Genomic DNA, 72,089 nt, shown 5'->3' with positions numbered 1-72,089 from the left:
GTTTAGAGATGGTACTCCCCAATCCAGTGCTCCCACTGAGACTCTCCAAACTACATGCCCTTCACTCACTCCCTCTTCCCTTTCCCCTGCAGCAGGATAGAAAGGAGATTTGGAGCCACAAAAGGTAAAGATCATAGGTGGAGAAAAGAACAATTTACTGGAAACAGCAATGAGATCTGAAAATGAACAATTACAGCAACAATATTACTAACAAAGCTATGCAAGAAACAGAGGATTTGCACGTGAGTTCTCACCCCTGACAATACCCAAACTCTCTCTCCACCACACTACACTGACCCATTCTCCATCCCTGGAAAATGACCTGAGGTGATACAGAACAACCTCTGGGTCCTAGCCATGGCTCCTCTTGGCCATTGCAAAAATTAACCCTGTCCTCCCAAACCAGGACACTCTCTTAAATACGTAATGAGTTCAGGAGTATCTATTTGTGCTTGCTTCCCTCAAATATTTAGTCAGAGGAATAGAAGCAAAAACAATCATCTTAAGAGTGCAGTACCAACAAATGCATTTTTTTAATTTAAAAAAAATAATTGATCACAAAAAAGAAACCATATCCATACGACCTCACAATAGAGATTCATATGATCAATATGAATTTCTATTGAGCCACAGCTTACCACACTTTTGGCTTTGAGATACCTCTGAATAATTTCCTGCTGAGCAAAAAAAGGATGGTTGAAAATACAGTGGAGTACTCACAGGCAGTACATGGTCGACAGTAATGTTCATCCAGCTTTGTTACGAAGCATTCCACCAGATTTTCACGTGCATATATTACATCGGTGTATTATATAGATCAATTTTCACAGGACATTCACATGAAATTATTTCCAAGATGAAAGGGATGAGGAGATGCTCTTTTAACATTGGAGTACAGCTATCCAGTAATTTGGAGTCACGTCCTATCAGAAGGTATATCCATCCATATGTGTGCATGCATGAAGGAATGAAAGAGCAGAGAGAGAATGCTCCTTGCAAAACTGAAAAGTTCCATGTTGAGGTGAGATGCACTGAAGAGTAAAATCTCCAACCTTAGATGGGCTCTGATCAACTGGGTCTAGTGGGAGGTGTCCCAGCCCACAGCAGGGGGTTGGAACAAGATGATCTTTAAGGTTCCTCCCAACCCAAACTATTCTGTGAATCTATGATGATTCTGTGATTATTTTAGATGAAAGGACTTTGCAAGCTTTTCCCTATGAGTCTTTTATAACCTTACAGAAAATATTCTGCATTGCAGAGGCTTCTCAAGCAATGCCATGTGATATTGTTCAATATATGTAGCATTAAAAATAAACACACATGTATATATGCACATGCACATATATCAATGTCTGTTTATACACATGGACATTTATAAAATATGCTTCAGCTTGCACTATATCTGAACTTACACATAGATTTTGGATAAACATGAAAGAACATCTAATTGTGGCATTATTATTATTATTATTTCACAAACTTTCAAGGAATACATGTTATTAGCAAATTTACCCAATTCTGACATGATACCTCCATCATACTTCCTGTTTGACTAAAACCATACAGGAATACAAGAGGAACAATTTACTAACACTGATAACTACATTACCAAAGTAAAGGACAAAACCATGTTTGTCTGAAATTTTTACTTTCTTTCGCCTTGAACTTGTCAACTGTTAAATAATTTCCAAAGCAATTGAAGGGTTGTTTTAGTTACATTAATATACAGGGTTGATGTTGATACATTAATGTACAATTCAGTTTTGAATATATATGCAGTTTTCATAGAAGCCATATTCTGAAATGCAGGATAATGTTTAAAACAAGTTTTTAGCAGTTCATTTTTAATTCAGCTATATATTCTCAAGTGATCAAGGTCAGAGACTTCATTTAAAACAACACCTGAACATATTTTTAAAAAGGTATTTTAAGATAGTTGTTGCACAAGGTCTTCAGGAGGTGCCATACGGAGGGTTGGTAGTGGTGGGTTTTTCTTTCAGGTTTGAACAAGTAGCCTATGCCACATCTTAAAATGCAGCATTATAGAGCCTTATAGAAGGTAGCAGGGATAATTAGACCGTCTAGCCTGATTCTCAGTTTCATCCAAATATCCTGATGCTACAGGTATGCCTTGCTGCTTCAAAAGGAAAAGTATGGGGCACTCATGGAAAACAAGATGGAGGAATGCATCATCTTCACCTGGCAGCTCTCCAGTGTCTGATCCTGTTTGGCAGACATGTGACCCCAGCAGCTGAACCTCTCTGCCCATAAAGAGACAGAACACCAACACCCATCTAACCTTTGAGGGAAATATTTTTGCTGCCCTTAGCATTATTGGTTATCATTGCCAGAAGCATGTGAGCAGGGCATGGTTATCAGGCATCTCAGAGAAAGCTCAGTGCCAGCAGCGAGCTGCTCCATTCAATTTTGTGCCTACAAAAAATGCCACATGCTTATCAGCAAGGCCAAGAAGCAGTGCTGCCCTTAGCTCCTCTGCAGCGTTCAGGTGCCCATATATGCTAACGAAGTCACCGCCCCTCCTCCAAACATGCCAGCAGAGAAAGCTGAAATCTTAACACTCCCCTCAAAACTGGCTTTTAACATAGGCAAATAATAATTCTTTTAGTGCAACAGATTGTCAACCACAGGAAAACACCTACAGCCTAATTTCCTACTTTGCTTCTACTGGACTCCTGGTAAACCAATCCAGCTGCTGTGGAGCTAGAGGGTGAAGAGGGACCCTGACACAGGGGCTACTGCAGCAGCAGTTGTCTGCACGCTCCCTTTGCTTCAGTTGTAGCACCCCAACACTCCAGCCCTGCTCCTTTTGTCCAACCACACTCCCAGCAGACACAGGATTTCCCAGTTCTGGGAAGTCCGATAAAGAAGAGCCCTGCTTGGATGGTGTGGCAGGAGACCAACGTAGAGGTGCCATGTCAGCAGCTGCTGCCCCCACAAAACCAGTGATCACACGAGTGAATTTGGCCCTGCTGGGGTGCCAGCACTGTGGACCTCTGCAATGCAGTTTTGGGACTGGGTGTCTGCCTGTGGGCTGCCTTCAGCAGCCCCATGCCAAATGGGATCTGCATTAATTTATTAGAACACAACTGTTTTGATTTCAACAAGATCCCTTTCAATAAGTTCCAAGGGAATCTGGCCTTGTTTCAAGCTATGTTCTGCTTATTCTAGATCTTCCTGGAGAAGGAACTTCTAAGTAAGCCATTATAAATTTGTTTTCTTGCCTAGGTACATTAGTACTTCAAACCCAGCTGGAGACAATAATATTTAAAGTATATGTATTTAACAACTGAACTCCACCCAAGCTTTTATTTTAGTGTGCTAGTCAGACCTTACCCATTCCTTGGTCTCTGTGTAGACTTCTCTCATCAGCATTTGCATATACAGAGAAAAAAGGAAAAGCAAACAAAACAAACATAATTGGAGACAAGAATGTCAGGGTGTAAGTAGAGGAAAAGGCTTAATTTTAGATAAGCACTTGGCTCGGTGTGCTAATCTGCTGTTCAGGAACACTCACCCATGCTGAGAGTATTTCACTCACTGTTAGCCCCAGTGTTCCAAATCCCTCTCCTGACATGGCATCTCGCTCTGTGAGCACAGGGGTGGCAGAATGAGGCCTCCATGATTTATCCACCTTCCTTGTGCAGCCACCACAAAAATCTGCACAAGTTGCATTGTTCTCCTTGTGTAGGCATGACTGGGATTCGTCAAAAGTGATGATACATTGGTGCAAATAAAGTGCTCATCTACACCTCTGACCAACCAAATAGGTTGGAGACACATTAATTAGGCTGTTGAGCTGAACAGCATCTTGGGATTGCATGCCACAGACAATTGTCCTGGCTTTCTAACCAGGTCAGAAGTGGATGAAAACGCTGATTTGTTTACTTATTTGTGTCACTTGATTCCCCTGAATATGTTCTATATTACAGCCTCCACATTTTTGGTTGGGTTGTTCGAGTTAGTTTTGTTTTGTATCTTCTCAGATACAGGTAGGTGTCTTGGGGTGACTTTATGATGTGTATCCCCTATCGCTGCCCTATGCCCAGAAATTAATTCTGTGTCTTTCTGTGCCTTTAAACTGAGCCTGAGAGGGGGAAAGGAAAAAACTGAGAGAACTTTTCAAAGCAGTTGTTCAAGGACACAGATATACATTCCTCTGCTTCTGCAGCAGCAAGAGCAGAGGAAACACCCTTCTTGCTTTTCAGCCAGCTTTTGGCTCCTCTTCTCTGGAGGGAGACGGAGAATTGAACTTTGTTTTCCTGGGACTTCAGTTTTTCCCTTCTCTTCTGGACTGTCTCAACAGCATCAGAACACACCAGGAGAATTTTCCACCGAGGCCCTGAAAGTGGGCCCACACCAACCCAGCTCCGAGGAGGAGAGAGACCACACCTACAGAAGGACTCTGAAATCTTCCCAGGTTTCTCTCCCCAGCGAGAGGTTTTATTATATAGCATTATTATCCTTTTCCTGTGTTTTCTATTTGTTAAATAGATTTTTTTTATCTCTTTCACTTTCCTCCGAAGAAAATTTCTTTTTTCCCAAACCTGGTGGAGGAGGATGGTTGTAACCTGCCTTCTATCAGAAGATATTTTCCTCCAAATTTGTCCAAACCGGCACAGTAGGATGGAGAGCTGGGGGTCACTGAGTGAAGGAGACACCTCATTGTTGAAGTCTAGGGATTCTCGTTTGTCCTGGACACAGCAGACTTGGAGACAAGTCCCTTCATCCAGATGCCTCAGCAGCAAAAGCTGTATGTAAAGCTGATGAAAGATTCAAATTATTTTGTATGAGTTAGGAGACTTGATATTTAGCTAAAAAATAGTGTCAGAGTGAAAACTGCTGAATATAATTTGTCAGCCTTGCCACTGTATTTATTCTGCTAATATATTTTTCAGCCATGCCAGGGAACACAACCAACACCCTTCTTCTCAGTAAGGTTTCCTGAAGGATTAATTTGACCCACTGCATTTTGCAGGCAGCCCCTGTCCTGGCAGCCTTCAACTGCAGCCCCACAGGTCTCAGCTTGTGGCAGGTGATAGCAGCATAGAGAGAAAAAAATTGCAAGTGAGAGCCCCAGGCCAGGATAGTGCTGGCAATAATCTAAGCCCAGCTCAGGATGTGTGCAAATCAGCCAGTCAGTGCTGTGCCTTCCAGTCAGAGCTTCACAAGCTCATCTGCATCCATTCCTCCAACCTGTTCGCTTTGTTCCCCTTCCCTAGTGCCACCGAGAGCCCTGTGCTACATCTTCAAACACAGCATCTAAAATACCAGTGAAACACTACAGCCTTACTGCTCCTACCCCAAGGTCAACTTGCAAGCGTGCCCATTCGAAGGGGCAGAGGCAATCACTCTAATGTAGCCACAAGGCAAAATGAGGAACTGGCTCTTGGCTGGGTAAATGGTTGTGATATCATCACCAAGCCCAGCGAAGGAAGAAAGCAAAGCAGTGAACACCATCAAGGTTAGGAAGGCTGGATTCAGGCATTAAACACACAAAGCAATATACTCACCTAGGTGAAACTTAAAACTGCCACAGATAACAAACAGCAGACAGCAAATCAGTCCTTCAGATACCAGGAGAAACTTCTGAAAAGCAGTCATTAATTTGGCTACCGTGATGAATTCCTCCATGGTGAAAGCAACAACCCACTTCACTGCTTCACTGATTCATTGCCTGGGAGGCCATGAAGAACACTGTGATAATTTAACCTGTCTTCCTGTGTAAGACTTCAGCTACCAGCAATCTTTTATAATGACTTCAGCTGGTAGGAAGGGGGTGGTTTTGATGAAACAACATTTTTCATACCTTTGTGTGCAGCTGTTGCCTCACTCCATTTCTTGTGGGGAGCCTCCTCCCAGCTTCCTGCACTGGCAATGGAGAGGAAGCCCAGCAGCAGAATCACTACAACTGGCCCTATTTTGCTTTCCTTTTTTACTCAGAGAAGTAGAGAAACATCCCACCAAAAGATGAGCTCAGCAGAGTAAACCTGCCTGTTACACCAACGCGGAGCAAGTTATGTCTGCCAGATGCTTACATACATTGCATGTGTAACTCTCACACTGGAGATGCAGCCCTTGATTCCAGCATTGCAGTCTGGGACAGACACGAGCGCAGGGTTCAGGGGAGTCTGCATCTCCTAATGGTTATTCAACCCCTAGGTAAGCCCAGTTCAGTCTTTTTCGTTCTTTCTCTTAATCATTCTCCATCTGTCTGAAGCAGTAACTGCTGACACACAATTTCTGCTCCCCAGATGTGTTTTCACTGCTTTGCACTCCTTAAGCTATTCTAGATAACTCGAAGACATACAAAAGGCTTTTATTCACTGAAGCAATGTATCAAGTCTTTGAACAAATCTGCCTTATATGAGACTTACACAACTGAAAATACCAAATGCCCTTATATCAAGCTTTACTCAGAAGCCCTATTTGGTATTACTTGGTTTAGAGACACTGGGAATGTCCACTATGCCTGCCTGTTGATGGCACAGTGGAAAAAATACATTGCTATTTGAGAATATTTCCATCTGGCTTTGGAATTAACAGCTGTACTGGATCCTGAAATTTCTTCATCTGCGACCTACTGAATATCTGTATTTCATGCCAAATTATAAGCCTCCCTCAGGCCTTTTCTCCCTTAACCACTTCAATTTTTCACTAGTGAAATTGTCTCTTGCACTCTCTACCTGTTCTGTTTGGCTAAAAACTCTCCTGGCCTTCAACAAAATTTCCTCTCCTCCATAGATCGTATCTCTCTTACTCTCTCAGTACTCTGAGTAAGCGGCATAACTAAATCACCTATATCTAGTTTTGATGTTGGCTACTCTTATTGCAGCCTTGAAGAAGGGGAGCTTGTGGGCACAATAATTCATTAGTTTTCTGTCTATTGCTTCAAGTAGTAAAACATGTTACCTCACCTAACTTATTTTACACTCCTAGTTCATCCCAGCTAAACCAACCGTATTTACTATGCTATCATAAATGACAGAGCACTGTATGGTTTTTCCTTGCTTTTGTTAATAAAACCCAGTCAGACGCATCATTACCAGGCATTTCCCTTTGATGATGTGCCTCTACAGTTCTACCAGTTGGTATCTGTCCCCATCTCAGTGAAATTGCTTAGTTGTTTAAAGTGATGCCATGAAAGCTATGTTATGACTCTACTAATGAAGAGATTCAGTTTCTGGTCACAAAAAAAACTCCATTTGCCTTAGGCTGTATATTGCCAACCAGTGCCACTTTAAATTCATCACTCAAGACTAAAATATATGTATAAAATGCTAGTAGAGGCTGCATTTCAAAAGAAAAGGAATTGCATGAAAAGAAGCAAAAATAAAATCTAATTTCCTGTACTGTCTTACTGTTCACTGCAAGTTTCACTTTGAGTTTTTCTTCTGCTTGAGTCTTTTATTGGGGGTCATCTCCCACATGGTCTTTATAATGAGACTCAAGTACACACTGCAGCTTTATCAAATATTTGGGACTAACAGGATCTGTCTCTCTCTTCCCTCTACTCTTCTACCTACACATAATCAAAACAGAAATTTAATTATCTTTTGGATAGCTATCACTGTTAAATCTGGTTTGAAAGGTCAGTGGAAAGGGATATACAGATGCAGAGTATGCGTGAGCATGTCTCATTTCCATAGGAAATCAGGCTTAAAAAAATGGAATATTTACAAAGAAAATAAGCTGCACTTCTGCTCAGAATAATACACTGACTTTAAACTTCAGAGATTGGTGAATATAAAATGTTATCTATCTCTATTGGTCTTCTCTCTGGGTGTTGTAATTCCTCAGAGGTGCTCTGAAGTCACTGGATTTACATTCATTAATACCAGTAGCCCATTAGTTCCATATTTGTAAGGATGTATGTAAGTTAAGGAGGTAAGAGAGCATCTACACACATGAGCATAGACATGAGTGTGCATGAGCACTCAGGCATCACAGAGCATTCACAATGAAATGTCACAACAGGTCCTGTCCCAAAGGACAGAGATTTGTACCTAAGCCAAGACCAAAGTTGTATCAAACTTGTAGAAGTAGAGCTGGCCAGGGAAAGAAGGGAAGTGCAAGCCATTCATTTTTCTCCCTCTCTCTCACAAGCTTGCAATAGTGGCTTTCTGATGGACCACTTGAATGTCACCTCCACTCCTCTGAAACTTGGCTGAGGATCTCAGTCTTTCTTAATTACTGTGCAACTCTATTAAAGCTCTCAGTGGAACCAATGAGTGAATGTTCCAGCCAATTTTACTTCTTGTATTTTAAAAAAAGCACACACTAGTCTGTTGAAAATAGTTTTTAAGAATTTTAATCATAGCCAATGTGTCTGAACTGCTCTCATTAAAGAGGCATTCCCACCTACACAAAAGACAAGACTACAGAGATTGACCTACAAAAGTATCGTGTATTAAAAGAGAAGCAGGGAGAAGGGGGTGGTTAGAAAGTGAGCAGTATTTGAGACACCTACTAGGGCAGACATAGCAAGCAAAGAATGCTTCTCCAGACATTCTGATTTATCCAAAACTTTGATTTCACACTTATAAAGTAAATATTTGGCAAGGTTTTGACATGGTGGCCCAGCAGGTCCTGTATCTATAATGGCTGCTTGGCCCTTCACAAGAAAAGAAGGGGAAAGTTACCTTAAACCAGTGATACTTGTTCTTGCTTCTGAAACATCAAGGACTTCAGCTCACAGCCACTGAACACTGCCAGCCTGCTTATTTAGCTAGAATATAATTAATGAGGACTGGGGAGGGAGCCTGGGGAAGGCAAGGGACCATGTAAAACAGAGTGTAAAACAAGGAGCAGAGACAGTGGTAGAGCTCTAGGAGAGCCATGTAATACCCGCATGCCCGAGGCTAGACTCAACCTTCCAGCTTCTGGTGCAACTGTTCTTAAAATAAGAGACAAGCCTTCATTCAGCTCTTGTTTTAATTAACACACTAACTATGTGAATCAATACACACATCTTCAAAGTTGGCACCGAGATAGAAAACTAGGTCTCACTTCAAAGCTGTGCTGAGGACACTTCAGCTGACATAAAGATTGTTCAGTATTTTTCCTTTGCCTTTTTGTTTTAACACCTGTCAAAGGTTATTTACCTTCACCAAAAAAAGAAAACAAACCCCAACCATCCAACCATCCTCACTGCTCCCTATCTCCCCTAGTACTACAGAAACCTTTGCTAATGGGGATAGTGCAGACAGGCCCTGGGGGATGAGCTTTTCATGTCTGCTTTAGATTACAGCTCACTTGCATTGTCTTTGGAGCAATCAGAGATACAGTAGCTGAAGTAATTTAAACGGATACCAACTGCAAGCAGCTCAAAATACACATAGGGAAGCTGTCAAGCAGCACCCCGAGAGAATACTTGTGTGTGTGCAGCCAGTCCTGCCCTCCCGCTGCTGCCCTGTGCTGCACCAGCCTGCTGGTCTCGAAGCACAGGGAGAATGCCTCCCTGCAAGGACTGACACTGCTCCCTCTGCCCTTTCCAGCAACCACCAACCGCATCTGCTCACTCCTGGGACTTAAAAAAAAATTTTCTTCTCAGAGATCCTCTGCTTAGCAAGGTTTAGTCTCCAAAACAGGAAGCCCATGGGGATTCATTTGGAGCACAGCTGAAATTCAGGGGCACCTCTGCTTTCTCCCAACAGAGTTTAAATAGATACAGAACAGATGGTATAAACGTGGCCTGAATGAATAACAGCTTTACTCTTCTTTTTGTTTTTCTTAGTGTCTGTTTTTGTTTTTTCCATAACAATATTAAGCAAAAAGAGAGTGGGGGAGGAGGGGAAGGATGAGAAATACTTTTTAGAGGCTACACAAAACAGCATCTGAGCAGCGCGTTAACTCTCAGGGCAGCATCAGCCACAGAGCCCGGCCACGAGGCAGGTTACTTTGGGACTTTCCTCACATGAAGCTGACTAGAAGGGCAGGTCCTCCAGTTTGCAGAACACCTGATGGCCAGAAGATCTTTACATTTCTGTCAACTTAGACAGCTGAAGGAATCTTGCAGAATTTTACCGTTTCCTTTAAAGCTTAAAAGTCCTACCTACAGCAGAGGAACCCTATGCTCTTACCAGAGATGTCAAGTTGGGCCATTCCAGCAAGGAGCATTATCTGAGGTATGTACTTATGGGGCCATTGTCTCAACAGAGATTTGTGGTGGGTCACATCCCATCACCTGGTTCAACACCCCTCCCAGGACACCTCCTTTCTCTGGGCCACCAAGCAAGAACAGCAGGGTAGGACAGAACCTGGACGATTTAACCAAATTTCCATTTCCTTTGGCAAAAGGTGAGTCACTGACCAAATCAAGGATTTAAAAATCTCTTAAGGAGGTGGATAATTTGCCTGCAAAATTAGTAAATGTCTCCTTACCAAAGGCTGCTTGCTTTAGATCTCTAAAGTTAGGGCTGCCACTGCATCTAGGACATGTGACAGAGCCTCAGAGCCCAAGTGTGCTAACGGCTCTAAATGAGGCATAAGACTCAAGTTGGGTCTCAGAGAACTGACAGTCACAAGTAATTCCACATACAGTGCTCTCTGTACTTGACAGCCAGAAAGTCCAGGCTCTGCACATTTCAGCAGGCATTTTAAACTTACTAGGCAGCACGTGACATTTCGTTAAGATTTTGGTGCTACAGCAGTTTTCAGCTGTTAGGAGGTTCATGAGGTTTTACAAAGCAGAAGCACATACACACATTTTGGAACTCAGCAGATCTAATCCGAGCCATGAATATGGATTTTCTTTTTCCTTATCTCCCTCCCTCACCAAAGGAAGTGGAATCTCAAAATTAATGTAACTGATACACTGAAGAAAACAAAACAAAAAAAAAAGAAAACCACTGAGAAGACAAGCAAACAAACAAAAAAATCCATTCATGTTAATGATCCTATCTTAAAAATCAGATTGTGCAAATAATTTCTAGTCTCCAAGTTGCTTTATCTTGTTCTGCTATTGCTTTTTTCAAAAATATTTGGACTATATTAAAGAAACAATAATCCAAAATACTGATTTAGAGAGGACCTATGATAATAGCAGGTAATGAGGTATTGCAAATAGGACTTTCGAGCCCTGGAGAAATTCCTGTTTCTGTGAAGACTTTGTTACCATTTTCATCACTGAAAATGCAGTAGAAATTTGCAGTCACTCACACATACAAAGGTAAGTTTCTCCTTGCAAATCTGTAGGGAAACAGCACGGCCCAAACAAAGGGCTGAAGAAGAGGAATCAGGAGATCGCACGCTCCTAAGGAAGCAGCACAAAGTGATTTTTAGGCTGCTTGTTACAACGGACAAAAGAAAGAACCCCAACTCAAAGATGTCAAGTATCAACAATAACAGACAGTATCTATGGTATTAAAAATATCCTTGTTTATGCACTACTCCTGACATTTCTCTCGATCCCAGGGGTTGTTTGCTGGAGTTGCTGCATGCTTGTTCCGCCTGGATGGCTGCCAAAAGACATTCAGTGTTGCAATCCTTTGTTTATCACAAAACCACACTCCTTGCTGGTAACATTTTACAACTCTTATCACGCTGTTCAATCCAGCTACAACTGTCCAAATCTTGTCTTCTCTAAACCAGGGGAGGTCAAAAAGAAAGAACACACTATATATCCATTGCTGTTAGCTGGTTTAGCAAATACCATTAAGCAGGGATTCAGTTTTATCAACCTGTAGGTTTAGCAAATCCCTCAACATTTCAGCATAGCAGAAAAGAAGTGATCAGAATTCAGTTTATTTCTCCCAAGTTTTTTAAGGTGGGTTTTGGTGTGGGTTTGAACTGCAAGGTTGTGGGGTTTTCCACTATAAATTAAGAATTCACAGCTATGTCGTAATAAGCAATTAAAAACAGGAGCTACAGAAATACAAGTTTTTAGACTCAAATGACTGAAAACAGCTGCCTTGGGGTATTAAAGAGCCTCTCCTAGTCAATATACTTTCAAATTTCAAAATAAAGCCTTCCCCAAAGCACAGCTTTTTACTTCAAATGTTCCTTAAGAATTGTGCAGACTAGCCAAGCATCAAGAAACAAACACTTGAATGTAAAGTCCACCTCTGTTCAAGAAAGCATTTAATCATCTGTGACTGAATCCCTTTGGCTTCCTCAGATTTAATACTTTAGGGCTTTCTCAGCATATTTTCTGAATCATGTCCCAAGTACTTAAATACATTCCTTACCCAATCTATGAGAAACATCTGCAACCATTATTCAAAAAAATTTAGGCGAGAAATTATTAATTTGCAATTCAATCAGCAAATTGGCCCTACTTGGGAACTGATCTCCCTGTTATGCTTGTAGCCAGCCAGCTCCATGTGTCTACCACGACAGACTGCTTTGACAGCCTTGCAAGATTCACCACCATTTTTAAATTCTTCAGTGAGATCACACACTTTACAATGACACCTGAATTCAAACCATCTTGCAGAAGATTATTTTTCTTGTTTTTTTGTACTTGGTTTTTTTTCAGATCTTGAGGCACATCCAGATTTTTCTCAAGCAGATTCAGACTCAGTCAGGGCATGCAGGCACCTATGGGGCAATGCTTCCCAAACTGATGAGTGCAGTGACAACACATCATCTTTTCATAACTCTCAAGATAGAAATGTAAATAACCTTCAGCCTGAAACCACTCAGGTTTCTCAGTTCAGGGTTTTTTTTTACTTAATCTTGAAAACCAAGCCAGAAAGCTACAGACCCCTAACCTATTTCTTTTGAGTGCAGTAACTGTACCAAACAGTGACTTCTTTTGTCTTCAGCTTCTCAGATCTACTAGGTTCATTAAGACCTGTCTTCAGATGTTTGGCATTATCAGCATTGCCAACTTCATTATTTGTCGTGGGAGACATGCATGCAAAGTTTTTATTTTAAACAATGTGACTCAACTGCACACACTGAGAATTAAAGACTTTGCATTTTTATCCCAGTTCTCCCGCACTGAATTCCTGTTCAACTTTAGTCCAAGTCCTGAGCTTCAGTGATGATTCAGCACCCTAAAAAATTTCTGTACATCCATTAAGTGTTTCAGTGAGGTAGAAAACTGCACTTTTGAAATAGGCTGCTTCCCAGATTAAAGGTGTTGAAGGAAAAGCAAGATCTGGAGTTTCAGTGACATTCTTGAGATACAATTTGACAGAAATGACATAAGCAGGCCACTGCAAAACATGCCCAGTGGATGTTTTTGCACATACAGATCTGAATTTCCAGGCTAGTGTCTAACTGTGTGCTCATTTTCAGGTGTCCTTTCTTTCTCCACCCAGTCTTCACTCTTTCAAGCCAGTTACGCCAAGTCTGTATGTTGCCTTCTAGCTTTTAAGAGTGCTCTATGCAGTTCTGTTTCAGAACTTCAGCTGGTCTTACAAACTCCTTATAAACTAAAAGACCAGGCATCTGGTTGTTCCCTTTTGGGTGGCTATTCCAGCCTAAAGGGACAGAGGAATGTGTGGTTCCTCACCTGAACTCCAGAAGAGGCGTCACCCATGGGAGCAGAGAGTTCCATCCAACAGCAGTAGGAGTCGGTTTGCAGGAGACAGCTCAGAGGGGGTGGCAACTCAATCCCAGAGGAAATCCACACAGCCGTAACAAAGCTTCATGTTACCGAACTATCCCAGCACCATAAAGTACATGGCCTTCCTCACACAGAAGAGCCTGAGGCTCTTTTACCAGCCCTCTTGACCCCTGTTGACTATACATGAGCATGTGCTGTGTGCATGCCCTCCCCGAGTACGGGAATGCCTCCCTGTGCTCGTATGTGTAGGTGCTCCGTGCATGCCCATGAACTCCCGTTTCATCTCCAAGCCTTTGTGCTCCAGTGTGAAATGGACAAGGAGAGTGAAAACAGACTCATGTAGATCTGAAGGGGGACTGTGGGATGCATGGGAAATGTTTTCCTCTGCCTGTGGATCTTAACTAATCCCTTGAATTGATATTCAGGAACATGATTAGCACAAAAAAATCACAGGATTTAGAACTACAATAAAAATATATTGAAGCACAAGGAAATGCTTGAAAAATGCATTTTCTGAACATTCATTAAGCATTAAATTTCACTGAGCTTGGAAAGTTAATTGTTTTTCATTAGAGTTGCTCAGAGCAACTTAAGAAATGTCTTGAAAATTGTTTGACCTGAGGCTGAAGCAAGAAGCTTTGCTTGTTGACACAAGCATGCAAGAGGTAAAGAGACAAAGAGAGAACACAACAAGCCCATCTGACAAGCCTACAAACACCGTACAGCACCAGAAAGGTCACCAGCATCTAAATCTTCTAAATCTACTGCATTTCCAGGCATTCTTGTCCTACTGAAGCTCTTGCTTAAAAACTTTGCCTTCAGGGCCAGCAGATCTTTCAACAGCCTCCCAGATGCTGCTGGGGTTAATTTGCTACAATTTTTTTTTTTTAAATTAATTGCTTCTTCCCTCCATCCCCCCTCCATCCACACACAGAAAAAGTCTGGAAAAAACAAACCTCAAGCCACGCTTTCTGTGCAATTGGGATAAGGAAGCATTTCAACCCCAGCATCTACTAGAGAGGTGTTCGTTCACTCGATATGTATAATCTCCTGCAGTACTCATGCAAGTGTCTCATGCCAACAGGCCCCATTCCCTGGGGCTAGTTTAGCTGCAGATGGCGGGTACAGATCCATTCTCATGAGTGTGAGGAAGCAACATCCTCTGCTCCCTGGCATTGTTGTGAAAAGATCCAGAGAACACAGGCTTGGCTCAATTTATGCAATACACTGGTTCCTGGAGCTTTTGATTCTGGGACACCTACAAAAGAGTTCAAACCATGTATTAATTGTATGGGTTTGGTTCAGTCCTGCTGTGAATGTAACAAAACCAGTGTGCAATATTGACCATGTCTACTCCAGAAAAGCACTTGCACTATCAAAAAACGCTGGCTGCCCATGGCTGCAGCAGTCATGTGACTGGGAAGGGGGGCTCAAGGGAACAGGGAACCAGTGCATCGGTCTGTACAATGCAAGCTTAAGTGAAGGCCAACAATCCCTCGCTTCCATAAGCAAAACACTTACTTAAAATTTTTAATTTGATTAAAACAGATAAAAAGTTTTGTGGCTTAGTAGTCACCAGCTATAATTCTGTATTCCACACCAATTAAAACATGAATGCCCTTTTACTATTTACCACAACCCATACTTTACACATTGCCTTAAAATGCTGAGTGATGAATTTCAGCCACCCTCCCATAAAATATGGAGCAATTCTGCCAAATTCCCTCCCATGCTCTTCATTTGATGGCAAAATAACAGAGGAACCATAATTCACTTGCTATCATTCTTTTCCTGCTAACATTTTATTCAGAATGAGCTTCATTAATAAAGATGAAACTTTGGACTCATGACTGCTCCATGTTTACAAAACATACAGGCTCCTTTACACCTTGGTTAAGCATGAACAATCACTGAACACACAATTTCCTAAAAAAATCCTGCATACCAAAATTGCATATTTTGAATTTTTAAAATTCACTAAACAAAATTTCACAGAGTGAACCCTAAAGTCTGTTTGCCAGCAAAGCACAAGCCAACAATGGAAGTTGGGACCATCCAGGAGAAAAACTGAAGCTGGACCCCAACACACACATCCTTCCTATTAAAGAAGCAAATAAATACACATTCATACAAAGTAACGTGCTCTAAAAATGCAGGTGCTTGAATAACTACCCACACATTTTAACAGAAGTTTTGGTTTCTCTAACAGTACTGTGTCACAGTAAGTTTCTGTCTTTCTTTTTCGTGGAACTGGGCAGTGACTTCTTACTGGACACCAGAGAACAATAGCTAACCCAGAACCTGATGATTTTGGCACAAGCCCAAACGTGTTTCTCCACAGAGGAAAAATTACAAAGACAAGGCTGTTTTTTAAAATAATAATTAAAAAAATATTAGCAGTATCACTTTTTAATGCCAGGTATTGAACCAAGGAATGGGACAGACTGCACTGCATTTTTAAAGTAGTATGACTATTGACATACTTGAGAAACATTTTAACACTGTACATTACAACAAACTATTTAGTTCATTTCTACACAAGTCAGCAAAAAAGCTAGGTGATCTAACATATATGACAGCTGTAAATTTAAAATTCTAGTCACAGTCTAAAGCCAGAACAAAAACTTTTCAAGAACTCCTATTTATAAAAAGGAATGAACATACACACCATGCGCATACACGCAGGCAAAAATCTTGAGGTTTTACTTATTGCTCTTACACAAGGCTGTGAGCAGGCAAATGTCTGGATCAGAAATTAGGTCAAACATGCACTTCAGCAGGCACAAAAGTACAGGAAATTCATATTAACGAAACAATGTACTGTGTTACGTAGCACAGGATGGCATTCTGCTAATATAACACATCATTAATTCCAGATAAACTCCAGGGCTGCCTGTTGTATAATGTGTTATGCAGTGTGGTATTTTAACCTAATTTCTGATTCCTCTTTTATTCTGCACTCTCCTTATGGAGATGAAGAGGGCCTTTCTTTGCAATGCCAGAGAATCCTCGGCCTCAAGAGCTTCCGTCGGGCAGGTATGGCTGGAAGGAGGTAATATTACCTGTGTCACCAGGACCTGCTCCTTCACTGCCTCGCGGCTGGTTTTGTGCATTCACTGATGACTCAGATAAACAAATGCAGAAGCTGGGGCAAAACACACCAGCGCTGCTCTCAGAGCATCTTTCACCTATGCCATAAGCTTCTGGCACACCCAACAATTGCTACAGGATAAGGCAGTAGAGGGTCAAGTCCTGTGTCTGGTCAGTTCCTCAAGAGTCTTATAAAAGGCAGGATCTTTTATAGGATTTTTATAAGCAGCAATAAGTAGCATGGATGTCAGTAGAAATCTGGCTACCTACTGGCAACAAGAGACGAGCACGTTCACAAGACACATTTGGGACTACCTGGTGTTCCCTACTGCAACCGAATGAAACATGCTGCGGAGAGGTGTCCATGTAATTACAACATTTGCAAACCAGGATCAAGGCATACTGCACATGGGCCTCGCACAAAAAAGGCATTGAGTGTGTTATCTAAAGACTTTTTTTTTTTTGCTGTGCTATGCATACATATGACAGTAGATAAAAATCAGCACAATGGTTCCTCTCCATGTGTGACCAAATACACATCATCACAACTAAGCACCCTATATTCTATTCTTCAGTTAATGGGAATCAAGGAAGAAAATGGTGGTTTAGGAAAAGGGAAGGAAAGAAATCCAGCATGAAGTCAGAGGTATGCTCCAGACAGAAGTCGGAGCTGAGAGTATTTATTGTGAACCAGCAACTGGATTTTGTGACACAACCAGAAAACCAAGGACGATTAAGGGGCCAACTTGGGCACTGCATAGTCAAAACTATGTTATAATATGGCATTCGGCAATCTCCAAGTACTAGAAAGAGCAGTTGGCAGACAACAAGAGGACTCTCGCTTCAGGGAGGTTATGCCTTCTTCCCACAAGAAGCAGCAGTGCAAATTAACAGATTTTTCTGTCTTATTAAAGGTCTGTCACGTGCCCCTTGATCCAATCCCTAAATCTCACCTACGTTTCAGCTTTCAGACTTGCCAAATACCCAAATTCACGCTGGGCTCTATTTTACTTATAAGCAGTACTACTAAAGCTAGTGGGACTGCTTAGAGCAAGGCGCTACTGCAGTGAACATTCAGGAATTTGGCTCTTCCCAAGAAGTCACCTGCAAATGACTGGGGTTTCATGACAGTCACAGGTAGAGGGAGACACTTCCTGTATTTGTTTTTCAAATCTGTCCTTATGAACATCAACATTAGTAAGACTGAAACATGGGAAGAGGCTCTGTTATGCTCGCCCAGACATTCTGATACCAGGACAGCCACAGCAGTTTAGGAGGAGTGGCCCACCCAGTAAAAGGTTAGGCTGGCCTGGATTCTTTTCCAAGATATGCCACTGCCTCTTACTAGATGATGGTATACAAGAGTCCTTGGTCTCAGTTTCGATGGTGAAGCTTTCTTAGAACAACATCTCTGTCACACCAGCCATGGGTGCTCAGTTGCAACTCCCAGGAAAGAGGAAGGTAAAATGGGTCTAAATTCTTCAAAAACAATTAAGTAAACCTAACCTGCAGAAAATTAAGAGCAATATGTTATCACATCCTCACAGGAGTTCTAGGACTTCTCATGACCCATTTCTTCACTAATGGCTATGAAGGCCAGGTCATCAGGAAGTCTGCAGCCAGACTAGAGGCAAAACAGCATGTCCAATGTTTACCATGCAAAGCCATCCTTTCCATAAAGCCAGTTAGGTAGAACTGTTTTGACTGCATTTTTAGGTTTTCCTTCTAGCCCACTTTTGCTTCCCTTCTTGGAAGCTCCTTCACATAAAAGATGCTGGAAATACCACTTCCCTGTAGTTGAAAGAAATGGGGAAATATGGGGAAAAACAGAAGCAAAAAACAGATACCAAGGAAAGAAATGATTGCTTGTAAAATGCCTCCTTTTAAAAACTATTGTACAACTCCCTAACTTGGTTTAATTAATGCGCCGTTTAAAACATATAAAACGCTTTACCAGCTAAATGATTTCTCTGTTTCATGAGTCTCCCTCCCTTCCCTCATTAACAAATAATGTGTGTGTGGACTGGTATTGAACACCTCGTACAGTTGTGCGCCAGTTCTCATTTCATTCTCTGTGGAGCAGTTTTGATTTTAATATACTGTGTTTAAAGAAGAGCCCGTACTGTATACTTCACAGTATAACCAGCTACACAGAGGTCTTTAATCTTGTAACACAATAAAAAAAGATCACTGTGAAGTTGCAGTCCCTTTGATAAATGGTTATGGTGACACATGCAGTCCTCCTCAGTGTCACTGCTGCCAGACACGGGACGTGATTTTCCCCGCAGGCTGCCGAGAGGCCTGATGCCACCCCTCCAGGGGCCACAGCCAGGCAGGCACCACTGCCCTGGTGCATGGCATCCTGCAGTCACTGGGGAAAGCTGCACAGAATTGTCTCGCTCAATACCATCACCACCAACCCAACCCAACCCGACCCCCAGGGGAGCACAGCCCCTGCCGCCTCAGCCGCAGGAGATCACCGTGAAGCGCTTGGAAATGCACGACATGTTGTGGAGGACGATGCCCAGGAGGAAGACCAGGACGCAGGCCACCAGGATCACAGTGCACACCCCCGACCAGGTGGAGCTTTTCACAGCGCCTCTACGGTCCGGCTCCTCCGCTCCCGCCTCGGCGGGAAGGCCGCCCTGCAGCGGCTGCTGCTCTGCGGGGATCGTCACCACCGTCAGGGACTTCTGCTGGCTGCCGGGCAGGAGGCGGCAGCCAATGTCTCCCGGCAGCAGCGCCCTCTCCTTGGAGAGGGGCAAGGGCAGCATGTAGCACCCATTGCTGGGGAGTTTGATGAAGACGGGGGTGTGCTCTGAGGTGTGGGGGATGGCGATGACAGCGATCACCTCGGGGTCATCAGGCAGCTGTGACACAGAGTACCCCGGAGGCAGCTTGGTGATCCCACGGCACCAGGGGCAGCGCAGGTCCTTCTGGCTGGTCCTCATCTGCTGCAGGCACACGGAGCAGCAGGTGTGCTTGCAGTCCAGCAGCTTGGGCCGCCGGCGGGGGCTGTAGTAGTTGAAGCAAATCTGGCACTCCAGCAGAGAGTCCTGGGATAAGGTCTCCATGGTGGCCGGTGCAGGGAAGCCCAGCAGGCCTTGCGATGAGCCTGGCCCTGACACCCTGTAGGCAAGGAGCAGCAGCCTTCCCACTGCTTTCCCTCAGGGCAGCACCCGCCTTCACAACACTGCTTCTCCTCAGGGCAGCACTGGGCAGCAGCTACGGAGAGCACAGGAAAACCTCCGGCCTGAAACTTTCAGTACCTGAGACAAACAGAAAAACGTGAAGGAACAGGTTACTCACAGGAACCAGTGGGAACATAACAGTCCAGCCAAGAGGGAATGAAAACTAACATTGGCTTTGTTATCTGGTGGGAGAAACAAATTAGCGATCCTTCACTAGAAAGCATCTTCCCACCAGCTTCAGCTAACAGCCCAGTGGCAAAGCTTCAGGTCAGTCATTAGTACTATCACCAGGTTTCCTTTCTTTTTTTTTTTTCTCCCCAATTTTCCCAGCAATCAAACCCCCATCACCCCATCAGTCCACCACTCACAGTTCCATTTATGCCCATAAACAGGAATGGCTGTATAGTTCACTAGCCGGGTCCCACAGCAACTACCTCCTGTCATATTTCCAGGACTTTTCAGCCCTTCCTGTGCCAAAACAATTGTTCTCATTTAATCCTTTAAATCCCTGAGGACTTTTAGCTATTTGGCTCAACCGCTAAGTCTGTATGAAAGGTGAGGGAAAGAAAAAGCATGTTTAAATGGAAGCTTTTCCACAGGCTCCTGAACTTGTGCCTGTGCACAAATGAACTGCAACACCTACATTTGCACATAATGAAAAAGAACGGTATCGTTTTCAGTCAAATTAACTGTTTGCCCAGTTACACAAGCAGCTTGTTGAACACAGCCCTCTGAAACAACCTTCTCACTAAAGAAAACCTCACCTGTGACAAAAGGCTCTGTTTAGACCGAGGACCACTGAACACCATGAAGAACAGAAATAAAACAGAAAAATAACAAAGAAAGATAATGCACTGAATTAAAAGCAAATTGTTACTAATCTTGCTCTAAATTATTCCTTACAAAGGGATTCCCTTTACAATTCGCATTTTCCCACTTATTACTTACATCTTTGCCAAAAAAAAGGCATCTGTGTTTACTTGAACAGTGCGTAGTTTAGCTTTGTTTGATTTTGGTCACTCCCAACACAATTAATATGAGGGGGGTGACAGTTTTACAACATTTTACCCTTACTTCCTTCCTGTGTTTGAAAAAGTATCAGCCTGCATTTGCATCCAGAGAATAAAGAAAATCCAAAATATTTGCAGGGTGACCTTTGATCTTCTCTTATTGCAACGTTATTGCCAAACCAGAGTTAGCACCCAAGGACCACAGCTTTCAGAGGACTTCCTCCTTTCTATACAATAATTTCTTGCTCTTCTCTCTAGATTATAGCAACTAGGTTGCAACATACTAATCAATGGCTGATGTCAGTAAAACAAATATTGTAGCTTAAGAAGAGAAGTCAGGCATGGACACGGGGTTTGCAATGCAGGACAGTGCTCTGGACCTCACTGTCCTGTATCCTGCTTCAGCAGTATTTAAATAGGGAAAACAAAATTCACGTCATCTCTTCAGATGCTGATGACTGGTATCACCGACATTGGCAGAACTGGCCCTGCTGCTGATTTTGTAACAGCAGTGGATTTTGGCTCACAAGAGGCTTCAACAAATATGCAGTGATAATCCTGACTCAGGAGGGAGTGAGGGTTGCAGTTAAGAAGGCAGAAGCTTCTGAAACACGTACAGTGCCTGCAGAAGGAACTGGCATACACTGTCCACCAGCACTTTTGGGATGCTTTATCTCAGTGTGGCACAGAGGCCACTGCTGAGAGAGACCCCCACCACCGTGAAGCCCATGGGACACCTGCTCCACACCAGCGCCATGCTACACAAAGGCATCAACAGATACTCCGTGTTCAGCTGGGGAGCTGAACACTGCTGCAGCAGAAGGGGCTACACATCTGCTGCCTGTGTGCAGGCCACACCAAGGGAAAGTGAAAGAAAATGAGGAGAGGTTTTATCTTCTTTATTTCCTTATCTATTACTATCTCCATATCCCTATGGTATAGGCACACACAAAGGAAGACTATCAAGAAAGGAGCTGACATGATAATAGACTAGCATGCAGCTGAGAGAGAAAAATGAAAGAGATATCCATGATGCTGGGCAATTTCTGGCTGAAAAAAACATATTAAGAGACAAAGGCCAGAATAGAAATTAGTTTTAGAAACTCAGGAAGGAATCACTGAATCCACCAGATCCAGTTTTCAGCCAAAAGCAACCCAGCAGATTTGCATTTTAAACAGAAGTATCCATACAAAGTCTGCACTTATGCACCATCCAAGTCAAAGTTGAGCTCTTACCTGCTTTATCTGCAAATCTATCAAAAAAATCAAGTATCAGCCAAAACCATTGTTGTGTCATTTGCCCTCGTCACACAGTGACACCCAAGGTGGGCAAGGGACTGATCACAGGACAACAGAGGTGGGGGAACAAAATATAGTAATACTGCAGTATTATTGCAAGACAAATTCCTAACACCTAGAAATTCAGAAATTAAGGCTTATCATAGAATCATAGGAGGGCCTCAAAGATCATCTCATTCCAACCCCCTTGCTGTGGGCAGCGACACCTTCCACTAGACCAGGTTGCCAGAGCTCCATCCAGCCTGGTCTTGAACACTTCCAGGAATGGGGAACCCACAACTACTCTGGGCAACCTGTTCAGTGCCTCACCATCCTCACAGTAAAGAATTTTTTTCCTAATATCTAACCTAAACCTACTCTCAGTTTAAAACCATTTCCCCTAGTCCCAAGACTACTCTGCCCAAGGACAGAGTGGAGGGTACTCCTTCTGCAGATGTACATCAGTACCTCTGCAAGGTTAAGACAGGGCTTACCACCTACATGACATGAACTGTTCATACTTTCCCAAAACAGCTCAAATAATAATCAGAGGTGTGGATCATCAGTAACGACCAGTAAGCAGAGAGGTTAGAATGATTCCTTCAGAACTAAAGACAAGTTAAAGAGTAGCCACAGCCATCTAACCCCGTGGCCTTTGCTGGCATTGCCTCGTTCAAAGGTTAGACATGTAGCTTCACAGGTGCAATGCAATTTTATCTCCAACCATACAACCCTCTTGCACTCTGCCACAGCTCAATTTCAGGATAAAAGAAAGTCAAGCCATCATCTACAGTAAGAACCAATTTGAAAAAAATTTTCGCTACATAGCTAAGAAGGAAAAATCCATGGGAGCTCCCAGTACTCTTCTACCACTTCACTTTAATAACTGTGCCAAGAGAAGTAGATGTCCTCTTGGACAGGGGACTGAGCTCTAGTTTGCCCTCACACCAGCTGAAGGAAGGTACTGAGCTGTCACAGGTGAACAGCTCATTCAAAGCTTACTCAGACTGGACTCTTCTCTGCGGCTCAAGCACAAAGATGGAGAGGCAGCCAGGACTGTACATGAGGACACAGCTGACATCAAGTATCAGCCAAAACCACTGTTGTGTCATTTGCTCTCGTCACACTGTGACACCCAAGGTGGGCAAGGGACTGATGACAGGAAAACAGGCGGGGGAACAAAAGCAGAAAACACTGTCAGGGATACCCATAGGTCTCTGCAAAAGTGATGGCATGGATGGATAGGGGCACACAAGTGGAATGGGGGGCTGGGGACTATGACAGTGAAACCACACACACAGACACAACCCCAGCTGACAAGCAGTGACTGCCTGGCACAAACCTGACAGCAGCTGGAAGCTCTTCAGGGCTGAGATCTAACTTTTAACACAAATAATAACTAACTGGAAATTAAAATCCACAAGGTCCAAAACTCGTGTGTCAGAAAGGTGCAGCAGAAGCAAAGGAAGCAAGAAGAGACAGACTGTGCAAAGAAGTATCAGGAAAGCTCTCTGCCTGCCCTACACTCTTTCCTTTTCTGTACATCTGCTCTACATCCACAAAGTTGCCACTGGCCGGCAAGGAGAGGAATTCACAAGCAGTTACAGAGACCCAGGGGGAAACCTGCAAAGCTGATGACCCCTGCAGCAGCCAGGTGGCTGAGAGCATGGCACAAAGGTCCTCCTTGCAGATCTGGGCTGCCCTCTGCACAAGCCATGAGTTTTTCAAATTGTATGACTCAAGAGCAGTAAAGCTCTGAAGAATAAAACAAGTATTTCAGCTGTCTGTCAGTCCTGCTATCTGTTCTGCCAGTATCTTGTTGGAGACCACAGCAATGACCCAAGCTCTCTTTGGGTGAGCAGGAGGCCAGGAATGCCAAGGCATCAGATTCCTACTCCCCAAGAAGCAGAAGTGGCATTTGTTGCTCTTACTATTGACAGCTTCCCAGCACAATGTGGGGGGGTGCTGTGGGAGGTCAACAGATGAAGGTTGCTGCAGCTGTGACAGTGAGAGGAAGAAAGCACAGGTTTGCTCTGCACAAATACTAACTACAAACTGGTCCCCAACTGGCCAGGTCACAAAAGACAGCTACTTTTGGAACCCAGCAAAGGAAGACACTGAACATCCATGCCCAGAGCTGTACATAAAGTCAGAGAACACAGTAATTAATGGCAAATCCTTGCCCAGCAACATGGTATTTTTCCCATGTAAGGGTAGCCCCTGTGATATTAAGCAATGGAAACCACAGCCTTGAAGGGGTGCCACCTTCACTGAAGAACTCAGAACTACCTTAACACATACTTCCTAACTTACTAGGGCCCAAAACTATACTAACTTGAAAACCCAAAAAATACACTTCATTGATGCCTGTGGAATCCAATACAATTCACAGATGATTAAACATCATATAACATTTTAAAAGACTGGCTCTGAGGCATGCTGATGTAGTTAACTGATCACTGAGAGAAAGCCTCAAAAACTTTGCATAGACTTACACATGGATTTAGGCAGTCTACTTGCTGTACAGCAAGGTTATAACAGAATTTCAGCAGGGCGGTGCATTGACAGTACTTCACCTTTCCCGAGGAAGGTTCATTATGTAAACTCCCCAAACACATTAACAATTCTTTGGCAGTAGTAGTGAGTATGTATGATTCATGAAGAAGAAAGAATCATTCATTTCAGGTGCCCTTAGGCTGTAAAGGAGATGGGGTGAGGAGCGAGTGCTGTTCTCAATAGGAGAACTAATACCAAGAATCATGTGCCCACAGATACGGAAGGAAATGTGTGCTAGAGTCACTTCAAACAGATAATGAGGAGGAAGGAACATGTTTAATATTTGGAAGCATTTCTGCTACAAAAATTCAGCATTGGTGAATGTTTTTCATAAATTCACGTTTGCACAAAACATACTCGGGCTACTGCAAATGCCCAGGACGTACTCCCTGATTTCCCCTGAATATCCTTCACTAAATGATCTTACTTATTTTTAGGCTGTTCTGTAGCACTAATTACCATAGTAACTGAGAACAGCACAACGAACAATTAATTTATTCATCACAACACCCATGTTAAGAGACAAGTATTATCATCATTGTATTCTTTCATCATCTAAGAAAAGAAGTGCTGAGAGACAAAGCAGTTGGTCCAAGGTCACGGACCACCCAGATCGCCTCAAAAGTTCCTGTACAATTTCATCACAACTCTACTTTTCACCCCATGAGCCACAGGCCAGAGGTAACAGATTCTTTTCTGCAACAAAGCTCAGAAACCTACACATTTTTCCCCACTGCTTACAGCTGGCAGAATCCCCATGGTATGCCTGGGATTTCGGGGGGGGGCTTTCATTAAACATAGCAGCTTTTTCACAGATTATGAAAAACACGAGAGCCTGTGCTCCAGAAGGTAAGTATCTCCACGGGCATAGTTCATCCACCATGCACATTACAACTGAGAGGCTACCTGCATTTTGAGGGACATAAAGCTAACAATAAAACAACAAAGTAAATCCATTCTTCTCTTCAGAATTATGTGTTTTCCAGGAACCTTCCTGTAAGCCAGGCAGCCTACACTCACCATCCTTTCCACTTAATTATTCACAATTGCACACAAATATTGAAGATGTAGTGTTTTAATTTAGCCAAAGCCTCAGCCGGTGCAAGCTGTCACTGCTCCTTTAGCTTTAGTCCAGCCCTTGCCAAGATGAGCATCTTGGTCTACACAGTCCTGGGTGCATAAAGCCACAAAGAATAAAGCTGAGTGAAACTGTGATACTTGAGTCTGTAATATCCTATGAACCAGCACCAGGAGATCCATGCTGATGGCAAGAGAACCTGCTGTGGGTGATCCCGACGGTACACATCTGACAGAATGCCAGTCTGTCCTGCCTCTCAGGCAGCTGAGAAATCAGTGGTGGATCACAAAGAAGGAACCTAGTTGCAAGGTATCATCCTACAGCATTTACCTTAGAAATTGTCACCAGTCAGCCCTAGGAAGAGGAGCCAGAGGCAGAAAGGTCACCTACAGGAATATAACGACATGTAGACGTTTATGGGTTTGGAGCAAAAACAGATCAGGTGAAAACACTAGACTTTGGCATTTAGAGAAAACAGAGAGAGACTCACATGCTGCTTCATGTTCCATCTCACACAACCAGCTGTGCTGCTCCCTCCTTTTATCTGCAAACTTTGACACGTCCACATTCCCTGCCTCCAAAGACCTTATTTTGGTCAAATATGACCATGATTAGCTGCACTTTGTTCCAACAGCAAACACTACTAATCACCTGCAATGTGCCAGGTCAGCAAACATTTCATCGTGCTGAGACAGAACAGTACAGCTATATGCTCATCAGACAGTTTCACATGAGGCGCTTTACAAGTAAAAACCATTATCTGAAATTAAAATATTCCACAGAAATATGCCCATTTCAGACTAGCAGAGACAGAGAGCTGACAGCTTTCCTGCCCACACAGCCTCTCAGGAGCCCTCTGTGCAGGTGATCCTAGAGGCCGGGTGGTGGGAGCATGATCTGCTCCTCACCAGCCCAACTCTGATAAGTCTGCATGCTTTTGACAAGGTCAATTGCAAAGCTGTCCCACAGCTGTGATTCCCTACATCTCCTAGTCCCCCTCCATCCTGGCAGAGCACCTCCAGGTGCAGCTCTGCCCTGCTAAAAGGAGTGTGATGGTACTACTCACCATTCCGGCTGCTCTAAGTTTCCCTTCTCTCCATGAGGGGTGCACTAGCAGGATGAAAGACCTGACTGTGGTCCTAAGACATACCACATCAAAAAATTTCCCAGTGCAGGATATAAAAAGGTTCCTCGAATTTTGCGAATAAACAGAATCTCCAGCATTCAAAGCATCCCGAGGGATGATGCTCATTTCTACAGCCCACTCTGAGCACAATGCTTGCAAGGCCATTAGCACTTCCTCACTTTTTATTGGCTGCTCTTAATTGTGCCTGACTCACTTCTAAACCCCAGGATGAGAGGAATCAAAAGCCAGGTTTTTCCACCACCATGTGAGAGATCCATTTGCCATTCAAACCACCATCATGATGAATAGTGGTGGAAGGTGTGGTGTAAAAAGAAATCTACCTCTCAGCCCTGAACAAAAGCAGCACTAGTAGCTATTTATGACCAGGACAAAGGGGCAAGGGGTTAGGTAGTTGGCAAAGACAGACTTAGAAGCTGCTTCCCGAACTTAAAGTGAGGTCACAAGTTAAGTCACTGAGGCCAAAATCCCACAACATATGGGAGGAGCTACTGGTGCTAAACTCACACTCAGTAACAGCTTTCAAATGCAATGTAAAATCCTCTTTCTAAGGGATTTTCACTTAAGGCAATATAATACTGTGGCATTCAAACTACTGAGGGAGGCATGAAGCACCTGATCACTCAAATTACAAATTTTACTCTCCCATGAGAGCTTTATGCTTCATCTGCCATTGATAGGATTTGCCTGATACCTAAATAGAAACTTAATTAAAAGATTCTTCCCTCCCTCCCCTGAGGATCTGGTATTAAGACTTAAAAAATCCACCATCAAAAAAAATCAAATTTAAATAAAGCTCAAATGCAGACTTTTCTCACTGTTACAGGTCAGTGGGTGACTGAGTCTATTAAGACACTGGTCTATAATTACAGGAGAGAGTGCTACAGCTCTCCAAGGTCATTGAGTGGATTTTGATAAACTAGGACAAAATCTACCTGCCTATGGGCCCAAACAGTGAGGAAAGGAATCAATACTCACATGTTCATACACTGCCTAAACAATGCAAAAACTGGAAACTCGACTTCACACTTACCTCAGGAAACAAAAGCCCTTCAAATGAGTTTTAATTGCTGTGACTGCTCTGTGCCCCACCTCGTACCCACCCCGACTCCCACCCACTTAACATGGTTTCTGCTCTCTGCACTCATCCAACACAGCTTCCCGAAGACGTGACTATGTGACCCACCTTCACGTGGCTGCTCTCAAGGCCTGGGATGGCCTGGGGTTTCTTTTCTTCAAGTACAGAAAGGGGTTGTGTCATTTTTTTTTAGCTTCAGAAAAAGTGGAGGGAAAAGCACAACAGACCTAGGGGAGTCAAAGTAATACATCCTTTTACCTTCAAATAGATGGAATTAAGAAATTGGAAAATATTTTATTAAAAGCCCCACAACAATAGGTAAGGAAATTCTTTCATACATCATAATTAGTAGAATAAGGTCTGAAAGGGATTAGAAGGGCACAAGGAACTTTTTCCATCTTTCTACCTTTCTCCTGCAATCTGCTAAGTGGGCAGCACAAAGGAGTAAAGCCCCCTGCTTATCAACAGAGAATGTGTAACAGCGGTGCCAAGCCGCCACTTCAAAGAGTTTATCTTCACAAGAGAGTGGAAGATAGCCAACTAATCTGCCTCCTCAAGGTCAACGGCTCTGTCATTTCATAATGCAGACAAATCATGATCTTCATGAAGTTTTGGCCTCTGATAAGCGCTACAGCTACTCCGGGTCACGGCACTGGTCATTCTGGTTTGCAGATTACACCAAAAGGAACTGGAATTGATCCAAAAGCTCCTTTCTTATTGGAAACTAATCATTCACCCTGTAACATTCTGTCAGCTAGTAATATTAATACCACCCTCACTTCCTGGATTTTGGGAACAGTCCAGCTCTCACTGCAAATATGGATCAGAAGCAGAGTTAGATCAAGCCTGAACTGCATAATATTGATGATTTCCCATTTCATGATTTATCTCTCTGTCTTTACACCAGTAAAATCCTCTGAAGAGATGTAGCAGGCTATATTGGATAAGTAATTGCTTCCAATACTTTTCTAAACCATGTGTTTCTACCTGTGACTACAAACACTCCACAAGCTTCAGTTCGACCAGTTATGGAGCACGTGACATGACCTTAGCCAGGGAAGTTAACGGGATGACACGTGCTCTTGAGGTCAGTAGCATTTACATACTTAACACATGATCCATCAACACCACCAATACAGAACCTGGTGCCAGAAGCCACAGGCAGATCAAGGTAATCTCCAAGTGCTGACACCTTTGCTTCCCCTGCACCACCCTGAAACACAATACAACCTTCCCAAAACAGCTGCAACTAACAAACTGGTTGCACATCAACTATCCCAACCAACTCCACATTGTCACACAAAGCCCCAGCATCACCAGGTGAAATTGCAGATTAGTGGTGAGACAAGAAACTAACACCAGGAAAGGCTCCTGGCTCTCTCCATGCCCATGGGCATGCCCATGACAGAAATAAGACTCCCAAGGATGGACATCTAGAATGAAGCCTAGAACAGAGTGAGGGGATTTGCACCAAGTCTCCCCATCACATGAACCAGCACTGTTTTCAGCCAGCAGCAGTCTTGCAGCTAAGCAAAGCAGTGCTCTCTCTCAAGAGAGATGATCGTAACTCAGGTTAGCACTACCACAACTCTCTCCAGTGGGCTGAGATAAATTACAGATCTGGGACACTGAGCTCAGAGCTGCTACCCCTTCTGTTATGACAGACAGGCTGTGGTGGAGACTGGCAATTGGCTGCTCAAAGGCTCATGCATGGGAAGATGAACTATTCCTGCCCACATTATGTGAAACCTACTGTTTGCTTTCCTTCACAGAGATGGTACTCTATTCCAAGAGCCACTGCTGTAGCTGCATGAAGTTTATCAGACCTGCCAAGCTTTGTCAAGTTAAATTTCATTCTTTACAGCGAGTTTGAAAGTTTGGGCCAGACATCGCCCATCATACTTCTGCCAGTCAAAATCTGCTTTTGAAACATCCTGGTGTGAAAATACCCTCCATTTGGCAGCACTTAAACTAACAGTTTACAGCAATTTTGCTGTATGAAGGAGTGCAAATGCTCAGAAAGGGCTGTGTTACGCCACATTAGAGCAAAATAATCAAAGTGAAGCAAACTGCTTCACACCTCTTAATTTTGTGCTTGGATCTGCAGTCCTTGCAATGTAACAGCAAAACAGACAAGGAAACTAGCATAATACTGCTAATGCTCAACACATCATCACAATCCTGATCGTCTATGGCCACAGTGAGTCCTAGGCTCACAGGATTATGGACAATCACGTCAATATTCAGTAAAAAGAAGGCTGCTAGTCCCATTTATCCGAAGAAAAGCCTGAAAACATGAACTTCAGATCCCAGTTAGGTAGGACCCTTAAACTTCAGTCTCTGATCTGCAGGCCAGTCTCGTGATTTCTGCATGAGAGTTAGAGCTAACTAAAGAAATCAAGTTTTGAGGTGAACAAATTCATTGGCAGTTTTCATATCAAATTATGCAAATACTTTCTCCTTTGGCAAAAATGGAAATTTCCATTAACACATCAGCTCGTTTCAACTTCCATTTCAATCTGTTTTCGTTCAGAAGAAATTTATAAAAAGGTAATGTAAAGGGCAAAGAAAGCTTTTTGTACTGACTCTGGAATAATTTTTCTTCTGATATGGTCAGCCACTGCATAAGCCAGAAGCGTCTCTCACACTGCTCTGCTGTTGAATGTGGGTGGAATGCTTAAGTCTAGTGCTATACCATGTTTTACTTTTTCCTTTCCTAATCTAACAAGGGCAAATGAGATACACTCCAACTATCAGCTGTAGTTTTGCAGAAGTGTGCTTTCAGTAACTGTTATTCAGCTTTCTTTGGTTGTTGGCTTAAAAATAAAATCACAACATGGGGCATTTTCAACATACAAGTTACATTTCATGATGTGACTGAAGCTGAAGAGGACTATGTGGTCAATAGGACTGCTGGTTTTTACAAGTATTTCTTGAAAAAGATCTGAAGGATTTTACAGGGAAAAGACAGGTGGTTAAAGGATTTCTTAAAAAAAAAAAAAAAAGTCACACTCATCCCAGTGCTCTCCAGCATACATCCCAAAATCATTAATTACTTTTGAAGTCTTACATCAGACAAGCCTCACCACTTATTTCCAACATGTATTTCACCTTGAATTCTGTGTTTAGTTCTGATCCCCTCACTACAAGAGGAACATTGAGGTGCTGAAGCATGCTTGAAGAAGGGCAATGGAGCTGGTGAAGGGTCTGGAGCACAAGTCTGATGAGGAGCAGCTGAAGGAGCTGGGGGCCTTTAGCCTGGAGAAAAGGAGGTTCAGGGGAGACCTTATCACTCTCTAAAATTGCCTGAAAGGAGGCTTGTGGTGAGGTGGGGGTTGGTCTCTTGTCCCAAATAACAAGTGACAAAACAAGAGGAAATGGCCACAAGTTGCACCAGGAGAGGCTTAGATGTTAGAAAAAAATTTATTCACAGAAAGGATGGTCAAGCATTGAAACAGCTGCCCAGGGAAGCGGTGGAATCATTATGCCTGGAGGTATTTAAAAGATGTGGAAATCTGGCCCCTGGGACATGGTTTAGTGGTGAACATGGCAATGCTGAGTTAATGGTTGGACTCAATGATCTTAAAGGCTTCTTCCAATCTAAAGAATTCTGTGATTCTATTCCATGCAACATCACACAGAACAGCAGTTAGGAACCAAAGAGGTGCTTTAGGGACGCCTCAGCAAGGAAGGCAGAAAAGGCGGAAAGTCTAGAGAGTGTTGCACTGGATGTGATTATCTAAGTCACAGTGTGAATACACACAGCTTTATGCATCTCTGCAAGATCTGACCATGTTCCACTCAGTTGAACTCTTTATTTCTGTTATAGTACTGTATCTGTGTCTTACAGTGGCACACTGAACATGGGCAATGCCAATGCACACAACCAAACTGATGCCAAAGGCACCTCACTGACAACGCCCATTTAGGCTTTGACCCACAGATGGAATTAAATCAGTGTTAAAAAACAGAATCAAAAACTGCCTCTTTTATACTGCCAAAACAAGTTCTTGGCTAGGATGAAAAAAATTTCAGCTCTGGATCCGTATCTCCTTTGTGACACAAACTACAACATCCCTTGCTTTCCAGCCAAAAGGTTTTCAGAATTACTTTACTGACATAATTTCTACTTTTTAGAGTTGACTCAGTGTTTTCTTAACTTTTGCCTAAGTGTCTTCTCTGTCAGGTGTCTTTCAGTGAAATGATTACTGCTTTGGAGGTTTTTTTGCCAACTACAGAAATAATCCAAACATTTTACTAAAGCAAGCCATAAATTTTAAAAAATGCTTTATATTTTGCCAAATAACAGCACAGATTGGAAAAATAGTTTTCTATTTTTTAAACCATTCCTTCACACTGTGCTATTTTCTAAGCAGTGAAGCCTCTGCCAGTTTCTTTCACGCCAAGTTTGCAGAACACCTGCCAGAGTGCGTTCTTTGCCAATAAACAGGATCCTTAAGTGCCACGATGATTAAAAAAATAATGTAAAGATCAATACAAATAATTAGTACTGTTATTCTTATTACTAACATTCATGCTTCTCTGCTCTGAGTTCCCATCATCTGGAGCAGCTGCCTCTAGAAAAAAGCGAGTGAAGAGAGAAGTGCCAGCAGGTGGCACTCCAGAATATAAACCATGAAGCACCAGAGCTCACAGGACCAAGGAAGCTAGTTCTGCTTGGCTGTCCCACTACCCCTTCAGCCTCCTTCAGGAGGTTTGGTTTAGGATGATAGTCTCCACCTTCCTTCCCTCTTCCAAACGGCAGAGAAAAATGCTGCCAGTCCCAGCTTTTACCTTGGTGCTGGATGGGATGCACCAGCAAGCTGATATGCACCTTATGGGTCCTTTCCAGAAGCAAGGAAGGGGTGCCAGCACACCCAAAGCACTGAGCTCATTACTCGCCCCCTGACTGAGGGGAGAGCTCCCACAGGGCAGGGAGAGTTGCTTTCTCACCTCGTGCATGGAGAGCTGGCAGCATCTTACTGCCTCCCACCACTCTCCTACACTCCTCCAAACACAGGACAGAGCTGAAATAATGCTGGCTTTTACTGCTTTAAGACAGCACCACCAACAAAAAACAGACGCCAGCAATTAGGAAACCAGTTCCTTTGTGTATATGTTTAGCTATGCCCTATACACACGTAACAGCTACAGCACTCACCTGCATGGTTAGGAAGCATCACTACAGACGGTTCCTCAGGGCACAATGAAGACACTCACCCTGCTCTGAGCCTTCTGCCTTGCCCCACACTTGCACTCCTCCCACAGCAAAGTCAGTCCCACCAGCACTTCTTCCACTCGACCAGTGACTGTCAGTAAAGCCTCTATTGAGATGTCTCAGCAACCAGAAGAAATAAATCCACTTCAAAGAGCTGTGGCCCACCTGGTCTTTGCATCTCTCATTAACAGCAACTCCTTGTTCTGCTCCTGCTGAAAACACCCCCAATCCTTCAATGTTCAAAATTAGACCCTTTAAAACACTGTGCAACTTGAGGGAGATAGAAGGAGGTATCCTTAAACCCAGAAGGATTGTGCCATTCTCTTAGAAAAAGAAACTTTAAAGAAAAACGGTGAAGGACAGTTGTTTCGTCCAACTCTAGGCATCCAGCACAGCAGTCAAGATTTAGAGAGATAATGAATTGCTTGACAACGATGTGATTTTCACACCGTACTACCCTGGAAAAATTTACAGTTTAAAAGTACTGAAGGTCATACAACTGGGTGAGAAAAAAAAAAAAAAACACCCTGCATTTTTATCAGAAGTCTTTATGAATTACCTAAAAGCTATACAAGCATGGAAAATAACCAGCCCTCTTAAAAAAAGTGAAGTATTTACTGCTTAAACTCTCCTTAAAGGCAAACCTGTACCATAGGATCCATCTGCTCATGTGGAAATAGCAGAAAAGATCTGTCATAAAGTAATTTCCTTTCCTCTCCTGTATATGTCAGTGGATCACTGGCATTTCCCTGCTCCCTCCCTCCAAACTGATCCCAAATATAAATAGACACAAAACTGGAAAAGTTTAAGGTCATATCTGTGGATACGAGCAACAACTAAAACCAAAGTAATGTGTCCTTCTTGCAGAACAGGGGCCATGATCAATGCCATGACATCCCTGTGTTTAGGAAATTCCTTTGTATCTAGAATTCCAAACTCACTTCCTCACAAGCTATAAACACCTTTTTTCTTGATGGTTCACTAGTATCACCCACTGAAAGAGGCACAATTCAGCTCAAGGTTTACGTACTATGTGCGCTGCACATAAGTTTGCTCCAAACATGTTTTTAGATTAAGTATCTTTTAATACACAAAGATGGGCTGACAGCATGGAAAGAAGAATGAGACAACTGTTCATGCTTACTCCACCTTCCTAGCTGCTATCCTACTGTGGATTTGGACCATAAAATATTCACCTGTGGAAAAACAAATCACGAAGCATAACTGTAACCCATACTCTGAGCAGCAATGAAGTGTGTAACCGTCTGGTTATTACCATGAAGCACCAGAAGTACTTCCAAGTTCGCAAGTCACACAGCTGTTGCTCTAAGAACTTACATGGATCTCCTGTTTCCATGGATGTCCCCAAACAGATGCATGGATGCTCTGCTTGATATTCCACCCACCTGATCGGGAAGCACAACTAAAAGGTGGTGAGGCTTCAGTATTCTCCTTGCTATTAAGTGCAATAAACCTCCATCTCTAATGAGCAACCTTGCTCTAGTGAGGAGATTGCACTTAGTGTGGACTCTCAGGAGCTTTAATGTTGCCAAGCAGCAAAAAGTAGGCAAGTGCATTGTAAGTGGGTTCAGAAAGGCACACAAAATTCTCTGGCATTGACTAGCCAATAGATATGAAAAGGGTCAATCCCTTTGTAAGTTCTGAATTTAAATTTGGAATAAAATATCATATATTTAATTGAGGAAGGGGACCAGAGGAGGAACATTAGAATGTCTTGCTTTAAAGACAATAGTTTTATCCACCTATGTTCTTTTTTTTTAGCTTGATTTTTGCAAATGAGCTCAGATTTTGCAAACAGACTTTCAGGCTCCTCGAAATAAAGACTGCAGGTGCAAGACACAGGTGTGGGATGTACAACCATGAGAATAAAGGCATAAGACCTCTTTTTAAGAAAAAATAACATTAAATATTTTAATTCTCGTATGTTGATTGCATAACCCCTCAAAAGAAAGCAGTAAAGGTCACTGAAATGCACAGGCCTTTGCTGATGGAAAAATGCTATTGTGTATTGTTTAAAATGACACAAAAGAAATCAGCATGAATGCTAGAAAATGAGACCTCTAAAGAAGTGAGCTGAAAAATTCCAACTCAGCATTATATCCTGATTTTAAAATGTACAAGTACAGGTTGTGGACCTCTGTGTCCCTCTTCATTTGAAAAAGCAACAGTATTATAATTTTATTAAAGGACAAATTTGTGGATTCTTAAAAATCGCCAGGGCGTAATCTTACTTTTTTTGTTCTCATTTCATAACCACCCATTAACACAGATGATAAAAGAGTTTCTCCAATAGACCACATAAAGGAGTTTCAGCCAGCAGAGGAAGCAGCAGCGCAGGAATGTAAACCTTTAACACTGAAAAAAATGAGCCAGGTTCCTCAAAATACCAAGGGTTTTTCGCTGTAGCTCCTCCAAGAGCTACAACCATAAAGTTCCTGTAGTTGTGCGATTATGTTTCCACTGCCCCTCACCAAACACCGCCACTTATCTTTGGGTCACGCTAACTCCTAACTTTTCTTCAAATAACTCCTCACTATCGTAAGTAGCCCTGTAGCTCACACCTTCTTGTGTCAGGATGCAGCTGCATCAGAACCGACCTGCACAGTAAATCAGGACTCCAAGAGGTAAGTCGGTGTGAGGGAGTTTCTTCCCTAAACTGCTTTTGAACAAGCGCAAAATACCCTCTTTAAGTGCACATTTTGTTACCAAAACACTTTTCACTTGTTTGCCTTGCCGTTTTGCAAAGATGTTCAGGAGCACCAGTAGGATAGCATGAATTAATTTATTTTACACATGAAAATAATTTTAAATTTATACATGAGCTTTAAAAAAATGTATCACAGACACTTTTTAGGTGGACAGACAATTTCTTTAAAATTGTGAAAACCAGCCTGGGTCCAGTTCTGCCAGCATTTCTTTCTGCCAGTGACCATTCCATATGAAGCAGTTCCACTGAGCTGGGTGAAGCTCCTTTCACAGTAACTGCTCTAAAGAGCAGATTTGAGCCAGGCGTGCCCAGGAATCCTTCCAGTGGAGAAGCAGTCCTGGTCAAATTCCCAAATGCCAACACATGTGACATGCGCTGTCTGAGAGGAACAGACCTTCCCAACCTTTAGATAAAGAGGAGGAAGGCTAAATCTCAAACATTCAGCAAAAGCTTTCAAAAAAGACAACCACTGGATTTTTTAAGACCACCTCAAAATCATCCTGACATACCCTACATTTCATGATCTATTTTAAAATTCCCTTTCAACTACTATTACTTGTATTTTCTGTAGAAGTCACACAAACAGGGAGAGTGGCAGCTTGCAAGAGACCACAAGCTGAAAGGCAGAAGACACCGTGAAACTGAGAGGATTAAAAAATCCAAGTTTCTGTACGCTTGAAGACTTTCAGGAGGGTCGTTTTTCTTTCCAAAGGGGGTTGCTAATTAGCCAACCATAAAAGTAGCAGTTGTAAACAGTCCTTGTAAAAATAGCTCACTGCTTATTGAAAGCAAATTTGTGAGTAATACAACTTCATTGAATTCTAACTAATTTGCTAGTGCTGACCAGCTTCTCTCTTCTAGACATCCTTAAATTTCATACACTGACATCTCCTACTCCACAGACTATGTATCAGTCTGTTCAATTAACACAATTCCAGCATTTCTGCTGATTTCTATTTTCAGAAGGGAATCTATCTACTTCAGAAAGTAAAATCTGAAGTCTGAAGAGTAGTTTATTCCTGTTCCCAGTCTAGCTCTGTTCCACATGTCAGAAATATTTATGCCAAACAAGAGGTCTCCTCAGGCAAATCATATCAGTATACTTGCTGCACTTTGAACTTACAACTAACTCCAGTATCCTAGTATCACACTTCATTAGTGTGGGACAAGCCCCTAAAAAAGGTATTTTGTGCTTGCAAATTAAGCCAAGATGATGACTTAAAAATAGAGAAAAGTGAGTTTTCATGAAAATGTAGGGTTTCAAGACCTTACGGATTATATGAAATGAACAGCTATGTCACCTGTATACTAAGGGAAGTGGTGCCTTTCTACTAAATGCTGGAAATTCGGCAATCCATTTTCAGAACTGTGAAATGCTGCTTACTCCAGCTCGAGGTACTTGCATACAGGATGACCCTTGTTCCCAACCTCCAACAGGGACTGGGCTTCCCAGCTAGACTGCATCTCCCATAACTACAACAGCAAATAAACTTTTAAAGAAGAGATGGACGTCAGCCATAAAGCCAAACCCCAAGGCAAGAATGGGAAAATAAAGTATGCTAATTGCAATTCCCATGGGATATGGTGATTGCATTCCTAAACCTAACCCTTCCGTTCTGTTTTTCAGTGAAAGGAGATTTGCTTGGGGTTGGGGGTGTCCCTCCAAAAAATAAACCAATGAACTTTGACAAAATTAGGATGCAGAAAGACTCTTCCAGAAGGCAATGCAGGACAAATCTTCAAACCAGCTTGAAACCACAGAAGAGGCAAACTGTACTGAGATTGTACTGCTCAGAAGCTAAGGAAGAGGGATTTTTGTAAGAACATTCGTGAATCTTTGTACCAATATATCCCTGACTCCCTCCTGCACCATACAGTTCTTCCCATTTTTAGCTTAAAAGAAAACCACTACACAGGACTGGATCTTTACACACTGAACTCACCAAAACGCCTTAAGGCTTTAGCTAGTTTGCACCAGCCTGACAGAAAGACCTTGATGTATAGTCTTCATGGTGGTGCCCCAGTGCTTGACACTGAAGGGAAACGGAATTAAGAGAGGCTCAGGGCTTCTGGATGCTGCAAACACACCATTTCCTCATGCCACTAACACCTCATCCTCAAACTAGAATATAAATACGTCAGGGCTTACAATGCACTAAAACAACCAAAACACAGCAAGTACCTCATTAAACATGAGGGGAAAGCAATCCTTTTCATCGTCTCCAGGATCCCTGTGCAAGTTACTGCAATGAAAAAAAAAAAAGAGAGAAACAAAAAAAAAAAGCAAAAACTATTCAGACAATTAGGCACGAAACAATCTAGCCTGATGAAAAAACTCATTATTTCAACACAATCCAATAATCTAGCATATCAGTAGTGCTGATAACCTGCTCTCTTCAATGGCCCCTTGTTCTTCTTACTCTGAAAAAAAGCTATTCCAAGCTGCAATGCACCTGGAGGAGCAATGAATGTGTCATGCATGCATCTGTCACGGGGCTGGCTCACCTATGTAAGGGGCTGGCTTGAGAATTGCAGTAATCTCTCCAAGGGGTATCTAGTGCTTACCTTCCTCAAGGCAGAACCTCACACAGAAGATAATGTTTATATTAACCCTTTTGCAGACAGTCTTTCAACAGAGTCTCAAGAGTGGCTGCCTCAAAGAGACCTGAGGAAGGTAACTAAGAAAGTAAGCCTGTTGACTACTAGCTTAAATTCTGAGCAAAGAGTACACTGCCATCATTAAAAGCTGAAGGGGTACTGCTTAAGAAAAAGCTGAAGCACGCATAGTTGCAATACTGGGTCTGTGATCTGCAATTTAGAAAGCACCTTTATTAATACAGTTAGGCACTGGAACAAGCATCTGAACTCTTAATATTGATGTTATTGGAGATCTCAGCTTTACCTGCAATAGCAAAATCTAAGCTGGCCTAAATTTAGCTTCAAACAAGCCTTCAGTTCAAATTAAACTGCACGCAACAGGGTCAGAACTTCCCCAAGCCACATGCCAGTGGCAGACTCAGTGAACCCACGCAAGAACCTGGGTATGGCTCACAGAAGAAGGAAACTTTTCTTCACCAAGGGTGAATCTGACTAAGTTATAATATTCCTTTCCCTTCTCCCAGATTAAAGTTTCAAGTACCAGGAATTTCAGGAGTTCAGGAGAGCTGCACCAATGCCTCCTCTTCAACCCCATTCCACTTTGAAGTGCATAATTCAATATCCAGGTCAGAAAGGAAAAGTGAGTGTGAGGGGAAGGAAGTTCCTGTCCCTGCTCCAATGAATGTTTAATTATTTTGTATTAAAAATTAATTTGAAAAAGGGCTAGAATCCAGGCAGTCTAATAGGCTTACCTATGAAAAGAATCCATGATCAAATGCTGCTAGACAAAGGCGGGAACTCAGCTTCTTTGGGCTGAGTATCAGACCTAACTCAGAGAGAGCAAGCCCTAGCTCTTCCACTGCTTACAACTCAGCAGAAGGTACCTAACTCCAGAAAGGAATACAAAGGAGCAGTTCAGCAGATTTTCATGCAACAGAAAGAGGGCTACCGACTTAGAAGTCCTCGTCTTGATCCTCCCTTGTAGCCAGTTCATGTGCCTCCTGATTTGGGATGCCAGTTTTTGCAAATCCCATTCCTGGGCCAACTTTTCTCTGGGCATTGCACAATAAGCCTTGTTATATGCATCCCATAGAATACAGTCCCCAGAGCTTTGATATCGCAGTACTTTAAATCTTTTGTGGATCAACTCTGCTGCAAATGTTCCCAAGTTGCTTTAATGTTTTGAAAACCATGTGATTACAAATGACAGCCAACCCAACTGAGGTAAACACTGAACATCAAGTACCTTCCCATCCACTGTTCCCCCTCAGCTGAAAGAAGTCAGGAGGGTGCAGGGTTTCAGATACACATCTGAAGTCACATGTGAAAAGTTAGTCAGTATAAAGAAAAAATGGAGCTATTCAGAGGCATTTCACAAGCAGGAGAAAAAAGAAAATAAATTATCTGCAGCAAACAGCCCACATGCAGTTAGTTTTTGATTTAATACATCTCAAAACCAGGACAAGCTAGCAGATTTTCTTGCCAGTGAATGAAAGCCCTACAAATAATCACACTGCCATAAAAAGGTTAAAAAGGGTGGGTGGGAGGAGGCATTCTCTTTGCAGAGATCAGGAGCTGCATCTCCTGTGCAAACAGGAAGCCATGACCTGGGCTGTCCCTCCGGCCAGGAGGCCAGACAGGGACTCACTGGGCTGCCTGTCCAATCAGGCAGTACCAAGGCAGCCAGCAGCACATCAGCTGGGAGGCAGGATGCTGCAAAGCTCTGGTAAAAAGCCTGCCCTACCATGGCCACCTTTCCCTGAACACTGGGGCTCAGCTTTTAAAATCAAAGCATGTACGACGACCATGTCTCCATCTCAACCACACATGTCCATCCACAGCAGACATCAACAAAAATTAATTTTCAAAACAAGCTGCTTGATTACTTTTTTGTTATTTTATATAATTCCTCATTCAGAGAGTGGCACCATTATTGCCTTCAGCTAAATCCACATGTAAGGGACAACATACCAGGCAGCTTTCACTGTGTGAACTGAGGGTAGACAGAAGGGGGCATTTCCTCCACTTTCTAGAAGCAGATGAACTCCCACTCAATAGTTAATTCAGACTCTAAGCTATTTTCACCAATCACTTGAAAGTTAAATAATTATCCCATTTAAAGAAATCTGGCAATTACATTTTGCATTCCCCTCCTCCCCAGCAGCTATTGCTCCTGTGACAATATTCATCTTGTCCATGATGTCTATTATCTGCTATATAAATATTGATGATCTGAGTAATTGCTGTTCTGTACATATGCTTCTCAAAGATATAAATTTCTCTGTCTGAAGTAGGCTGCTGACAAAGTGCTCTCCTCCTTTTGCATGGCAATGAAACATTACTGGAGGTGTCACTGGGAGGGGGGAAGAAAGAAGTAAAGCAGCGAGTAACAACAGCCTTTGAAGAGGAGAAATTATGTTTGTCTGTGCTGGAAAGACCAAATAGCAAAGAACAACAAGTTAGCTAAGCTGGTATTCAGGCAGCTTAAGTTTAGCTTACACTGTGCCAACACCAGGCACAGCTGAAAAGGAAAGAACTCCTCTGGACTCAGTGCTGGCCACCACTAAACTGGGCAGGCCTAGTAGTGACATAGTGTGTACAACATCCACGCTGTACCCACTCTGGTTCACTGATGGCAGGGGTTCCTTTTTCTGGATCAAAATCCAACCAGAAAGACAAGCCAATCTTGTACTGGAGGAAGCACACCATGCTGAACATTATGCAGGGACAAACAGGCGCCCAATGCCACTCTTTAACCTTTGCCAGCAAAAAGTCAGTGTCACACAAAAGCAAAGATGGTCTTGACACACCCAACACTCATCCATGAATACCACAGGCACAAAACACAGCATTGCTTCAGTCTCTTTTTGCTGGTTCAGTGCATTTGCCCAGCAGGCCTTGTGAACAGTCAGGTAGCTCTCTGTCTTCCCGCAATTGATGAAAATCACTACAAACACCCCACTGCATGTTCTGGCTCATCTGATCATATTGCCCTCTGGTCTGGCAATACAAAGACCCGATTTTGAGACAACCCTCCCAATGGCACATGGCCTCACACTTCCAGACTTGAAATTTGCCTCCAGACAGTAAACAGTATGTGAGAGATGAAAGCTCTTCCTTAGTGGACACAGACTTCCTACAATACAAAACCTGTGTCTGAACCTCAGTAAAATTACCCCTCTGGAGTTATGGGTCAAGAGATTGTTCTTTTCAGCTATGTAGAATTTGGCAAAGTTTATACTAAAAGGTTCCTTATAAAAATAATCTAAGGTCTTCACCAATCGTTTACAGTATCTGGAAACAAACACTGGACAAAGACCTTTATTAAATTTTTAAAAAATCTTTTGAACTTACATATGCTACAGAAATTAAGGGGAAACTAAAAATCTGCCAGAAGTTTAGGAAGTGTGTGAAGAGGCTGGAGAATGCAGCAGGAGAAAAGACACCAGACTCCCTGTGGGAGCTGGAGGTCAGGACGGGGGCAGGAGGTGGGTAGGGACAGAGAGTGAGCAGGAAGCAAAGGGGAACATGCAAGCAACAGATAACATGCAAGCAACATCTGGAGTGTCCAGAGGTGGAGAGAGAGGAACTGAATGTTTGTAATGAGCAAAAGAAGCACATCTGAAAGTCTTACTTCTCTGTTGCCTTGTTCTAACAACTACATAATAATCCATTATACATAATCACAGCAGCCACAAATCTTTTTCTACATACTATAGGCACATGAACAGACTCAGTAAAAGTAGTTACTTAACACTCATACAACCTATTTTCTCCCTGAAACACTGTGTTAAGCCATCTGCTTGTTCAGTGGATCCCTTGTCATGCAATTAACTCCCCCTTCCAGTTTCTACAGCTTCCTGTATTTTCTACAATGCTTTGGGGTTTGTATGTTACAATCTCTAATCACAACTGCTGTACATCTCCGGATTTTGAAGGGAAGTTGCTTCCAGCAGAAAATTAAAGGTTGAACTCTTACCAGGAACTCTGGGCATGCTTAACTAATACTAAGCCACATAACATAACCTAATTAGGCCAATAGGTCTTCTTAAAAAAATCCACGACCTTGGTTCTTACACTGAGTCATTTTGGAGACCAGTTGAAACAGAGCCCTGAGTAATTCTTTAAGATCAACAGTGCATTTCTCAAAGTGGACTGGATCCTAACTACAACATTCACATAACCCCTACCACCTCACCTCAATTTTTTCTTCCCCCTCTTCTGTTTTCAAGACAAGACACAATTAGTGACCTCCAAAAAGTAGCCCATCTTAACAACACAGCCTCTTACATTTCTCAGAACTACTTTGTTTGTGTGTGGATTAGCTGTAACACATGCTGTATGCACATGGAATGCTCTACTGCTAATGTAAATTACTTTGCATGTAAACACAAAACGCAGGTAGGCCAAGCCACTAACTGTGCAATTCACAAGCACAGACTTCATACTCTCAAGCTTTTACATGCATAATAATTTCAATGCACTGAAATGTGAAACACCTTTAAGAAATGTGCCTCAAATCTAAAGTGTTTGCATTCCTGAGTCACTAGAAAGTAAAATTAAATTATTTTCTGGGTAGTTCTTAATCCCATGTTTCACTATGAAAACATGGTCACGTAACTTTACTAAAGCTATGCCTGTCTGGCACATCTTTTCCTGCACAGCCACGTCTATCTGGAGTGTGACGAAATACAATCTCCATCCACTACAACTGCATCACCAAATGTCCTCGGAGAGGATGCAAACCAGCAGGATGCAAATCCAGCTCAGAATGTTTTCATGAAGAGAGAAGCAGGCTTCAGCACAGCTGCGCCAAACTCGCTATGTCCACAAAAAGAAACGCTTCACTGGGTTTGTATCCTGCTACAGTCTCTCTCACAGAGATATGAAAATGCAATTTCACTATAAAAATAAATACACTGGAGTGAATAATTTCTTGCACTGGGCACATGACCATCTAATTTCATTGCTTTCAAAAAGCCACTGTACTAAGACCTAGGAAGCAGACAGTGTGTGGATTGCAGGACCCTGCTTCTCCTTCTCTTCTTTTCTTTCTAATTCACCTCAGCTTTCCTGGGAAGGGTTGCAATATGGTATCTGTGTCTCCCAGATGCCGAGCACCCTGTCTGAACAGGTAAGGACAGGGGCACCTCCCTCTACCGCTGCAAGACCCGTAAGGAGGCCTTGCAGCGGCAGCCAAGGCACAGGGAAAGGGGGACGCTTGAACTGTGATGAAGGAAGAGCTAAATCATCAACATGCATCCTCAAAGTAGCACAGAGATCTGTATGGTTTTGGGAGGAGCAGCACGTTTACTAGTCTTTCCCTTTGATAGAACAGAATTACTCTGCACCTGCTTTTTACAGGAAAGGCATTCACAGGAAGACATTTTGCCAATACCTGGAGTTTTGTGCTTTACAAAGCTAGAAAAATCCAGTCCAAAGACTAACAAAGTGTATGAGCACTATTCTAATCAAATTTATTTACATTGTACTTCTGATACACAACACCAGCTACCAAATACATCACCTGATAATTCAAAGAAACCTAATGAGCAGTTTGAGATTCCAGGTAGTCCACTGAAATTGCTACTCCTACAAACCTCTTCCTTCTTGATTTTTGGCTACAGAAGGTAATGTGCCAGCAATCTATCTCAGAACAGGAGCTGATGAACTGGGGGAATTTACAAAAAAAAAAAAGCAGTACAATACAGTTCATAAACCAGTCTGCTTACCAAATGAACATGTTTAGCAGTTTCCTTTTATACAGCACTAAAGAACTGCAACTTACATTTCTTCTGTTTATGATTTTTGTGGCTTAGACCCTTTCTTCTTCAGCCTAGGTGACTCCCAGTTCTCACTTTGAGAATATTCCAAGAATACTCAAGCTCTAGAGTCTAAACGCATGTATCCTGACACGAAAGACTAACTCCCACTTCCTAGGTGAACTACAACCAAACCACAATTCTGTTTTCAGATGAAGCTGATCTTCAAATGTACTGAAATAAGGCCAGCAATAAATTTGGGATTGGCTGGAAGAAGAATAGGAGTGGTCAGTCCTCTTTGTACTCATCTCCAAATGTTGACAGTTTTGTGGTTTTTTTCCTTTTTTTCTTTAGCAGTAAAGCTCAGCTGGTTTAAACAATTGCCTCAATGCTCACCAACACAGGAGAAAAGAGGAAGAGTTGATACAAGAAGCTGTTCCTTTTGGGCAGTTCAGTACCTTCAGAGCTTTGGCTTGTAGGTTTCTGCCTGCTCGGGGCTCCCAATGGAAAACACTCATGAGATCCACTGGAGGTCACAAAATGCTGCCAGGAACCAGATGCAGACAAGATGTACTAAAGAAGTAAAACAAACAACCCCCCAAACAAACTAACTGCTCTCTTACATTACTTTTCTTTTTTCTTGCCTGCAAATCTTGACACAATTGGAAAAGTGGCAAGAAAAGAAAATGTTAATGTGATCCTAGAGTAATTACTTAACCCGCAATATCACAACAGGTTTTAAAAGTCCTGTCAAGGATTTTCCTCTCTTGAAAAGGAAGAGGAATTTCACACAAAGAAGCTCAGAATTTCTGTCATGTGTGGCATTACTGAAACACTCAAAACCAGTTTCATCCACCTAGACAACTGCATGCATCCCTTCCACAGAATAAGCAAGCCTAGCTGAAATATAACAGGATCTGCACCTTATGCAGTATGATTTGATTTACAAAAGGGGGAAGCTGATACATCTCAAAAGTATGCAGCATATCACACCCATGACTTCAGACCCTCTTAAAGCAGTCCCTGGCTTTTGCTCAGACACGTGTCACGAAGGAAATGGAGAACAGAGGCTCCCAAACTGTGACGAAGGTCAGGACACTCAAAGAAGTGTATTGCACACTTCAGAGCTAGGAGTTGCCACCACCTCTAATACTAATTAATAGCAAAAAAAAAAAAAAAAAAAAAAGCCAATAACCTGAAAGAAAATTAATTGGACATGGCTATTCAATATCCTAGACTAGTTTTAAATGAACAGCGACTGTGCTGTAAGTTGGAAAAGGATATGCAGGGGCAAGAAAGTGGAAAATTAAGCCTATGTTTATGTACCACCAGAATACAAAGTGGAGTAACTTGCGAAGTTGCTGCAAGTTGCTAAATGCATCTTTTTAAAACAAGTAAATTTACATAAATCACTGATTTTCACTAGCCTATTTTTGGTAAGTCAAAAGCATCCATGTATTTTGGGTTTTTCCTCCATACATACATGTGTGAATGCACCTTCAAAACTTTTTCTTCAACCTTTTACTTTTCTCATTTTGCCACCAAGAAAAACATAGAACAAAGAGGGTGAGAGAAGGAAGCAGTGAAGAGGGATCTTTTTGTATTTTGCTTTTAAATTTAAAAAATAGGTCTAATACATTTCTTTTCATGAAAGTTTTCTGGTTTGGGAAAAAGCATTTTCCATTTGATTAATTCAGTCAACTAAGCATACGACAAATACCAGGAACAAATAGTTTTGGACCAAAGAGCCTGGCCTTTTGATTTCAGCTTTTTTTTTAAATGGGTATTTCTATACAAAGAAAGCCAATCGTCAGTTCTAAACAGACTTCAGAAGGTATGAAAATCAGATCCCCTGCACTGCGCTCCTGATCCACAGAATAGAGGAGCATCTAAGCCTCTGTGGGCCACATGCCATGGCTGCCTTTGTTCCCATTTGAGAGCACAGGACACAATTAGCATTTTCCAGCTTCTCCTCCCCACTGCCACTGTGGAATAATTAAGAGCTCGAATGAAGGTTTGAGCAGCAGGCCTCATAAATTACAAACACACAGCTATCCTTCTGTTTGATCCCAATCTTCCACAGGTCTCTAATGAGAGCCATGAACACCGTCTACTAATCATCTCGTCAGTAATGCAAATAACCATCTTGACCTCTCATCAAGTGTCTCTCCAGCTTAAACACTGTACCCTCAGACTGCACAGCCCTGGGTGCCAAAGCTGCCATGTCCCACTGAAAGAACCTCTGCACAACAACACTCCGTACCTCACACGGCCAGCTGAGCACAGCCACGCATCGGGAGCCAAAGCAATCCCTCAGCTACCATAAGGGCTCTCATCCATCCCTGGCTCTGCACCCACCGAAGAGCCAGGTACTGCAGAGGCAGGGATCTCGGATCTCACCGAGGAGGCGTTGTTCAGCTACAGCAACACATCTTCAGTCCCCCTAAAACAAAACATTGAATAAGCAACACAGCACTGGCCTGGCAACTAAAATATGGAAACATGACCTTGTTTAGTCCCCCCCAGCGCCATCACACCATGCTCTGGGGATGCCACAGCAGTGCTGTTATCCTGGACGGACCTCAGGCTCATCCTATGCCCCCAGGCCCATCTCCATCCCCATCTCCTGCTGCTGAATGGACCCTGATCCTGGTGCATCATTTGCCATGCCTGAGACTGTGGATGGAGCCTGTTAGAGCACTTTGAAATCAAAATGATAAGAAAGGCATTCTTCTGTGAAACATCATTACCACCCTGCCAGCGAAGTGTGAATTGCAAGAGCTTCCAAAATAAAAATAAATGTATTTGTATTAGTCCCTTACCCTTGGCATCAGGCCCATACTGCCAGTTCTCATAATATTTACATGGAAACTGCCATACAGAACAGTGCAGCAAACAAAAGGAAATTCTGTAAGAATCAGATCAAAACATACCAAACAGGGCTTGGTACCACAAAAGCAAAGACAAGCTTCACCTGGACAAGCAACCTGTAGCTGTAGTTACTGACGTTAACAGATCTACCACGGCAAAAGGAACAAAACAGGCTCCCAAGCATCTGCAAAATAGCATATTTCAGGTTTTCTTTTAAATAAATAGATTTGGAAAGTATTGCTAAGAGAAAAAAAAAAAAGTTTAAAGAACTTAAGTATTTAAATATTCCAAACAGTGCCAGCACTTCAGCACCTCTGGTCTTGCTGTGGCACAGCTCAGCCCCCACCAGCAGTTCCCTACCTCACTGGAAGGAGAATTGCTGGGCTTCCACTGCCACTCTCAGCAAATTTCTACTTTCTAAGCAGCAAGCGTCTGTACAACAGAAACCCTCCTATCAGCATTACCAGCTGTGCCCACAGCACAAAAAGCGCGAGCACGTACACTGCAAAATCTCAGTGTTTGTGTGTGTGTAAACAGTGCACTTCTGGAAAGGCAGAGAGAATATTTTCAGAGTAAACACTGCAAAGATTTTGTGTCCTTTAGGATGTCAGAAAGCCACTGTGATCCACTGCTCATCTTCCCCACTTACCGCCTGCTCAGCTAAGGCGCCTCTGGAACTCACAGGGATCACGACCACATCTCACAAGCCTGCTTTCCTGCCTGCGAGAATGGGAGGAACTTTTCCTCTTACAGCAGTCCAGCTCCTTGGTGTGCTACCCTCCCTAATGCTAGCTTACAGACATTAAAATACCAACCAGCTCCAGAGCAGGAAATGAAGTAAGAAGAACCAATTTCTAAACCTCACAACTGGGACTGCAGCTGCTGTCCCAGGAAGGTAAGTAGGGAGAAATGAGGGAGCTCCTCACAGCCCAGCTGGATCCCAGAAATCCTTCCAAAGGTATGAGAGAGATGGAGGAAACACACATGCTAAAGCATTGAGGCAGAAGACCATCTCTGCCCCAAATTATTAATTTTCAGAAACAGAGCAGCCCTCCAAGACCCCAAGGATACCTTCCCTTATGCAACTTCACCTGCAGCTGATGGAAAAGAAGGCTTGTTTGATGAAGATGCCAGGACTTTGAGACTGGGACTTTAATTTAAAGAGCTCACTCCTGAAAGGTGTCCCATTCTTGGATTTTGACTTGGGAGAAAGCAGGAGGCGGCAAGCAACAAGGCTGATGCTTTCTTCTCTTAACCACCTACGCAAGTACTTTTTCAAAACATGCAGAATTATGGCAAGTTATGTTTGAATTAAGGAGCCTGTGGGGAGAAGTTCTCAGTCACAGAGGAAAGAAAAGCTACGAAAAATACTACAAAGAAAATTGGTTTATTTAAAGCCTGAAGAAAAACAAAACTTAGAAGAGAGTGTTTTGGTCCAATCCTGGGTGAAGCATACTCAAGGAAAATGCCTGTCCGGAAGAAAACCTCATGCAGCACACAACTGCTACTTGCAGACTGAGCAGGAGGGCTTCATCAGCTGAAAAAGGATCTCCCTCAGGTTAAAGGCCAGCAGATATCAGTGCCCAAAGGCTGACATGCAGCATGGAGGACCCACACTGCTGGTCACCACAAGCCAGACAGCTCCATCATCCTCACTTCTTTCCATGGGGATGAAGGGCACACAGAGGAAAGTACAAGTCCAGAACCAAGGAATCCCTTAAAGGTTTGAGTACCTTGACACCACAGGTGCTTGCAAGAGCCTCTTTTTCCTCTAGCTGCATTAGGACAGTCTTTCAGATCTGATTTACTGTCTAGACACAGCATACTATCACACAGGACAAGTGAAGAAGACTGAGAGCAGCAGAGTGTGGAAAACAGACTGGCCCAATCTTTTTCTTTCTTTAAAAACAGTGCAGTGTGCAGCCCACATCAACATCCTCAAAAAAATGCTTGATCTGTCCTGCACCTCAGAAGCTGGCTGCTGAAAACAATCCAGAATACAATTAAAACATGGATTCTGATAACTTTCACTTCCCTCTGCAATTCTGTAATCATCTCATCCATCAATTTTGAAAGAACATTAATAGTGGCATCAGCTGGCTCTCCACCTCCTCTGCTGAGCCAGCTTTTTCCAAGCCCTGTCCCCTGCCTCTCAGCATCTGACCACAGATGCTGTGAGGAAGAGGAGAGGAGGGAGGCAAACCAGGGGTGGAGAGAGGCCAGCAGGGCACACCTAACATGGGGGTCACCCCACAGAGGAGTCGCTTCTTTCCCAGGGGAGCTATGGCAACTTACAGTGCCTGAAGGTCTGCCTAAACATGCTTTACTCCAAAAGAAAGCCACACACACAAAATAGAGGGAACAAGGTTCTATCAGGGATTAAGTGAAGTCTATCCAAGCTCAGACCAAATCCAAGGCTCACCACCACCTTCCAGGCTGGAGATGCCTAGGCCAGTGGTGTGCAGTGGTTTTTGTTGTTTATCCCGCCCCCCCCCCCCTTCCCCCACCTCTTAAAGATGTGTAGATGTCTCCATTGATACAAGCCACTTCTCACAGCAACCTTCCACAGGCTAGACAAAGTCCCTGGATCCCCAAGAACTTCCAGATAAGAGATGAAGACCAGTCCCATGTTCCTTTTAATTGTCTTTCCTTCTCAAATACATGAAGTTCAGCAATCAAATACTGACTCTTGGACTTACACACCGTGGCAACGCAAGGAGAAAAATCAGTTGGTGCTCGTTTTTAGCATCTGGCTTATTAATTATTTTGTAAAGGTGTACAATCCTTTGAGTCATCTGAAACTTTTTAAGACACTCTGACATTATTTTATTAATCGAGTTTGACATGGTTTATTACAGTGATCATGGCCATGATTTACATCACAAATTCCCAAGAACACAAGTCTGACTTTTAAATTATTACCATCCCAACCATTTCACTGCAGGTCAGCCTGGTCTGTTCCAAGACCTGATTTTGTTGGCAAGCACATTTTCCTTGCTGGTACATCCCCTTTTCTTCATCTAGTTAGATGAGGCAAAAAAATCCTAAAGTACATAAAGAAAGCCTATTGTTATGCTCATTTGAACACAATCAGAAATTGCCTGCTTCATCCTCTCTTGCTGCTGTGTGAGGTTGGTATTAACCACCCCCCATCCCCTGAGTAAAGATGCAGGAAGAGACCCACTGTAAATTGGTCAGAAGACTTGCAGACATCTAATGACTTGCTGGAACTACAGACATCACTCTTCTGGAAAGTGGCCAAGTTCACCGACTTGCATTTCAGCTGGAAACAGCCTCCAGAACCTGCACACTCTTTCTTGTACTATCATGTTGCTATTAATTTCCAGAAAATAATAAAAGCATGAGCAAGCAGGGTTCCTCACTATGAACTGATGCAATTTCAGTGTAATATTCAACCCCATAGAAGGTAGGTGGGATCAAGCAAGACTGCTGCCAACAAAACACTGAGGAACAGGGCAGAACACAACATATTCTTTAGATATAAGCTATGAACAGAGCTGGCCTAAAGCAGCCATTTCCCCATTGCTTGATCTCAAACGATCCCACAGTAATGGCTCTGGTCTAAACGTAAGGAAGATGAATCCTCTAAAATGCTTCAAAGGTATTTTCCTGGCTGGCCTTCATCTATAGTTTGAACAAGCAAAAAATTACAGACCTACACTGGAATCAAGATTGTACATAACCCTACCAGGCTATCTGGGACGTCTGGAAAATGTTACGTGCCACCAGAAACAACAGGCTAAAGTGATGTTACCCAAAAACATGGAGAGAAGCAGATGGTATTTGTTAGGGAAGCACAGAAACAGAGGGAAAGGAGGGAGGACTGCGGAGGGCGAGTTTAAGGGCATGACTAGGCTGCCACATAGTGAATAGCAGAACATACACAGCCAAGTCAAAGAGGACTTGGGAAGCACCACAACTCTGCCTACCCCATCCTTACCTGGGATCTGAGGGTATCTCAGTTCTGGGCTGCAAAGCCCCCCAGTACAGCACCAGATGACCTGCTGAGCATGTCATCCCACTCTAGCCACTGACCACCATCCATAGCCAAACCAGTGCTTCCCCAGCAGGCCCTTATCTCATGGGTTAGAAATAAATGCTACATCCCAAGGGTATGTGCTCTCTGGATGACGCAGGCCACTGCAGATTCATGTGACAATGCCTAATTTTTATTTCTCTCCTGCTTTTCCCTTTGTACAGTTATAAAATTACATTTAAACCTATGTTATTTTTTTAATACAAAGACTGCAAACTTGATCACTTCAAAATTAGGAAGTATCATAATGAAGACCAACCTCTGTATATATCTGCACTGTCTCTTTCTCCAATTCAATGACCACAAATCATTTGAGCCCTGCTTTCAAAAAAAACACAGTAAGGTTGTGTGATAAAAGCAACAGCTGTCCCTCAAACCCTGCCTCACTCAATGAGGGTCAGAAACATTTGTGAACAAAGCAATGCAGGAAGAAAGAGAGACAATCACCTTGCTTGAGGAAGTTGGACATACCACCTGCAGGCAGCAACTACCTCCTTCTTGGCTCCACACTCAACCTTTTAAGATGCTCACCAAGTCTCTGAAACTAGTTTTCTCTTCAGGTGACCCCTAATGGGGTGGTTCCACCCTCAAGTCAAGGCATTTAGGGCTAATCTACAGACACCAGCAGCTGAGGTCAGCTGTCCTTGTGCTTCCAGCAGATGAACTGCTACATCATGCCAGGTACTCTAGGATGAGTAGGAAATAAAATCACACCCAAGTATCTCTTTGACACAGCCAAAATTGAAGGTGTTTAAATCACCCGAGATTGATTTGCTCTTTGACTTCATTCCTCAGCTATGAAAACAAAGACAGTACCTGTACCTGAGATGCTGCAAGAATAACTTCCCCACCTGAGAAAAACCCCCCCAGGAAGGAATTAGCAACTGTTCAGCCAGCTCAAGGTCTGGGTAGGGTGTAAAATAAATAGACTTAGAGACACATGCAGAAAGTAAATGTGGGAAGAAAAAATGAATTATGCAGCAATTACCTATCCAGTGAAAAAGGGACTCTGTGAAAGGGAAAAAATGATGCAATTACAGAATTAAAGATTGTATCATAATGCAGATGCAAAGGGGAGTTCTGCAACATTAGTCCTGGAACTTCATTGCTTTTGGACACCTGATTTTGTAATGCCACTGTTCTCCTGATGTCATTATTTTGTAAGCACTTTAAATGCAACACAATTATGTGATCATATGTTTATATATTTTCATCATTAATAACATGTGGAACAACCGGCAGCCTGTGCTCCCAACATGATGGATGCCTCCAGCAGATGGCTGTGAACAACTCCCTTTCTTCCACCTTTATCTGAGGTAAAGAGCAGGGAGAGTAAAGGGAGAGTCTTTATACTTCAATTCCATGCACAAACATTTGGGGATTTTGGGGTTGTTTCAGAGGAGGAAACCAAGACCATTATCAATCAACTACTCTGAAACTGATTGTCACAAATCAGATTTTATGAACAGAGGTGCTGAGCAGCTGATGTGCTTTCCACAAGGTCAGAAGGAAAGCTCCCAATGCCTGTATCCCAAATGACCCCACTAAGAGCCTTCTGCCCTAGACACTGAATCCCTCCCACTTCCACATTAAAACTTGTTTAAGTGTAATTATTGCTCCTAACTGCAGGTCAGGGATGAAGCCCATCATGTCCAGGCTGTGTTTGCTGGTAGATGCAGTCAAGGAGCAACTTCGGGGAGAGTGTCATATAAAATACAACTGGAAAGCAAACATTACAGTTGTATGTATTCATCCGGCATGGTAATTGTTATATTGGGTCTTTTAAGTAAATTACCCTGCACACCTCCAACTTCAGGCCAATTGCCAACACCTTTCTCAGCGTCTGGGTCAGGCTGCTTTGTGAGGGAAAGCAGCTGCAATAGCAACAACCTAACTTGTTTTATTTGCAGATGGTATTAGCTGGCAAGAGGCAGTGCTGTTTGACAGCATGCTCCCTACACATGCTTCATGCTTTTTAAAAAAGTCTTACTTGCCTTTGTGTGTCCTCAGCTGCAAACACACACCATTTCTTTCTTTAAGTAGTATTTTCACCTTGTCTGTGGGGTGCTGGCAGCTACTACCACAAGCTTTACATGATCTTGTACCTAACAAAGCAAGTTTCACTTCTATCTTTCCCCATCATCAGAGAACAGAGCTTGCAAAACCTGGAGCTGTCAAGTCCCTGAGGTGCAGTCAGAGCCTGCAGTGTCCCAGGCACTCGGGTCATACCAGCTCTTCTCAGTGCACATCTTTTGGAAGAGCTCCACCATGGAAAATCCGCTGTGGTGATGGAAATATTGCAGTCCTTCCCTCTTGGCATGCAACCTGCTCAGTTCAGTTTAAAAGCTAAGAGAGAAAGCACTGCACCATCCCTAAACATATACAGGTAGCACAAGACAGTTAAGGAGAACAGGCAAAGAAGATACCACAGCAATGTTTTACCCCACATCTGCCTGCTTCAGGATTTCTGACACAGAAGCTTGGGTGACTGGCACCTTCAGAGGAGGGCCCTGCAATGCCTTGTCCAAGCCCAAGTGGACAATGCCAAGCTACCGGTGGCCAGAGATGGTGCTCATGGAGGGGAAAGGAAGGGAAGCAAGAGATGTTCTGCTTCACTGAGTGGCATATTCCTAATAGTGTAGAGAATTACAGCTGGATGCCAGAGATGCCCAGGCAGAGATTTTGTGTGCCGAAAGGGAATAGCATTTTGCATCACTGGCATGACTTGGGGCTCCACATCCTCGGTAAACCACAACAGGGAGCCAGCTCTACAGTTCCTCCCTTCACCTCACCTTGACAGGTGTGTCTGGTTTTACCTACATCTATATGGGTGTTTGAGATTTACCTTGGCCCTCTAAGGCGTCACACAGTATTTTGACATTAGAGCCTGACACTGGTGATCTCAGCAGGGCCATGCTCTGTGACCCAGGACAGCAGGTATACACTGCCTGACAACCAGCAGCAACAAAGAGGGCATCAAAATGTGCATTGGGTGAGGAATTGCATGTGCATCCCATAAATGCTCGGCACCTCTGACACTCCTATTTCTACTGTCACTGCTTGTCTTTTCCTTCAGTCCAAGTCTGGAAGAAATGTGCTCACCATATCAGCACAGCTATACTGTCTAGGATGGACACAGCCTGGGTGAGGGTAAGTTGCTTTTCTTAGTACACCAGTGTCCAGATTTTGGAGGCAGATCCTTCAAGACACCCATGCCAGATCAGCTGCATCTATACTGGGATGCTTAGCAACACACAAGCATGTCCCTGACATCTCACAGCACCACCTCAGCCCAAGTGCACACCTACCTGAAGTAATTCTGGGGAGAGGGAGAGATGTGAGGGAATCCAAGACTGGATTCACTCACAGAAGCTACTCTGGGAGAAATATACAGCACTGAATGTTATCAGTGTCAAATTATTACTGAATTCAACAGGATGGCACCAGTGAACACCCAGATTATCATACTGCCATTGCACATGTGCAAGTTTGCCCACGCACACACACCTCTGCCTAAGTCCTGCCCAGGGGGCACATTCCCCTCAGCTCCAATGCTCACCTTAGTTCAGCCCAAGGTGTCCTGGAGGTCAAAGAAAGCTATGGCTGTCAGCCCACAAGCCTTCCTAAATCTCAAGTGGCTTTATCTTGACAAACCAAAGGGTAGTCATGCCACAAAGAAGAGTAACAAAGAGGACACATCTGTGGAACATCTGTGTCCTCTGCCCTCCTGCCCCCACAGCTCCCTTCAATGCGACCTCACACCCACCCCTGCCCTGGATCCCACACATACCCTGCACATTGGCCAGGGCTACAGAGGCGCTGCGTGTTTGACCACCACACATGCAATGCCTGGCTGGCCAGCTGCCACCAGGCAGAACAGAGAGTAGCTGTAAGCAGTCTAGTTTTCATCAGAGAGCATTGCTTCAAAGATTTCCCAGCCACCCACTACTCTTAACAAACACAAGTGGGAAATTAGCGATCTTCCAGACTGCCAACCATTGGTGCAATCTGGTTGAAACTGGCCAAAGAGAAGACAAACAGCACTCATTTCCTGGGGAAACTAAGTTAAAATGAAGTAAAATAAAACCAGATGAAAACTATGATGTTTGATTAGTGGTGTTTCCATGTTCTGCTACATCTCAGGAAACAAAGCCTTGCCCAATCCAGCCTGTGAGCTGCATAGCACACAGTGCAGTTCAGCTCTGTAACTACCCAGATGTTATACATCTGGAGCAGGAAGGGGGAAATTTCAAACTTATTTACATCTGGGGGTTGCTCTGAAGGGGTAATTTCTGCAGCAGAAAAACAGACAGAGCAAGGGGATTTGCATCTGAAAGGGGTGAAATGCTTTGTCAGGGCTAAAGGACTGTTACTCAGATCTCAGTGTGAAAGCAGCTGAGGCTCATCTCTCCTTCTCCTGGAAATGAACTCATCCCAGAGACTTTAGCATCCTTCTCCTTGACACCCCCAGCGCCCCTTAACCCATGCTGTTGGTGCTTGGCCACCATCGGTGCCTTTGAGGCAGGGGGCAGCTCTGCTGCAGTCACACCAGCAAATGTTGAGCCCTGGACAGTCCCGGACACAGGGAGAGGCTGCACTGATGAGGGCTGGGAGGTTTTCCTCCAGCCCGGCTCGGTGTGACAGATCATGCTACAGAGCTACAGCAGTTCCAAGGGCTCCTCTGCTCCCCTCGCAGGGCACAGCACAGCAGGAGGAGACAACAGCGACAAAGCAAGAAGGCAACTCCAGACAGACTCAGAAACAGCTGTGGAATTTCTCTGAAGAGCTGCTTTCTGTGAAGGGGAGGAAAGCCCAGCCTCCCATCTGACTTCCAGCCCACCCACCCACCCACCGGACAGAGGCAAAGAATAAGAACAGGAGAAAATTTAAGGCATGGCAAGATCCCAGGCTCTGGAAATTAGTTTCCCACATTTGCACAAAAAGAGCACTCACACCCAAAATCTACTGCTTTGAACTCGGATTGCACACCATTTACTCAGCTGAATAACTACACTCAAGTCAGTGACATTACTTGCCTGAATATCTTCTACTTGATGTATGGAAAGGGGGCTGCAGAACTGGCTGACAAATAAATACAGGTATACAAAAGGCAGTGTAAGAACACTCTTCTTAGAAAGGCTGGATCCCTATGCCAGGTCCCAAAGTCAACAGCCATGTGACCAGAACCACAAACCACCAAGTCTTCGGTAGAGTCGTATCAACTGATCAGGGCATCATCTAGATCCATTCATACCTCTAGATTTGTATCCTCCAGGCCCCATCAACTGACTGGGGTCACAGTCTGAAGAATACTTCACTGAGTTAGAAAACTAAATTCTGCTTGAAAGGATGACTTGAGCATTTAGGAGTAAAAGCTTCATTAGCTTCCAGCAAGACTTCAAGCCCCAAGCACAAACTAATGCTCCATAAAACTCCAGTAGAGAAGCACCACTGCTCCTACTCTGCCAGTACTGGTCCCGGGTATGGTCAGCTGCTCTGGATGGAACCCAAACACGGTATGGCATGTGTTCTCAGCCCTATGCAAGGAAAAACGATGTGCCGTTCACACCGCGGAAAGCTTATGAGAGGCAGCCCTGAGCTTAAAATCTTTATGTGCAAGATTGCTTCCAAGTACCCCTCTAATTTCACTGCAGCAACTCACATGACTGAAGTTAAAACTGTGCTGAAGCCTCCATCGGACTGCAGCTGATGGAGTTCCTGATCTAGTTCATCGAGGGTCAAGGTGAGAACCCCAAACTGGAGCCAGGAACAAGTATGACAAAAACATATCCACGGATTTTGGCAAAACTGAAGGATCAAGTGAGTCCCTTGGGGAAGGGTGACCAACACCCAGAAGCATCTACCTGCTCATTCCCTGGGCACTGTGCTAAGCCCCAGCAGATCTTTGGATGAGAGGCTCATTCTGAGTTCTTGCAGTTGCATGTATAATATAAACACACTATATTAAGGCCAAAACAATATTTATTGTCTTCCTGGCATTTCTAATCTGAGTATCTCACAGCACTGTCCAGTACTCCCAAGAAGACTTCACAACACGCATATAAAACTTCCGTCAGGTGTGGTCCAACCAACTTTCTTCCCCTCCCAGAAAAGCAGCAAAGAAACAGGTATCGTTTTCATTTGTTTTCACATACCTGGCCAGCTGTCCAAACCCTCTGAGAGGCCTCACACCTTTGAGCCAGAGGCTTGAGCTTTTTTAACTGTACTGCCAGCTTGTGCATAGCGGGAATTCTCCACAGAACCCCGTCCCGACAGCCATGGGCACACCAGTGCCACGGCCAGCAACAGCACAAGGCTATCCCAGCTTTGCACTTCTCAGCCAGGACTACTTTTACGTTTCCCCTTTCATGAAGCTCGTAAGAATCTAAAATCCAGTCGCACGCTGTTACATAGCCAAGAACAGAGTTTTCAGCAGAAGGGTTTTTCCCACAATTGTTACTCTTGTCATCCCATAGGCTCTACAGACTCGCTGGGCATTTCAAAAAGGCCTGTGGTACAGAACGGCTGAGAACAGGACCTTCATACTCATCCTAAGCTGAAAGACTACAAATAATTTCCAACAGCCTAAATCAGCCAAAAAATCTAAGTAAATCTGTATCAAAAGCTCTCTAAAACGTACTAGGTGAAAACAAAAATAAAAAGCAAGCAAAAACAAACCACGGGCCGTATCGATGAGAAGCAGGAAGAGTTTCAGTGAGCAAACAAGCGCAGAGAAATTACTATGTTTACAGTTCAATTAATGGGACCTTATCAAAAGCCTGTTTGCTTTTTTGCTTTTTTTTTTTTTTTGCCTTAAGACACCTATTACACAAACACCCACTCTTAATGCCTCCCCGGCTGGCACCCTGGTGCACATATCCTAAGTGTATCCACATTTCAGGAGAAGCAGAGCTGCTCCCGGAGAAGTCCCTCCACCGGACGGCGTGTCGGAACAAAGCGCTTGGGTGACGGATATCGGCAGGGTCCGTAAATCACATTTTTGGCAGCTCGACCTCAGCTGGGAGACGGCATCTAATGCCGTAAGAAACTCTGAGTGCTGCCGCTCTGTAGAGCGGGGATCCTACCTGGGCAGGGGGCTTCACGCCTCTCCTCCAGGCTGGTTAAATAAAATAATTAAAGCCTTTTTCTAAAACCCCGGTGAGATGTCTGGCACTTAATGACAGCACCCGAGTTACGGCGTATCTTCTCCGCTAACTGCCGGCATAAGAAAGGGAAGGGAAATCAACCCAAAAAAAAAAAAAAAAAAAAAAAACCCAACGCAAAACCACCACCGAACCTCCCGCTGGAACAAAGATCCCCACCAAACCCCGTCTCTAAGTTATCTGAATTTACTTGCTCGCAAAGCACTCGGATAAGCCTCCTCCGCTCCGAACAGCACTGGTGCGATGCAGGCGCGACCCCGCCGGGTTTCGAAGTAACCTCGGCGCCCTCTCGGGACGCGGCGGCGGCCGCGGGCGCTGCTCGGCCGCTCACCTGCACCGCGCATCGCGCCGCGGCACCGCCCGGCGGGGCTCCGCTCTGCCGCGGCCACCCGAGCGCGCCGGGGCCGGCCGGGGCAGGCGCTTACGAAACCCGCGTCTGCCCCTCGCCCGGGCGGGAGGGAAGGAGGGAGGCGTGGCGGGGGGCATCCGCGCCCGCGGCGGCCCCGCTCCCCGCCGGGAAGAGGAGGAGGGAGAGGCGCCCCCGCCGCTGGATCCACCGCGCGCGAGCATCGCCCGCCGCCCCGGGGGGAGGCCGACAGGGGAGCCCCGCCGGCGGGCACCGGGCGCCCACTGACCTTGCCGCCATCCACCACCACCACCACCACCACCGCCGCCGCCGCCGCCGCCGCCGAGCCTGCCCGCGGGATGGCAGCCCCGCGCCCGCCGCCGCAGCCGGCGCCTTCGCCCCGGCAGCCGGCGCCGCCCCCCGTCCCCCCCGCCCCGCCGGGGTGCGGGGCCGAGCGAGGCGTGGCCGAGGCGCCGGGGAGCGCCGGAGCCGCCCCGGACCCCGGTGTGCCCCACCCCGCCCCAGCCGGAGCCGGTGCTGGCCGCTGCTGCGTCGCGGGCGAGGCTGCCCGGGGGGCCGGAGCGGGGCGGCCTCGCAGCAGCGGTAGCGGCGGACACCCCGTGCCCTGCACGGTGCACCCGGCCCCGCCAGCGGGGAGAGGGACGGTACAGCGGCCGAGGGCTTCCTCAGTACCGGGAAAGGGCTCTGCAGCTTTAAGCTGCAGCTCGTTGTGCCACCTGGCCCAGGGTGAGGGACAGCTGCACCTGAGCGCATTCCCGGCGGGACAGAGTGGCGCCTGCCCCGCGCACCCACCGGAGCTGCTCCCGCGGGGAACGCCGGGCTCCCGGACACCCCGCGCAAGGCAGGTTCTCTGCCTCAAGTGCCTTGAGGACCACCAATCTCAGCTGGAGGCTCAGAGCTGTATTAGGAGTGCACATTAAAGTAAAATGTACGTGTGGCGTGTGGTCTTACCACACCAGACCCAGGGCCGGGCGAGGGAATAAGGCCTCGTTTTTATCCATTGCACCAAGGCCTATGCTGGCAACAAAGCACAGGACCACAGACTCGTTTCTGCTCTCTCTGCAGAGAAAACAATCTTATTTCCATCAGCAGTAAAAGAAAAAATGCATATGTACCTCCTAGCGTCTCACATGGGATCACTAATGCCAAGCGGCAAGAGCTACAAATGGCAACAGTAGGCAGGAGTCTTTCACTCCTCATTTGCCTCATCTTTTTGCAGATCCAGTGGTTTTTGGGGGCAAACAGTTGCAAGTGGTGTGAAAACAGACCTGTAGGTTATCCAGGTGCCAGGTTTGGTTAGAACACCCTTCTCCTCCTTGTATCCTATAGCTCCACACTGAAAGTGTAGCCTGTGAAGGAGTAAGCCTTCTATAATCAGCTAAATAAATCATTTTCACAAAATAAAATTCCTTTCCCCCCTCTTTGCTGCACTGGGGCTATTTGCAGCGCAAGGTCTCCAGCAAGCCAGGCTTACCACTAGGGAGAGTCTATAATGCATTCACTAGTACAACTCCAGGTTCTGCCATAAATATTTAAAACTCAATTACCATTCTCACAATGAACGTTTGAAGCAGATTTTTGCATCCCACGGTGTTTCTTGATTCAAAACTTCGTAATGAAATAATTGGGATAACACAGGAGAAGTCAAATACGTCAAATTTCAGCCATCAGTTTGAGTCTGGTTCCCCCTTCATGTCGGTCTCTGAAGTATTAGTCACTACCATCCCTGACCTCTCACAATGTATTTTACACCACAGACATCATTTTAGCACATGCGGCTGACTTTCGCTTCTCTGTTGATCAGCTGGAACAACTGTGTGAAATATTTTGCTGCTCTCCCCTTCCCCCCCCCACCCCGTCCGTCAGTGCCCAGCTGAGTAATCTGAAGAGCAAACATCCGAATTGCTTCTTCTGAGGTGTCCCTTAAAGGGACAGGAGCCTCCTGCCATCCTTCCCTCTGCTCTTGGGGATGGGCCGTGGCCCATGGCACCTGCTGTGACCCGCACCTTCCCACCCTGGCCACTCAAGGTTCTACAGATTTTGTTCAGAAAAAGCCTTTGAGATGCTGGAGAGGGGGGCTGTACAGTTGTTTTTACAATTTAAGAAGATGCCTATACCAAATTCACATCAGGCATTTGTGTAACATCCTGTTTTTGAAGAGACGTACCAAGTTTGGGAGGCACAGTTCCTTACATGCCTCTGTGCACCAAGTCCATACCCTTCCCTGGGTCATTTTCCCCTTTCTTCCTCAGAAAACAAGTGGCAGCTGGTACCTACAGGCAGTGCTGTGGTACCAGATCGCCATGGTCTCAGGGGAGGAAAATTCATTACAAAATGGAATCAGATGTCTCTCCAACTCTGCACTGGTCAGCACTGCTGCAAATGATGTCCACCAGTAAGGCAGGGGGGCTACACAGATGCAGGAAAAGATCCCACGCTCGCTGAGATGGATCTCGCAGTGTTGAAGAGCATTTACGCAATGCCTCGATACTGCTGTTGTTGCTGCTGTGATTGTGTCATTACAGCAGAGTTTAGCCAGCTCAGCTGAGACCAGGACACCCCAGACACCCGGGTTAACCAGACAGCAAAGAATCACGTGTTTCAGATCCTGCATGCAAATACAAGGTCCTGGTCTGGAGGGGCTACCGCAGATTTTAGCATCTGACTCCCTCTGCTGAATGGATTACACGCACAGCTCCTGGCAGAAGTGCTACCAGAGAGATGCAGCAGATGAGGGAAACTGGAAAAGGTAATTACTCCCAGGAGGATCTGTGGATTGCTGCCATCGTCCCCTAGGCTGCACCTGTTATGACAAGAGTCTGTAAGTCTCTGGGGAGGAAACCTTGAAAAGTTCCCAGCAATAGGCTTGGGGGAAAAAAAGAAGGATAAATAAATTTCATCTTCAGATTGCTTCACATGGTTTATTTCGATAAAACTTTTCACTAGGAGATGGATTTGTAAAAGGCAGCAAGTTCTTTGGTACTGCCCTTTTCAGTTCCTACCTGAATGAAAAGGATCAAAAGGGTTCATCCAGTGCCAGAGGCGTGGAAAGATGGAGGAAAGGATGGCCCTGCGCTCTGCCTGCAAAGGCAGCTGTGCTCTTCTGCCCTTTGCTATTCTCTATTCTCTCACCAGTCTGGTTCGATATGGGGACCTTTTTTCCCCCATCTGAATTTTTCTAACTATTTTTATAAGTGCATCATATGTAACAGTCAATGAGAGCAAATTGCTATCAGACACACTCACTCAAGCATGCTCAGTACTGGGGAGCTGGGAACACCCATCATTCAAAGGAATAATAGGAGCAATCCCTACAAATGCTGGGGCAGCACTGGGATACCATAACAAAGGTAACTAACTCATGGTTTCGCCATTATGATCCCCTAAGAGACCTCTAATACACAATATGTATGTAAGACCCAGTATCAAACTTTCAGTTCCAGGAACAAGTCACCAAATAATCATAGAACCGAATGGTTTTATGGGAGCTTGTGAGCATTTTAAAAATAATCAGCACATGGGGGATCCATTCCTTTTCATTTCTGAGTCAACACTGGAGGCTTAAATCATATTTTGAATGTTTATTCTGTTATTAAGAAGCCTAGAAATTCTTTTTAGCCCAGTTTCCTAGAGAAACAAAGTTTCTATCATCTCACTGTCTGTGGATCTATCTACCTGTTTTCTTTCAGCTGCTTTTGAAACAGTTGGCCAAGCTGTCAGAGGAGGAGAAATCAGAGACAGTAATGTCCCTAATTTTTGTTGTTGTTGTTTATTAAATCATTAAAGAAATTTCTTTGAGGGAATGGGGGCAAGAAGCTTCTTTGAACCCTCCCCAAGCAAGAGGCAGGGAGAGTTCAGTGCTTTTCTCTTCAGTCCAGCAGCCAGCAAGCACACCTGCATGAGACAGCAGTATACATACATATTAGAGCATCTAACTAAACTTTGTAATATCGCCTGCTCACATAACATCTTTCAGTGGGAAAAAATGAAGACTTCTATGGTCTCAGAGCTCTGGGACTAAGGAGGAAAAATTACATTGGCCATTGAAACCACTACTGAATCGGCCTGTCAAATCTCACGCCTTGCACAAAAGCTTCGCAGAAGGCTGTTGCCTGAAACTGTGAGACAAAAGTACAGCCCATAGTGATTAAAAAAGCATCTGTTGGTGGAAACAGCTTCAAGCCCTGCTGATCACAGGTAATTGTCACTTCTCATATTGATACCCTGTGATAAAATTACGATGAACATTTTGGCTCATTGAAATCTGACAGGCTCATACACATTCTCTTGTTCTCTTTCATAAAACTCTGTTTTATTGCATGCTTTAAAAGATTCAGCAGAGTGAGTATTTTTACAGGTCACTAACCTGAAAACAGGCACGTAAAAAGGATGCATATTTGCAGTAACTCCGTTTAATAAATTGCTGTGAAACTCCAGTCTCCCTCAAAAAAGAAAAAAACTCCACCCTAAAGTTAAGAGGAGAGCCTTCACCCCTTTGTTAACATTAAAGGCTTCAAGCAGAAGATGGTCAATGTGCCTACCTTAGGAGAACAACAAATTCTCTGTTCAACTGTGTGCCATTCAGCCCACTTTTTGTCCCTGGGTTGGGTACAGAAATTTGATCAATGATTTTCTCCTCATAGCAATAGTTTGTAAATGCTTATCTATTAATTATGGCCTTAATAATGAACCATAGAATCATAGGATCACAGAACCATAGAATGGTTTGGGTTGGAGGGACCTTAAAGTTCATCTTGTCCAAACCCCACCTGCCATGGGCTGGGACACCTTTCACTAGACCAGGTTCTCAGAGCCCCATCCAGCCTGGCCTTGAATGCTTCCAGGGACGGGGTATCCACAGCATCTCTGGGCAACCTGTCACAGTGCCTCAACATCCTCACAGCAAAGAACTTTCTCCTAATTTCCAATCTAAACCTACTATTTTTTCCTTTGAATCAACTCCCCCTTGTCCTGTCACTACATGATCTTGTAAAAAACCCTTCTCCTTCTGTCTTGTAGGCTCCTTTCATGTACTGGAAGGCTAGGTCATCCTAAAGTCTTCTCTATTCCGGACTGAACAATCCCAACTCTCTCATCCTGCATTGACATGTCAGGTGATTTGACACCTTTAAGTACAAAATGTAGGGAAGTTGCTCCTTCAGTACCAGCTGACTGCCTTTACACTCAAAGGGGAGATGTCCCTCGAGGTGATTCGGAGCAGAAATCCATACTCTGAGTCACCTTCTTTCTGCCTGGGCTAATCTCCCTCCCCAGATAAGATAGGGGGAAAAGCTTCCTGCACTGAAGTTCAGTGCCCAGAGATAGGCAGTGCAAAGAGCCCCCTGAGGCTCCCAATCTTGGAAACCACCTGGATCTGCCAACACATCCCTTTGCTTCCTTCAAAGTGGTGGCCCAGACTAGTCTCAGTGAGTCACCTTGGAAGAGCCACAAACCCTGTATCCCACCAGCCAGGGTCCCACCTGTGGCACTGTGTCACCGCCTGCCTCTGGGCAGCACGTTCGGATGTGCCTGAGATGTGCTACCCGTGTCAGCACAGCACGGCTGCAGTGGAAGGGGCCCTCTGCAGATCCTCCTGTCCATCCCCCTGCTCAAAGCAGGGGCAGCATCAGCCAGGCACTCAGGGCTGTCTCCTGCTGCATTTTGAACATTTACTGCCAGTACAGAGAGCTGGATAAACACACCAGGGGTGCTACCGCAGCAGTTGCTCTCTGTACAGTCCTGGATATTGTCTCTGCTGCTGCAGCTGTCATGAAATGAAAGGCAGGGATTGTTTATAAGCTCTGGCAATTATCTCCAGAGCTGCACTTTTCTGTCCCCTTATCCCATCACAAGGTGATATTTGGAAAAATACACTTATATGAATCAAATCTTTGGTTTTTATTGTACTGAGTCATGCCTTTATCTTCTTAATAATTAATAGTTCACTGTATATTAAACAAAAGAGAAAACATATATGTGCAATATATTTTCACATCAGTGAATTTCAATTACCAAAGCCAGATTATTTTAAAAACCCAAACTCTTCTGTTAATCCAAAGCAACACTGAATTTATTGTTGGGCACTAACTATACCGAAAGTCCATTAGCTAGACAGCCCCTCAATCATCCATGTTAATTCATTCTCCTTAGAAGTAGATGAGTTTTAAGAGAATTTCAGTCCTCAAATACAAACGGCACCACAAATAAATGGCACGAATATATTTCATCATAATTTACTAAGTGCAACAGCTACTTCACTGTTCAGGACCTGCATACTAAAGCACCACGATAGCCCTTTGGCACCAGCTCTCTACAGAGTAAATACAGGTAATCCTATCGCTGACAAAAAGCTCCATTAAAAAGAAAATTGAGGTTGCAAACATAAGCATTGAAAATTAGAAAGCACCCAAATTAAGCCTGACTGTGCAAGTCCCTCCTGACATAATCACATGCTTCCATTACATGAGTGCATACTGCTTTTCACAGCATCCTGGGCTTCCCTTTGGTTGTGTGGGATCTCAGAAGCACAACCCCAGCATTCTGCTCCCCACTGCCAACCTCTTCTGTCATCTTCCCCTGTGCCACACCCAAGTTCCATGTCCCAGGCTCCCTGTTCCCTCGTTCCTGGTCTCCAGCCCTGACAGGCCACTTTTCACTCTTCAGCACCATCTCCCCCATTTTCCTTGTCTAGCTGTTGCCCACATTTCGTCCCAGCAGTTCCCAGCCTCAGTTTCCAATGCCAGCTCCCAGACCAGGTTTCTTACAGTGAGGCCCAAGTATCTTCTCCACTCCAAGTCCCCAGTTCCAGTGTTTCACTGCAGGCTGCTTTAGTCCACCTGTTTATGCCAGCTCCACAAATAAAGGCCAGGTTCCTTCCTCCTCATCACTTGGGATCCAGGAGGTCATTGAAACAGAGCACAAGTCTGCATGGCTGTACCAGGAGACACCAAGAAGAGCATTGCCAGAAACCTCCCACTCCGTCCCTGCAGCCATAGATAGACCAGGGCACAAGTCTCCACAGACTGAAATATCAAAGAGATCAGCAGCCACTCTTAGAAGCCTCTGCCAGGTGTGTGCAAACTGAGATTTTTCAAGGATTTATAATTTAGCTGAATCTGGGTATTTTTCACAGGAGCCAGAGTTGAGTTGCACCACTTTTTTTTTGCTCTTGCATTTTGGAAGAACCACAACCAGGCAGTAATTAATGTTATGTAGAAAATCTAGTTTCATGCATTCAGTGGTGTCACGTCTTTCCCAGGAAAGAATGTAGAGAAAGAGCTGAACAGTCAGAAACATCCCTCCAGAATCAGACTGAGGTATTCATCTGGCACAGAAAAATGTTCACCCAAAAGATTAAGGTTTCAACAAGTTACAGAGTATGTAAAAAAGAAGTGATGCAACTCAACTCTGACATTAATTAAAGCAAACTGAGTAGAAGAAAGATTATTTTCTCTAGCCTAGCAGAAGTACCAGATATATTATCCTTAGGGTAGTAAGAGTCCACAGTTCACATTACAGGCCTTGAGAAGATGAAATATCACTGTGTAAACACTCTCAGTATAGTTCATTAGGACCAAATAGTCACCAGGGTCAGGGTGCTTTACACCCTGTGATTGGTGTTATAAACCCTATGGTTACATCCAACAAAGTCCAGCAATCATCAAGACATCGTGTCTGTCATCGTGTACTTTAGCAGAGAAAATAAAGTGAGTTCTGCAAGTCTCTATGTTTATGCAAACTTGTTTTCATGGCTTGTTTACACTACACATTTCCAAGCCACTGGCTGATCTTCCTAGCTCTTACCTGCAGGACAAGCTACTCTGAAGCATCCTCAGCTTCAGAGAAGGGTAACTTCACTCACACAGTGTTAACAGAATGAGAACCAAGGCCTGGAATTCCAGAGTCCGATCTGAAGCACACATGGAAAAACATGTGCTGGGTGCTAGCATGGCAGTGACTGCGCTTCATCCTGACACTTCCTGAAATGACATCATTTATAATTAACACTACAGCTGCAGATTGCCCACCATTTACAATGGATTAAGTAGCAGAGCTCTTTAGGAAATCCCACGGATTTCCTGGGATAGACAGTATGGCTAGTTAAGTACATGAATATATGAAGTAATTTTTTTTTTTTTTTTAATTGGGACTTCTGAAAATGAAAGCATCCTGTCTATGCCTCACAGAGGAGATGGCATTGCTGGTAGCCAAGAAATACATCAAAAACAATGCTGTCCCTACCCACAGGTGCCTGGTCAAACTGCACTGGTTGATGATATCCTTGCACAGCAGTCTTTCATTCAGGGCTTCATTCTGCAGTCCTTGCAGCCCTGGAAGAAGCTTGGGGAATTTCAGTGGTGTCTAATTTGAAATTTATTTATGCAAGCAAATGTCTTCAGGACATACCAGCCAAGGCAGGGACATTCAAACCCGTGTCAGCACGTCCAGAGTCTGGGGGACTACAGTTGCTGCTGAATGTTCACATGGGCTCTCCGCCTCCTGCCCTGCAGGATACAAGATGATTCTGAGGGAATTTCTGCAGTGGCAGAGCTTCGAAACAGTCTTTTCCCAGCCTCACTCAGTTAGTAGGTGTTTTTCCAAACAACCTGCTTATGGTCTGAGAGAATAAGCTTCTTATTAAGTTCACAGACCAGTCTCATTAGTCCTCACTCTTCTAGAGCTCCAGTCAAGCGTGTTCATGTTTTCTAGCACAGCACTGCTTGTATCTCATGTCAGATTGGTGCCAGAGTGCAGAGTTCCCAGTTCAGACCTGTGGGCTGTAAGGCTTGCTTAAATCCATGTCTAAGGTCAGTCCTGTGACATGGCAGCTCTTACACATAACTCTGATTTTAAAAGAGGTGTTCAGAACCCTATTTTCACACCTTCCTTAAAGGACTACAGACCTCCTTAGAGATGTGGCTGAAGGGCAAAAAACTGCCTAAGTCTCATTTCTGAAATCAGATGGAACTTACAACCTTAAAGCTTTTGAAGAATTTACTGTGTCACTGTTTGGGCTGAATAAAAATTACCTGTGAGAAAGGCTTTTCTTTCCAATACTTTTTTTAGGCTTGGAAAAGGCCTCCCCTTACTCAGGAAAAGAATTAAAAGAATTAGGTTGTTTTTCAACTTCACAACTTTCCCAATCCTTTCAGATTCTCTGAAGAGGCCACTGTGTGCAGGTGGATGTGATTTTCAGGGCTGTGAGTCTTGCAGGGCCACACCGAGTCACATTAAAGTGAGTGGTGAAGTTTTCATTGGCTACAGCAGGTTTTGGAGGGTCCCATACAGAAGCTGCTGTAGATCTGTGAGAGCTGATGTCCCCGCCCACCTGTCTGCAAGGAGTGAGCACAGCACATGCAAGGAGGGATACATCTCTCCTTTTTGCAAGGAAAGTTTGCCTGACTCTCACTTATTTCAATCCTAGTGTCTATATTTCAGCATTAATAGTGGACCAACCTGCAAAAGGAGCTCATGGAAGCCAACAAAGCTGCCACGTTTCCACCAGGGAGGCTTGGGCTTGAGGCTGCCCAAGGCAGAAGGGAGCTTGGGAGAGTGCTTTGTTTTAAGTTGAAGTGTTCAAAACTGTTTTGCACATTCATCATCCTCAAAGAGAAGTGTTTGGCTGCCCTCCATGGAGGGAGGGGAATGTGCAGCAATGGGACCCTCAGCAGCTGCCAGCAAAAAATAATCCAGAAGAACCATGAATAAATAAAATACACTTTGCTAGTCCTAATATTACATGGCTTTCTTCATGCTCTCCCTCTAACATTGTAATTCCCTTCCAACCATTTCTGGTTTTAGTTTTTCTCATGGGTTGTTCTCTTCCTGTCTCTTCCTTTAAACCCTAAACTGCTGTTTTCTCCTTACCTGCAAGTTCTCCCCCTCCATTTCTTAATTTCCTACTAATTTCTCTCTTTTAGTCTTCTTTTAAAACCATTCTGATATAACTCCACAATAATTTGCAGACTTCCAAGCCTCTTCTGTCTTATTTGTTTTATCTGCTAATACTTCCTTTCATCATCATCTTCCCAACTTCTAACAAAGATTCACCTATGTGTGACAGAGCCCAATTCCATCTTAAAGTCAGAGGTGTTTTGCTTTCTTATTTCACATTTATAAAAATGTGGTTTTATACCAGCAGTGCTAGTGACAGGTGACAGAACACAGATTATCTACTGCACTATATCAGAAGTGGAAAAATCAAGTGGTCTGCAGGCTCTGAACTCAGGATCAGCATCTTTTAGGCAATGCCTAAAAGGAATCGTGAGAGAGACCAGCTTCAGCAAACTCTTCTCTAGCTTGGGATGTCACCTTGCCTACCCATCATAGCTGCCTTAGGCAAATTGGGCTGCTCTCCACAGGATCCTCATTGGCCCAGATAGTTTCAATCTTGTTCACTGTGGCCTTATCAAAGTTAGATCAGAAGCACAGTTCTCAGTGCTAGGATTTTATTTTATTCTTTCCACCTCATGGCCCATTAATTCCTTCCCTGCTGCGCTGAAGTGTATTCTTCGGCCTGAACTCCTTAACCACCTTCTTCATCCTTGCCGTGTTATAAATAACAGCATCCTGCTCCATCCAGATCCAGCCCCAGCTAGCTTGCTCTATCCTCTAATTTATGAGGAAAACTTCTCTGATGTGCAATGGTGGCTCCAGGAGACTGCCAGGTAGCTTTTGGGGGTAGTGCTCAACTGAACAAGGAGGACCAAGCTACAAATCTGAGGTGAGGAGGAGCCCACCTCTGGTGCCTTGGTCCTGCTTTCTCTCGGTGCAGCCAATCCTTGCCTTGCATTGAATTACTTTTGAGCTCTGGAAAAAGCTGCAGTTGCAGGTTGCTGCTTGCCAGAGCCTGATGCCAGAGTCCTACCTGTCCAGACATCCCGTATAACAAGAAAGTGCTGATGGCAGCATGACAAACCTCTCTTTGGAGCTGATGCTATGTAGTCATGCCTGCAGCTGAAGCCCCATCACAGCCTCACCAGCGGGTTGGTTCTTGTGAATGCGATGTTTTAAGGCAGAGGGGGTGCAATGGTGTTGCCACAGCCTGAAAAGTTAAATTTAAAATAGTGAATATTTACAGAGCAGAGTTATTCTGACTGTCTGTGAGGTGTGATCTTTTTCTGCTGAGTACATGTAGTGCACAATCTCATTTCGTTCTGCCACCTGTAAGCTTAGGCAAGAAAAGTGTGCTATGGCATTGGGCTCTGCATATGGTATTTTCTACAGATCTCTCACACGCTGCTAATCACTTCTGGGATGTAGGGGTTTGGAGGTTTTTTGTGGAGTAGTATCAGAGAGTCTCAGTTTACGGCCCTAGTGATAAGAGCCATGGCTGTTACTTGTCCACAGAGGTTTCTGCATACTTATCAAGATGGATGAACAGCGGCTGTCACCTCCCAGTGACGCACCCTCGCCTGCAGCGATTGCTCTGGATGTGGAAGCTGACAAATCTCTGTTTATCTGCCGATGGCTTAACTACTCTTATCCCGAGTGTACCTCTTTCAGGAAACATCCAGCAGAGTACTCACACTGGCCAGAGATATAATTGGCGCTAAACCTTCATCTTTCATGTTGCAATACTGTAGCAGCTGCAGACTGTTTTATTAAAAAAAAAAAACAAACCAAACACCACAACAACCCCTACCCTGTTTCGTCACCATTGTCTTCTCCAGATAATGTCCCAGCAGTCTCAGCCAGGCTTGCCTGTGACCACAAAGAGGTGTTTCACTCACTCAGTCCTCAACATCTCTCCTGGCTTCTTCCCTCTAGGCACCGTGTGATAGCCTGGGATGTGGCTGGGATGTTCCCTCTAGGAGCTGATAGCAATCATGGTCTTTGCCTCCTCATCCTCTCCCTCCTCTGTAAGTCATCAAGATTCACTCCCGGGCCTTTGTCTCTTTACATGGGTGTCATTTGACTGTATTTATGTTCTTTGTCTTTCTGCTCTCAACCCTTAATGGCTTAGGTCTTTGTTTGTCCCCTGTTCTAGCTTGTCCTTTCTTAGAGGAGCTGCGTGTGGGAGGGGGGCCCTGTGATGGTAACAACCCGCTAAGCTGAGGATTTTCTCCGTCCTTAGAAGGACAATGCAGCAAAAACAAAATCCCCCATTGCCATAATTTGCTTTGTCCCATTTCTCACCTTCCCTCCATCTGGGAGCTCCCGGCCCACAGCAGCTGGTCACCCACTGGAATGGGCGGTTTTCTCCAAAACTGAAGCAAAGCCCACCTACATTGGTGGGCGACCACCATAACAGAAATGTCACCAAAGTAGAAAAATTTGGATGAAAGGGAAAAAAAAAATACCAGCATTGTATCCCACACATAAAAGTGCAGAGTAAGCAATTGCTGCCCTATAAAGCTTGTTTAAACGCCCGCGGTTTTGAGGGAGCAGTTTGGAAGCAGCTTTGGCTTGCACAGTAGAATAGCAGGCCAATGCACATTCATCACTCTAATTTTATACAGCTGCATTATTTTCACAGTTTATGGTGGCACCATCTCATTTATGAAGTACACACTGCAGTTACACATATGGCTGTATTATTTTCAGCACTGCAAGTTCAATTAGTAGTTTCACTGAGCTAAGACTGTCAAAACAACAGCAGGAGTACACACTGTATTGCAGCTGTCCAAAATTTATATATGTTTATGCAATAAATACATAGCAGTTTGTGTGCTTCAATTTGGGTCACTGTTCTAAAATATTGCCAGAAACATCAGGTGAAATTCGCTGTCACTGACTCAATTTCAATGACTGTGGCTCCAGCTCTTCATTTACACCTGGGATAATTATGGCATGATCATGGGTCACAGAAACACTGCTTCTTCTGTGCCCAGAGATGTCATGAGACAAAACAGTGATGTGAGCAACCGGGTCTCTTATTCACAGACCAAGCCTTTAAATACTGATTCCTGTTCATCCTGTTGCCCAAGTGGTAGGGTGCCAGAAGCTGGCCTTTGGAGACATCTCTGCCCATGATCCTTCATTTGAGTCATTTGCCAGCACCATAAATGGCTCTCCCCATTAAGAACTGGTTTCCTAGGGAAAGATGGGCAGGATGGGGACAAGGAGAAATATTATGCAAATTTCCTGGGTGATTGTGCTTGCTGAAAAACGCACCAGTTTGCATGTCGCTGATTTATTCCTAGTGCATTAGTCATTAGGGAGGGTAAAACCACAGTGATAACAAGAGGTGCTATCTGGTGCTGAGAACAGATTGCAAACTCTGCTTTAGCCAACATCAGTGCTGACTTTCCCCAGAATTTGCATACTAGAAAATTTAGCAAAGAGGTGGCTGCTGTTCAAAGTTATGAGAAAGAGCTTGGCTCCTCCCAGGCACTCTTAGCACTTCTGAAATGCTGACCTTTCA

At 44.1% G+C, this 72,089-nt stretch overlaps 1 protein-coding gene across 3 annotated transcripts; it reads right to left on the bottom strand.

Moving 5' to 3' along the window:
• Positions 1–15,303: 15,303 nt before the first annotated feature.
• Positions 15,304–58,700, bottom strand: RNF152 (ring finger protein 152). 3 transcript variants are annotated; one of them, XM_032117184.1, is made up of 3 exons: positions 26,228–26,258; positions 26,068–26,123; positions 15,304–19,893 (listed from the first exon to the last, which is right to left on the bottom strand). In XM_032117184.1, exon 3 carries the CDS (start codon positions 19,696–19,698, stop codon positions 19,087–19,089), a length of 612 nt encoding a protein of 203 aa, XP_031973075.1. In that variant the 5' UTR covers positions 19,699–19,893; positions 26,068–26,123; positions 26,228–26,258; the 3' UTR covers positions 15,304–19,086. The 3 variants fall into 3 exon arrangements, with proteins under 3 accessions (XP_031973075.1, XP_031973084.1, XP_031973086.1); XM_032117193.1 differs by lacking the exons at positions 26,068–26,123; positions 26,228–26,258 and adding an exon at positions 58,547–58,700; XM_032117195.1 differs by lacking the exon at positions 26,068–26,123 and having other exon boundaries at positions 26,228–26,324.
• Between the last annotated feature and the right edge of the window lie 13,389 nt (positions 58,701–72,089).

The sequence above is a fragment of the Corvus moneduloides genome, chromosome 1 (assembly GCF_009650955.1).
Source record: "Corvus moneduloides isolate bCorMon1 chromosome 1, bCorMon1.pri, whole genome shotgun sequence".
Classification (NCBI taxonomy): Eukaryota; Metazoa; Chordata; class Aves; order Passeriformes; family Corvidae; genus Corvus; species Corvus moneduloides.
The sequence above is the reverse complement of the archived record's forward strand: the minus strand, read 5'-3'. Positions and strand labels throughout refer to the sequence as shown.

Bases quoted from the DNA above. Each gene is read 5' to 3' on its own strand.
- RNF152 (XM_032117193.1), bottom strand. From the start codon at position 19,698: ATGGAGACCTTATCCCAGGACTCTCTGCTGGAGTGCCAGATTTGCTTC.